A 72,089-nucleotide genomic window follows, 5' to 3' on the forward strand; every position below is an offset into this window, starting at 1 on the left:
ATATCTGGACACAATGAGCTTGACCTCCTCCATGGTGACACTTGGCAAACCGCCAATTTGGAAGTCGATGAGGTCCACATCGTCGGCGCATGTGGCAAGGATGCCTTCCCACTCCACTGCTTGGGTGAGGAAGTTGTCATCGATGGAGAGGAAGTTTGCAATCTTCGAAAGATCGCCTTTGTCAATCATCCCTGAATCCCGGAAGAAGCTTGTCTGAATCCTGGCTCTTAGGTTTTTTGCTTGTAAATGCTTCTCCCTTAGGCTTTCCTTCTTCCAGATCTCTGACGCCACACGGAATACCTTGCCCAAGATCTCTCTAACACTTGCCTCTGTCTCAAAACACTTGGTCTCGGATTTCTTCAGAACCTCAATTCGAGTGACCAGAGCATAGTACCACGTGCCGAAGTCGTACCTGTCTCCTGTCCGTATGATGCCTGCGTCCACTAAGCTCCTCTTTGACATGCCTCGGATAACCTTTAGGTGAGGGAGTATTTCATTTTGAATTTCATCCGCTTCTTCCCAATTGGATGCTAGATCCTGGATACGATCAATCAACAAAGAAGTTGCCTCATGTGCCGATACTAAGTTTTCTACCAGGGTGTCAGCACGCACCGAAGCGTCTGAAATCCATTCCTTTCCTTGAGTATATGAACCCTTCATATCATCATAGTCCTTCATTGATCCCTGTTGAAGAGGCTGTGGTGGAGTAGCCGGGACTTCATGGTTGAGCGGGCTGGTAAGATGGAGAACATACTTATTCCATTGTTGGTTCTCTTCTTCCACTTTCTTCCTCTTTTCCTTTTCATGAGCCAGCCTCGTCTTTAGAACGTTGCAGGAGTCATCAAAATATTGGATCTCTTGGTCTTGGGTAGGCTTACCCATCTCTATGGTAGTAACCTTGTAATCATCTGTGGTGACATTGTCCCTAGTCTTCCCTTCTTTGGGCACCTCTATCTGGACTGTCCTGAATCCGACAATGTCTCTCTGAATCAGGGAAAACTTCCTGGCGGGTTTGGGCGGTTTAGCTATAGTGGGTTCATTCACCTTCTATAGGAATGCTGCGGTGACCTCCTCGGTTGAGTGGGCCTCCTTGGGAACCTTGGCCTTTATCCTTGCTCTCAGCCAATCCGGAATGGTTGATTGTTCTACAGTGTTACGATCAAACTCATCATCTGCCTCTCCTGGGTTTGTTGGTATGCCATCCAAGAAGATTGTAGGTGCTTCAATTTGCCCCTTGTCTGGACTTCGGAAGACCTTTTCCACCACTTCCTCAATTGGCTGGGAAAGCACTCTTACTTCATCATCAATCACACAGATGTTCATCTCTTGCTCCCCAATTGCACTCTGATCAGGCGCAATGGAAGCAGCACTTAGGATGGAGTGACTTTCTCTGGATTCTCTTCTCTCACCTACAACCCTTTTCCCTGTGACCTTTGTGGAGCTTCCACCCAACTCCTTCCTCTTTCGAGACCCAACACTTTCTGGATTTCGAGCATCACTGGCAGAGGTACAAAGGTTGACGGACAGAGTATCATCTACTCCCATTAATTCATAAGTCAAAGTCATACCTTTAGCCTTCAACTATTTTGTCTTTTCAGACGCCCACCACCTTGAGTACTCAACCACCGACCTCACGAGGTCTGCTAGATCCGATTTCTCTCCCTCTGTCCAATTTATTAAGACTAAGGGTTCATTCTTCATCTTTTCAAAGCCCGGTTGCTGAAGTTCTAGGCTTTCTTCTACCTGATCAACAACTCTGAATACTTCCGTTGCTCTCACCATACTCAAAGGAATTCTTGACCAGAACCTCTTTCGGATCTCGAAACTATCGGCTGCATTAGCCCAGTAGTCTTCTAGATCCAGTCTGTGCTCAAACATTGTCCCTTCGATCTTCTTTATCCTATGGAATGGATCGAAATCCTTTCTTGCCTTGTATTGATAGAAGGGATACCAAGCCAGTTCTTTCTCAGCGGTGGCTATAGCCTGTGATGATGGACATGTTTTCAGTCCATTACCAATTGTAAGTGAGGACGTCCTTGCCTTCTTCTGCTTATCCCTTTGAATCACTATATACTCCTCCAATTGTCTCACAACCTCGAGCAACACCACTCTGTTGGTAGGGTAAGCTGGAAGCTTGTATGGAGGCCTAGAGAATCCCTGAATTCGGAGGTAAGTGAACTTTGGATATTGGATGTACCAACACCCGAACCGACCGATGAAGTCCATAGACTCTTGAGAGAGCCTCTGGTGTAGGCCACCTTGAAGTGTTCGGGTAATGTGCATCAGGAAGGTATCATTCACCCTTTTGAAATGGAACTTCTCCTCCATGTGGAGCTGGGGATAGCAATCATATACTGGAAATTGGTTCTCCTTGTTCCCAACTTCTCCTCTACAAGTGAGACCTTTGTACCTGTAGGTCCTGGCCAAAGAATAAAACAAGTAAGAACTCATGAAGAAAGTCCTATTCGCCTCCAGGTTCCTTAGCTGGCTGTCTAGGTTGTCGCTGATCATCCGGGCCCAGTCTATCATTTTTACTCCATTGATTATTTCATTAATGAAATAATACATCTAGGGTTCGAATGGAGCTCCCTGAGGATTTCCTATTATTCTATTGAGCAGGACAATCATGTCCCCAATGTCCTCCTTGAAGTATGCTCGCACTAGGCTCTTTCTCTGGAGTTTGGAGGCGCCCTTCCTCGGCTTGTCTAGCTAGGAATAGTTAACTATGGCATCATATTCCTCTAGGTGGTCGTGGTACAGACTGTTAGCTTCTTCCTTTGTCATATATACTGCGTTGTGGTACTCGGGGATCCTGAAGGCCTCTCTGATGGCCTCATCGCAGACATTCGCCAACACTCTTCCATCAGGTGCAACAATATCCTTACTGATGGGGTTGTAGTGTTTGGCACATTCGACTACTAGTTCATTGCACTGCATGGTGGGGAGGAAGCTGGCAGCGTGCACGATACCACTCTTCATCATTTTTTGCGCAATGGTGGTAGGCACAAGGTTGTCCAGACCAAACATTCGCTTCTTAAACTCCCTCAGATTGATGTGTCCGAGGTTGGTGTCGCTGATGTTCTTCCACTTTGAAGTCATCCTCGACTTTGGAGGAGCATCTTTGTCTACCTGAAGTTTCATAATGTATAAGGCCTGCAGGCAAACAATGAAAATTTTAAAGTTAGAAAAGGATTTGCAAAGTTTTGAAAATAACGGGGCTGCGAAATGGCTAAGTGTTGGAAAATTTTCCCTTTTTTATTCTCATACTTAGCCATAAAAATCGAATTTTCACCTTAAAACCCTTAGTCTTAACGCTGGTTGTGGTTACCACCAAGTGTCAAAACTTTCAAAAAAATTTCAGACTTAGCCAAAAAAAAATGATTTTCTTCCTCCAAAATTTTCGAAAAAAAAAAAATCATTTATTAAATTCTGGAAAATATTCAGAAAATTCAGAATTTTAATTTCACCTCTGACTTGGATAGAAGTAAGGCTAGAATTTTCTCCGAAATATTCAGAAAATTCAAAAAAAGTTTGGATGATTCTTCCTCGTACTGGTTGCCTTTCTCTAGAAATCCATAAATCTTTTGCCAAAAAATATTATCCAACTTCCAGCAATATCTAGAATTTTCTCTAGATGATCTTCAAACTGACATACTTTACTAGGCTCTCCTTAGTAACTTTGAACTTCTTGGTGTAATAATGAAGTATTTGTAGACAAAGTTAAATCTTCAAGTAGAAACCCTTAAAATCATCCAACCCATACTTCTAATTTTAACTTAACATTTCGTAGTTTTAAGACAATATCTCAAAAAAAACATTCCATTATGATTTAAGTTTGAAGATATTTATCGATTCTCCTTTCAAAAAAAAACTTTCCATTTTGATTTAATATCTCAATAATCTTTCAATATTCTATCAATATTCTCAAAAAAAACTTTCTATTTTGGATTTATTTTGAGGATTTTTAGATATTTCTTAGATATTTTCTTCATTTTGGATTTAATTTTGAAATCTTTGTGGATTTTGTGACATCATGTTGACTTTTCAATGCGTAGGTGGACTTTGGAATTTTATCTCCATCTTTTCCAAGGTACGACGGACTTTGGAGACCTCTCCTCTTGGCCCTCTTCAAGGCGAAATTTTGGCTAAGGCATGGGGCGGACTTTAGCCTTTGCTCCTTCATGGCCTCATAACCCTTGGCGGACTTTAGACTTGGCTCCTCCATGGCTTTCTTACTTTGGGTGGACTTTGGTGGCCTCTCCCCTTGTGAAGATCTTGGGCGGACTTTGAACACATCTCCAGTATGGCCTAGGGCGGAGTTTAGACATCTATCCCACATGACTTCTCTAGCCTATGGCGGACTTTGAAGGTTGCTCCCAACACTTGGCAAGCTTGGGAGGACTTTGTTGTTAGCTCCCACATGACCTCTCTAGGGTGTGGCAGACTTTAGGCATCCCTCTTCTTGCTTGGGCAGACTTTGGTGGTGTCCCCTACATGGCTTCCAATGCATACATGGCGGACTTTGATGGTTGCTCCATGCAAGGCGGTCTTCAACACATCCCCTCATGGGCGGACTTTAGAGTGCTGGCCATCATGGCCTCTTCAACACATGGCGGACTTCTGGCTTAGCACCCATGTGACCCCCAAAGGCATGGCGGACTTTGAGGTGAGCACCCACACAGCCTCCTAAGGCATGGCGGACTTCAGGCAAGGCTCCTTCATGGCCTCTTTTACATCGTGGTGGGGTTTGAACCTGCAAAAATACTTCAAAACCCTTGTTAGCCAGACTTATAATAATTTTCAGAGAAATTTCAAAATTTCACAGTTTAGTCTAATTTAATCGGGTTAACTTGAAATTTGAAATCCATGCCTAGGTGGATCATCTGAAGCAGCAAAAAGCCTAAAATCTAGGGACTTAACTTTTTAGATCGAAACTTGGAATTTTCGAGTTCCGGTCGAAGCTTGTCAGTGGTGCAAGTGTAAACCCTAGGTTTGCATCCCAAAAAAGCAAAAAGCCTAAAATCTAGGGATTTAGCTTTTTTAGGTCAAAACTTGGAATTTTCAAGTTTCGGTCGAAGTTGGTCAGTGGTACAAGTGTAAACTCTAGGTTTGCATCCCGAAAAAGCAAAAAGCAGACATCCCTAAAAAATAGGAAAAACTTTCTAAAAATAGCCATACCGGGGATCGGGCTGAAAATGCCAAAAACGAAACTTCCTAAAAAATAGGAAAAAGCAAAAAAAACAAACTTTCTAAAAATAGAATGTTGTCCAAATTCATCCAAATCGATTGCGATCTTCGTCCTTTGGCCTTTCTAAGCACTCTGGTGGTGTTCACGCTTCGGAATCACATAACTTGCAAAAACTAACTTTCAATCATTAGGGCCTGAAATGCTCTGACTTGGACAAGGCTTGGTGAAACTGCAACAAAAAGGTCATAGGACGCTAACAAAACCCTAGAAAGCAGGAAAAAATCAGAGGGTCCCCAGTAGCAATGGGCGATGTGTGAAAAAGGTCACAACAGTACCTTCTCATGCATCTAAGTCATCCTTAGTGTGAATGAAGCCTGAAGGAGTCCTTGTCCTGGCCTAATCTTCCTCCGACTTGATTTTGTTGATCTGCAAAGCAAACAAAAGATGATTAAGTATACATAATATATTCATTCTAACATAGCATTTCTTACCTTAAATCATCAACAAGAATGTATTAGGATTAATTTCGCTTTGGATCCTCTCCAAGGACAGGACCTATAAAATGTGCTCTGGACCCTCTCCAAGGACAGGCCCTATAATGAGATTTTCGCTCTGGACCCTCTCCAAGGACAAGCCCTATAATGAGATTTTCGCTCTGGACCCTCTCCAAGGGTTAGGAGCGAAATTGACATTTTGTTCAATTTTCCTTCATAAAACTTCATTTGTCATCCCTTTTCTCATCAAAAAACAAGTTTTTTGCCTCCAAAAATGCTTAAGAATAGGTTTCGCTCAAGGGCCTAGGCAAAACAAAAGACCTCCTTGGAATTTCACTTCGGACCCTCAGGAAGGGTCAGGAGTGAAATTGGCATTTTTGGACAAATTCTTCACACTTTGAGACCACAACTCACTCAAATGCATGCCTAGGGATGCCTCTAAGTTCAATTGACCTCCATCAACGTTAGGCTTGATACAAAATTGAGAGCAAAATGAGGTTTCAAGAGAATTCGCTCTGGACCCTTTGGAAGGGTCAGGAGCTTAAGTGAAATTCACTCTGGACCCTTTGGAAGGATCAGGATCGAAATTTGCCATTTAATCTTAATTCCATCACTTCCTTTGCTCCAATCCACCTTGCAAGGCAAGTATACATCAATCTTCCCTCAACTACGCCATAGGAGCATCAATCTTTCATTCCCTTCCAAGAAAACCTCTCACGGATCTTATAAAACCGTTGATGACCAGCCAAGGGTGTATCATGAAAAGCTCTTAGTATCTTTTCGTTGACTTTAGATCCTTTGATTGAGAATATCCTATTCTTGCAATAGTTCAGCCCATCAATAATGGTGTACCTATCATCATTCACTTTTGGTTCAAAAAGAATTTAAGACTATTATGATCAGTCATAACCATAAACATTCCACATACAAGATATTGCCTAAACTTGTTAAATACATGCATAATTGCCAACATTACCTTGTCATGGATAGAGTACCCCTTCTCCAAATTACTTAGTTTCCTACTCTCAAAAGCTATTGGGTATCCCTTTGAGTTTTGAGTTAAGATAGCCTCAGTTCCTTCTCTAGAAGCATCGCGCTCAACAATAAATGGAAGAGAAAAATTAGGAATTGCAAGCACTATGCGTGAACTCATTAGCTCAAGATTATTAAATGTTCTTTGAGCTTCTTCAGTCCAAGAAAATTAAATTAGTCAAGGAGGAAACAAGTTAAGAGAAGCCTTCGACAAATCTTCTATAATAATGACACAGCCCTAAGAACCTATTGTGACCTTTTCACATATCGCCCCATTACTAACGGGGACCCCCTCTTTTCCTGCTTTCTGCGTTGTTAGGTTAGGGTTTTGGCTGCTTAGTGGACAATTTTGTGTTTCCTGTGCCCGAGTCTCGGAGTTTTGATCATGCCTAGTGCCGTTTAGGGTTTTTGACGTTATAGGATCAAGTTGCAAACGCTGATATTTTAATGATCCTAATTTTTGTCAAGTGTTCACCTTCTTGAGCGTTAACGTGTTTTTAAACATGCACATCGGTGATTTTAAAGTGCCAAGGTATTTTTAGACCTTTTGGAGTTGTTTTCTCGCTCCTAGGTATTATTCAAGTTGATTTCGCACTTTATCTCGACAAATTTCCTTGTGTTTTCGCTCACATTTTTGGAAAATTTGCATAAGTCCAATCAAGTTTCAGAGTTTTCTTGCGATTTTGAGTGGTTAAAATGTCAAATTCCTAAGGGAAATCCATATTCCATGCTAGAGGTGCTTTTCCCCTCATATTCCAGACTACCCATCCTTTTCCTCCACTCAAAATCCACACTACACATGGGTTTCCCCTGAAATCCATACTGGCTATGATTTTCCACCACTGTTTATCCATGCCTAGGTCGTTCTTCCCTGGAAGCATCAAATTTGACTACCTGACTGCCTTCGTTTTTCCACCAGGAGTGCAGACTGGAGTGCGGATGAAGTTGAGGAAGATCCATGCCTGGATCGATTTTCCACCAGGTATTTGTGATAAGTTAATGCGGATTTTTGTGTAGACTCTCAGTCCATACCCAAGTTGATTTTCCACTGAGAGCAATATGATGAGTTTTGAGTCTGGATTTTCATCCAGACTGAGGTTGAAATTCCACCAAGGAGTGTTTTTTTTGCAAATGAAGTGAATTTTTGTGTGGATTCTTTATCCATGCACATATCGATTTTCCCCTAGCCTATTTTATGTGCATTTTGATGAGTTTTAGCATGGATTTTTATCCATACTAATATCGATTTTCCCTTGTGGGGAATATTTTGGTGTTTTAAATGATTTTTAATGGGATTTCTTAATCCCTACCTATATCAATTTTCCTCAGAGGCTCAATTTTGACTCAAAATTGAAATATTTAATAAATGAGCCCCATTTTAATTGTTTTTTAAATGATGATTGACGATTATTTAAAATTTTAAAAACAAAATTAAATAATTTGCAATGAGCATTTAATGTTTTTACCCTTCTAGAAGCAAGTTAGTTTTACCAAACAAGTATATAAGCAAGTGTTTTATCCCACATTGCTTGTGTGGTGAAAGTGAGAGGCAAAAGCAAGTATAAGAGAGGTGTCTCCAACAATATTTTATTATTGAGTTTGCTAGGTGTCTCCATGTTTGACGATTTTTCTCTCTTATTGGCGAATTTTGGCGAAGTGTTGAGGTGAAGTGTTTGATTGAAGGCCTCCATTTTTTCCAGCTTGGCAATCTTCTCCATTGCTGCCATTGAAGATCATTTCCAAATTTTCGATTTTTGGAGAAGTTCGGCATTTTTGGTGAAAATCACGATTTTGTGGAAATTGGTGATTTTTGGTGTTTGATGACTTTGGCGATTTTCCTTGCCTCCACCATTATTGCTGGCTGCCCCAGACCTTTAAGTTGCAGATTGTGTTGCAAATTCGAACTTGATTGAAGACATTTTCAGATTTTCAAGAATGGCGCCATAGCTGAAAATTTCGATTTTATTTTGGCAAGTGTTTGTTCCCTTGTTTGGGGTGGATTCCTTTCACACTTGGTGGCTGCCATCATTCCCAACTTGCTGATATGTTGCAGATCTGAGTTTGTCCTCCATTATTGCAGCTTGTTTGACTTCCATAGTTGGCTGGAAAATCAATTTTCAGACTTATACCTTGTTCCCAGCTATTTTGTGCCTTGAGCGATTTTATCCAAGGAGCTGATTGGAGGCATTTTCAATCAATTTTCAGAGTTATCTTCCATTGTTGCAGACCTGAAACTCCATTGCAAGAGTGCTGTCCTCATGAAAACAATTTTTTCCAGCCACCTACCTACCTTGCAATTTCACTTGGGAAGCATTCTTGCTTCATTTCGGGGTTTATTTCTGAGTATTTTATCATTCCTAAGTCTGAAAACTTCATTTCTAGATTTGTCTTCAGACTAAGTTTTCATTTCCAGCCCTACATACATGCTCAAATTTTCTTGTGTTTGCCTTGGAAGGTTGATTCTCATCAATTTATGCATATCTAGATGATTGCAACATGTTTTAAAAGTTTAATTTTCAGGTTGTCTTTAGATTTCGTTGACCTCCATTGTTGATTGCGGAAGGTGTCCTCAGACATACTTCGTGTGAAAACACAACCTTTCACACCTTTCCTTAGTCATCGTTGATCCGGTATACTCCTTTGCACTTTAGTTTGCATAATTTCTAAGTATAAGGAGGTATTAATGAATTTTATAGAGGGTTTCCATGCCCTAACGTTGTCACATTTTGAATCTAATTGTCAAGATCTACCAAGAGTGTGGACTATTTTCCCGACTTTATGCTCTAATTAGCTTAAAATCTTTAGGAAATCAGGAATTTTATTTATTTTCCTAAGTTCTAACTTCAAGCTTCGTACAGGTGAGATGTCGAAGTCCAGATTTAAGGAAAGGAAAGAACTACTGAAGATACTGGAGACTGGATTTTATCCAGAGCCCAAGATTTCATCCAGATGGAAGGAGATCACAGATACAAACATGCATTTCTGGACTTGAACCAGATGCGACAGCAGATGTTCGGAGTCGAAAATCAGATTCGTTCTCTGGCATATGTGAACATTATGAAGAGTGGTATTTTTCATGCCTTTTGGAGCACAAAGGGTCCCATCTCATATCATTTTAGGACAGTCCATACAATGCAGTGAGCTTATCCTGGAGTGTGCACGATATTATGATCCTCTCACTCGAATGATCAAAACTCCTAAGGGCATTGTTATTGCCTACCTTGCTGAGGTGTTCGGAATTTCACGCGGAATAGATATGAAGGATACGACCAAGGATAAATATAAAGAGCGGTACACGAAGAAGATGGGTGCTTGCAAGAATATGGTAAACAAAGAGTGGATGATTGAGCCTAGGCTTCATCATTCCAAGGCTCCCAAGACACTCATGTGCACAGACTTCAAAGAGTGGTATAGTGACTTAATATTCCTACTCAACAGAGTGATGGGGATGCCAGAGGGTGCAATATTCGATGGATGGATGTTCTATTTCATCCAGGATTGTTTTAGCGATTAGTAAATTGGTCTACGATTATAAGTGACAATCTGGACTTTCAGTTGAGGAATGTAGAGCGGTCCAAGTTATTCGCCATGACTTCCCACTTGGTATACCTGCTTGCACGGTTCATTTCATACAAAGGATTGATATGCAAAGGTGAAGTCGGGAATGGGCAAGGACAATTCAGGAGTCATGAGTGCTATCCCTAGCTGAGCATATACAAAATTGAAGACTATAAGAGAGTGAATGATGTATTCACTATGTACATCACGCGGATGCTGCAAGGCGGAATCCACAGAAGATTGTCTAAGGAGGCAACAAAGCTAATAGAGAAATATGGATCGTGATATATTCAGTTTCCCACCTTCATGTACCTTAGGATTCATGGGTTTCAATCCGAACCCTACAAGCTTCCTAGGTATCCGTCCGACAGAATGATCTTGTTGGAAGTGGTGAGACAACTTCTAGGGTTTGATGCCATTCAAAGAGAGAAGCACAGGACAGGCATGGCATTCTCTATTTCAGTTGGGAAGACATCAGAGGTTTGCCAGTCTGCCTTAGCCACCAGCATTGCGAGTGAGGAGCTTGCATTCTATCAATTTCCAACCTTCAAGAAAAGAGAAAGACTTGATCCAGACAAGAAAGTTGGAAGGATCATGGGAGAGAAGTTCATCCACAAAGTAGACATAGAAGATTATTGGGCCAACCTGATGGACGAGCAAGTAGTGAAGAGAAGAATGTGGTCCAGAATATCAGTGGATTTCATGAGGAAGTGTGGACTTTTCCTCATTCTTGATCAGGTGTTAGATGACAAGGATCATACGCATCCACAATATGAGAATGAAATGAAGAAGACAATCCTATTGCCTAATTGGTTAGAGTCAGAAGAAATTGACCTGAACGTATTGATGAGAGAGGTCTTGAGTTTCTCCTGTGCATGGGTAGATATACAGATGAATAAGTTAGTTGATATGGGTGTTCCCTTCACTTATGAAAAGATGAAGCCGGAAGAGTCTACTTCCAAAGATGATCAGAGGACTATCAGTGATGTCAGGATTCATGCAGACGAAGAGAGTTAAGCTCCCAAGAGAAGGAAGAACACGCCAAGAGAAGTCAAGGCCAGAGGGAAGAAGATTTGAGGAGGTGAAGAAGAAGAAACAAAAGACTATCTTTCCTCCACCTATCATTCCTTCACCACCTCTCAGTGTCTCATCAATTGAGGTAATTGAAATAACAGAGCAGAATAAGGAAACCCAACAATGTTCCAACATAGTGACACTACCAGAGAATATTCAGGAGTTACATGCCACAACAACATCTGCACCTCCAAATGAGAATGATGATCAGTCGAGATCCCCTACTGTCCTTTTGGAAGTTAGTTTGGGAAATGAAATATACGATTTGACCATGGATAATCTTGATGATGATGTTGATGTTATCTCGGCATTGAGAGGACTTGATCGAGAAATGTGTCTCGATGATGGTATGGAGATGGCCGCTATTCCTGATTGGCTGATGAGAAGTATGGAGAAAAGTAAGAAAATGATAGAAGTACAGCCTATTGATGACATTGATGATTACCTAGCTAGGAGTGCTAAGGAGAAGGAACCCAAGAGAGCGGAGATTTTGTCGCACATAGTTAGAGATGAGACAGGAATGCGGATTGCACAGGTTGCTGTTCCTGTTGCAGGCGTGACAGCGGACATTGCTACTCCTATGGATTTCCAGATCACTTCAGTTGCCCTTGGTCGTACATCAAGAGAGCAATAGTTTCAAGAGGTTGGTGATAACCTCAAGGCGATCGACGCAAGGTTAGATAGAGAAATTGCAGAGAAGGAAAAGTATAGAGAAGAGAATATCAAACTTAGAGAGTATATTGCAGGGATAATGCGTGAAAATCCCACCCTTATTTCCCCTATTGCAGTTGACCATGGAATACATTAACACTATGAGGCAATGAGAGATACACTCTCGGAGGTGGAAAAGTGGATTGAGAGTGCAAGAAAGTAGGCAGATGATTTCCTTACTCAGTTTGTCCAGGCATATGATAGGACAAAAGGGCTCGTGTTTAGAATCCAGTATTTGGAGGGAGTTTGGGAAGAATTCCGGCCTATTCAGGAGAAGACTATTCCATGCCTCTAGGCTTTGAAGAAGATTCCTAATTCCACCTTGGTCAGCGAAAACATTGTGCATAGTGGAGACGGATACGATTTCCATGGCTGGTATTGTTCATTGGCCGTGAAGGGATAAACTTATGAGAACGCCTAGTCGAGTTGTATGGAGATGGAGGGGTTGATTCAGAACATTCAGATGAAGATCCTTGCCTCAATTGAGGAATTATTGGGTTTTGATGTTAGTGATGCTAGTGGTTTACACTAAGCCGAATTAAGAGACAAGATGAAATTTATGTATTTTTGCTAGTTGGACTCTTTGAAGAAGAGTCAGATAGACGACTTGGTCTCTTTGTTGACACATGTTCATAGTTCGCAAAAGCTCATGCCAGATTGGGAGAACACTTTGGATGCTTGCTTAGATTCACTGGATGTGATTGATTTACAGCAGGATACCTTGCCTAACATTTCCATGGAGGAGTTAGATTCAGTATTGGCTAGATTCTTGGAGTATGCTGAGAGAGAGAGAGAGATGCAGGGAAGAATCTTCTAGAAGATTCCCTATTTGATGACTAGGTATCTTTTTATTGGGCCATATGTTGGTGGCGCCATTTTTGATGTAAACCCTAATTAGGGCAATTCTAGGGTTTTGTTGGCATGATCTTGGCCGTTGATCTTGTATCAATCTTGGCCATCCATTTTGTAAGAGACTATATATACCTCCTTGTCTCTCATTTGTAAGAGAGTTTTTGTAAAATTGTTGGTATATGCTGCAACTATTTGAATCATAATCATTGTTCAATTGTTGGTGATTTTGTTCTTCAAGTGTTGTCTTTGCATTCATGGTTCTCAATTCCTCTAAGTTAGATTAGAATTTATTTTCATTAATGTTAGATTGAGTGAAAGATTTGTTGAATATATTTGTGATGAATCCTTAATCCATACCACTAGCCTCTTGCCGCTGGTAAGTGCGCCTTGTGTGGTCAACTGGAAATTTGAGTAAGCTTAACTTCAACTATTATGCAACCTTTGACAAGCATCAACTTGGATGGTGTCAATGTGTGATGGTAATAGTCTGAAAATCCTTAAGTATACCTTAGACGATTGCACTAAGTTTGTGTCAATACCTATTTGTGAGACGTTGCCTAGTTTGATTCCACTAGATCTGTTCACCATTTCCTACATTCCTAGGCTTAGAATAGATTTCTTGAACCCTATTCCTTTTGCCCATTTTTTTAATAAGAATTAAGTCCGGAGCTTCATTGATAAATCCTAAGCTGTCAGTACACCTATGCCGCATCTTCATAATCGAAGAAGATAATCCTAACATTTGCGTAAGTCCCCAAGTGAAGACAACAATTCACATCGACCATTGAGTTACCCACTTGTCAAGACCTGACATGTAGAAACCTTGGAATCATTTTAGTTGATCTTATCCTTAGCATCTGAGGTGATTTTGTTCAAGAGAGGGTAAATTACCTTGGTATTTTATTATGTAATGTTATGTCCATAAAACTCACATCAACAAAACCCTCGTAAATAAGTAAGATTAGTTGGTGGAGGCCAATCCAAGATTGCTCGAATCTTCTGTTGATCAACTTGCACTCCTTGAGAACTTATGACATGCCTCAACTATAATATTTTAGTCAACCCAAACTCACATTTTGATAACTTGGCATAAAAGGAATTCTGCTCTAAGATGCCCAAAATCTGTATCCAAGTGCTCTAGGTGCTCTTTCGAAGTTTTACTGTAAATCTAGATATCATCAAAGAATACTAAAACAATTTTTTTGAGTTGTCTACTGAATACCTTATTCATGCAAGATTGGAAAGTTGCAGGTGTATTTGTGAGGCCAAATGGCATGACAAGGAATTCAAAATGTCCATAATGGCATCGAAAAGCTGTCTTTTCTACATCCTCCTTCCTCATGCAGATTTGGTGGTAGCCCGACCTTTCATTAGTCTTTGAAAAATATACTGCTCCATGTAACTCATCAATGAGTTCATCTATCCTTGGAATGAGATATGTATTCTTGATGGTCTTCTTATTTAATGCTCTATAATCTATACACATTCTCCTTGTACCATCCTCCTTTTTTCACAAGAACCACATATGAAGCAAATGGACTAGAGCTTGGCCTTATAAGACCCATATCAAGAAGTTCTTTGATTGTCTTCTCTATTTCCTCCTTATATCCCCTTGGATGACAATAGGGAGTTGTGATAATAGGTTTGGCACCCTGCTCTAATTCAATAACTAGCTCAAATCCCAAGGGTAAATAATTGAAAACTAGACTATGCTTATCAAGAATTGATTGAATTTCAAAATGATTTTTACCTTGTTTCTTAGAAGAACTTGTGGTGTGGACAAAGATTGCCACTACCCATGCTATTTAACCTCTTCGGAAACTCTTTTCCATCCTCTTGGCTGAGATCAGCTTAAGAGCTCCATTTGATAGGCCTCTCAACAAAATCTCTTTCCCATTGGAATGGAAGTTGAACTCCATAGGCTGGTGTTTTGTATGGTAACCTCCAATGGAATGTAGCCATTGAACACCCAAAACAACATCGATTTCTCTAATTCCTACTGTTATCACAAAAGCTCGCACCCTTGCTGAGCTATCAACTCAGCAACTTTGTGAAACATGGAAACAACCTCGAAGTGTGGGACCTTGCGCAAGGGGGTTGAATCTCCGGAGAAGGCCGACTTCCTTCTCAGTCCAGGTGCAGGTGTTGAACCAACTCAACACTTCAAAACTTACTCCTAAACCTATCCTAACAACTTGCAGAGGTAAAGGGAAGAGAGAAATGCTTAAAATCAAAGGAGGTGATGCACCAAGATAAGAGATTGTTCCTCTCCCCACCCGAAATGGCACAAGGAATCAACTGAAATACCCAAGAGATGCACAAACTTCAGTTGCATGAGTGACCCAAATGCATGTATGGAGGTTAGAATTTGCTAAGTGTCAAGAGGGGAGAAGGATTCCCACAAGCCACACTTAGAAAAAACAAGTTAACACGACATATATGGAGAGAAAAGCCACAAGACATACACCTATGATGAAGGTAAGAAAACATACACAACATGCATAGGTTGAAAGAAGGTAAGAATGGTGATTTTCAATTAATTATAAGGCCAATGGCCAAACTTACAGTTGCATAAATGCAAGATAAATACAAGAGAAATGGGAGAGCATGGGATAGCTCAAGCCAGCAGGGAGAGAACCCTTTACAATGAGGCTTAACAACCTTTATATAGAAAAAATGGTTACAAGGGTGATCATGACCCCTGGATGTCAGTTTGGAAGTGCAGGGAAGTGCATGCACTTGACTTGTACATGCAAGCAACCTAGCCATACCCACAAAGGGCAATCCTGAGAAGGTGGATTGACTAACCTTCCAAAGTCAGACATGACATAAGTCACCAAGCATGGTCCCGTACCTCCCTTGATGGAAATCCTGCCAAAAACATTTAATGCACCCTTGTGGCTCCACAAAAGAAAGTGCACAAGTCACCAAAACCGTCAGAGCATTTAAAGCCTTGAGTGTCGATCACGCCGTCCGGAAGTGTCACCAGTCGGAAGGAAGTCTGGAGACTTCGGAAGCTCGGACTCCCGAAGTGAGGAAGACAAGGGAAGGAGCAAGGAACTTAGGAACCTCGGGGTTTCGGAGTTCTGGGATAGAGAGAGGAAGAGAAGAAAAGGAACTTCGAAACCTCAGGGTTCCGGAGGAACTAGAGAGAGAAGGCAAAGAGGGAAGGAACTTTGGAACCTCGGGGTTCCGGAGAGAAGAAGGAGAAGCAAGGAAGAGAACTTCGGAACCTCGGGGTTCTAGAGTTTTGGGGAAGGCAAGGGAAGGGGTTCCGAAGTTATGGAGAGAAGAAGGGGAGGGAACTTTGGAACCTCAGGGTTTCGGAGTTCCGGGGAACTGTGCAAAGGAACTTCGGAACCTCGGGGTTTCGGAGTTCCGGGGAAGGGAAAAAGAAAGGAACTTCGGAACCTCGAGGTTCCGGAGTTCCGGGCAATAAGAAAAGAAAGGGAGAGAAGGAGAGGAACTTCAGAACCTCGGGGTTCTGGAGTTCCGGGAAAAGAAAGGAGAGGCAGCAAAAGGAAGGAACTTCGGAACCTCGGAGTTTCGGAGTTCCGGAGAAGGAAAAGCGAGAGAAGGGACAGAGAAAGAACTTCGGAACCTCGGGGCTCCGGAGTTCCGGAGAAGGAGAATAGGAGAAGGCAAAGGGAAAAGAACTTCGGAACCTCGGGGTTCCAGAGTTTCGGGGAAGAAGAAAAGGCCAAGGGAGGAACTTCCTCCAGACAAGGCAACACCTCACACTTCATGATTCTTCTCTCCTTGATCAACTGGGGCAGCGTTGGTCCATGGAACATATCTCTGATCGATTCTCACTGATGGACCAAGGGTGTCATAAAATGACAACACCTACCACATAAAAATCATCACATAGCTCATAGTCACCCAAAGTCATTTTCAGTTGCCAAACAACTCGAATGTAGGGTATGGTAAATCCATTAGCAACAATGACATTGAAACCTTCAAATTGTGCAGTCCTCAGCCCTGTTTTAAGCACATAGCCCTAATCTATGAAGTTGTGGGTTGCCCCCTATCAATGAGAAAAGTTGTCCTTTGACCAACTACAACTCCTTGAACTCTGAAGGGGTGATATGTGGGTGCTCCAGATAGGGCTGTTATAGTGGCTCCCTTGATTTCTTTTTCTCCTTCCACTTCCACTTTCTCCTTGGTATCATGGAAATCTTCATTATCCGTATCAGAATCTGAAACAACCTCAATAAAAATGCACTTGTCCCTTACCCAAGCATTGATGTCCTAGAGCCCATGGTTCTCTACGAGTGAAGTAGATTTTTTTCCTTTGGAGCTCCAATTTTTGTCACTTCATCTACCTTCCTACCAGTTGTACGTGGCACATTCACTGGTGGAGGGATTGAAGGAGGCTTCTTCTAAAATTTCCCTTTATGTTGTGAAAGATTTGGTGGCTTGGATTGATGGAAAGACGATTTCTTTGGCATAGATACCTCAAGCTGCAAATTTACTTTTTCTTCATCCTCTTTTTGCTTTCCCCTTCTTTTGCCATACTTGTCTCGTCAAGAATAAGCTTTTGGCTAACAATTTCTTTTGCTCTTGCCTTAGATATCTGACCTCTTTGTCACTAGGAAGCATCAATCTCACAAATCCTCAAGCTGGCAAGATCATTGCTTTGATACCACTATAATATCCTTTACTGCAAATTTATATCACATCTGAAATCTAAATTTCATTTCAACTCAAATTTAGCAAAATACACGAACTGTGAAATTGGGTACACCGAAAATCTCTCCAAAACATAACTAAACCAACCAGAAACTTAGAACTAACAAATGGTATAGACAATATTTTAGCAACTTTTCCCACACAAAATACTGCTGCTATCAGTCCATTACATCCGCAGCAAATTATATCAAAATAGACTCCAAATCTAGATCTCATTCCACAAGAAAACCCCTTGAAACTTCACCAAAATTTACCAAACTCTCAATAGAGTCTCACAACAGAAATACACATGAAACTAAACACCCACAACAGCAAATAAACAACAAAATATGCTGCTAACAATAGCTACACCAAACTGAAACTAAATCTTCTACATAAACACCCAAAACTCACGCAAAACCCTTGCAATAAACAAACTACAAAGAAGCTTTTCAACACATTTGCAACCCTTGGATGAGATTGCCTCAATAGACCCTTAGAACCACTATCTGTGAGCCTCAATTCCCCTGGTTTATCAGTCCTGGAAGATCACTCCTTCATTGGTTCACCAAGCACAGAAGGAAAACAACAATAACCTGTTAAAATGACAAAGTGAATGAATCACAAATGCAAGCCAATAACTATTTAAATGACAAACAAATTCAAATTCTATTTTAGCTCCCAAATCCCACACCAAAAGATTCTTGCATGCAAGATATGTAACTCCATTTGCCATTTGTCCCTTGCCTTCTAACATTCTCTTCCCACAACTGCCACTTGTTCAATTTTGTCTTCTACCTCCAACAACCTTCCAAAAACCAAAGATTCTCTTCACCTAACCCAAACCAACTTTTGGCATTTATATTATTTCAAACAATATTTGATATTTGCCATCGAATCTGATTTGACCCATCCAATCTAAAAAACAAAGTTTACTGGTTTATCCATATATAGTAATTGCTATCTTTAGAAAGGGGACGTGGCATCTTTCTTATTTTCTAGTAGAATTATTTAAATTTTTGGACTCATAATTGTACATGCACAGTCGTTTCTTTTGCATCTTTCAATGTTCATAACTGTAGAAATTATTTTGTTAGGATGATTCTCAAGTATATAATGTTTTCCAGTATTACCATGAACCATAGTTGAGCTTTGTTTTTATAATCATATTTATTCCAAAATTAACGATAAGGATTATGGTATATATATCCTAGGGCAGGGCCGCCTCCCCTTCCTAGAGGGATATTTTAACTTATGTTGGAGCCATGTGCTTTATTGTGCAGATATTTGAAGTTGGCAGCTTCTAAATTGTGACTCCATTTTTAATTTGTCCATACTAGGATTTGAAATATTTTTCTACTGTATCTTTTTCAGCTCTTGCCCATATGTCCACTTTTACTAGTGAGTGGAATCTCTGGTGAGTGAAAAAAAAATCTGATTAATTGGGACTTTGATACTATTGGCACACTTTAAAGAAAGAAGAAAATATGACAAATTGACAATTGCTTTCTAAACTTTCATCAAAATTCTAAAATTTTGTCCCCATGCTCATTTTCCCATCTTAAATCATAAATCTTTCTGGGATTGTTGGTGATTATTTGTCACTGATGTTTCTTTGCTAACATGCTTTACTATTGTATCCCCAATCTTCTCTATGTGGGAGTTTCCATGTTCTTGATGCATTTTGAGTTTGATGACACCATAAAATGAGCATCGTCAAAGAATCTTATTGTTGAGTGCTAATATTATATATATTTGTCCATTACTCACAGCTGTGCAAAAATTCCTTTATAGTTGGAAGAAATCTCCTTGCTTTGAATTATTTTCTAATTGTTTAGACAGCTGTAAGGAACTTTTATATTAGGCATGGATGCAAACTTGTTGAAGATACAGGATTATCTCATCAATGAGATAATATATTTTATATAAGTTTGTTTTACGGTCAGGGTGCACATAGCTGATAGATCTTGTTTCAATCTGGATTTCTGTGACAGGTACCCTGAAATGCTACAATCAACTATTAAATCTTGTGCTTGATGAAGCAGTTGAATTTCTCAGAGGTATTATTTCATAGTGCTTATTTGTGATTTTTCTGTTTTTATTGCCAAGATTACTGCAGGGATCTTTTATGTGCAACACGTTTTGGTGTAGTATCTGTTTTGTTTTGTGTTCTTCTTGGCTGTAATGAGTTAGTAGTCATTGCTACTGCATTAAAGTGTGGTAAAGAGTACCCTTTTGACTGTACCGATTTTTTCCTACTTGAAATCCTTTAGGTACTAGTATTAACTTACTCTTGTTAGTGGATCCATCAATGACATAGTACTTTAATGATAGTACATCCATTTCCTTAGTGCTTCATTTTGTATATAGACTTGAAACCAACAGCATTATTGTTTTCAGGTCAATCAGGTAGTTCAAGTATGGTAATGCATCATAATAATTTATTGTTATTATTATGCTAATTTTTGATCTAGACTCGGACATGACTCTCGAACTCTGTAAATTAAAAAACCCATGAAATTTAGAGATTTTTTAAGGATTTAAATTTGTTTCATTCACCGTTTGATAAATAAACTTTACAAACACATTAAACTAATCAAATGAAAGCTACTTTGATCACATACACAAGTATACATCGATCACGAGTATAAAAGCAGATTTTAGTTGAAGGAAACAACATTATTAGATATATAAATTATAAATCATGTCAAATGTATACAAATCTCATGGATTATGAAATCCATGGCATGAAAAAAATATTAAAACTAAAAATATAAATTTATGGCTCAAAGGAGTTTGCATCACTTATCCCAACATCATGATGAGTCTTGCATTGGCGTCTAAGATAGGTCTTTGATGATAATGTAGCCATGATATTTGCTTGTGTCTCATTGACACCACATCTAAGGGTTTTCCTTGTGCTCTATCCTCCTCTACCATGGCTACCATTTTTCCCTCTTGATCCACCTAATCAACCCATGCATGGTCCTCATTGTTGAATATAGGAACCTCAATTCCCTAGTGATCCAATCTAACTATGGATCAACCTCTTATAGAGTAATGAAAGATAAGTCAATGCCCAAGATTTGTTTGTGATAGAAGTGAAGGTTGCAATAAACATACACAAGATCATTCAACCTTTGCACCAACAACCTATTGTGCTTCTTGGAGTTGATATGCTCAAACATACTTGTTGATATGTGTTTTATGCATATAACAATTTAGAATAAAATACCAAGGTAATTTACCCTCTCTTGAACAAAATCACCTCAGATGCTAAGGGTAAGATCAACTAAAATGATTCCAAGGTTTTTACATGTCGGGTCTTGACGAGTGGGTAACTCAATGGTCGATGTGAATTGCTGTGTTCACTTGGGGACTTACATAAATGTTCGGATTGTCTTCTTTGATCATGAAATATACGGAATAGGTATGCTGACAACTTAGGATTTAACAATGTAGTTTTGGACTTAATTCTTACTAAAAAATGGGCAAAAAGAATAGGGTTTAGGAGATCTATTCTAAGCCTAGGAATGTAGGAAATGATGAGCAAATTTAGTGGAATCAAACTAGGCAAGGTCTCACAAACAGGTATTGACACAAACTTAGTGCAATCATCTAAGGTATACTTATGGATTTTCAAACTATTACCATCAAACGTTGACACCATCCAAGTTGACGCTTATCAAGGGACGCATAATAATTGAAGTTAAGCTTACTCAAATTTCAAGTTGACCACACAAGGCGCACTTACTAGCGGCAAGAGGCTAGTGGTATGGATTAAGGATTCCACACAAATATATTCAACAAATCTTCCACTCAATCTAACAAACGTGAAAACAAATTCTAAACTAAAATTCTAATCTAACTTGGAGGAATTGAGAACCATGAATGTAAAGACAACATTTGAAGAGCAAAATCACCAACAAATTGAACAATGATTTAGATTCAAATAGCTGCAACATATACCAACAATTCTACAAAAACTCTCTTACAAATGAGAGACAATGAGGTATATATAGAGTTTCATACAAAATGGATGGCCAAGATTAAAACTAAATCAAGGGCTAAGATCATGCCAACAAAACCCTAGAATTGCATGTAATGCCCCTTCTTAGTGATGTGCATTCAGTGGTCCATTGCGGAGACCCGTAGGCTATTTGGAAAGGAGAATTAGGGTTTCCAATTTTTGTGGAGTACTGCACAAGCTTTTTAGGGTTTACCAGGAGGGAATTCTTCAATTCTGTCTATGGTTTCCTTTTGGGTTTTTCATGAGGCATAACACGCATTTGATTCTTTGGTGAAGTGACAACTTACTATTTTTAGTAAGTTAGGGTTTGGCTGTTTGGATGATGCTGTCTTACTGAGCTTTCCAAGATCTTTCTCCGGGTGCGAAGATCATGTTTTTCGGAGGAGTATTCCATGACTTACTATTTTTAGTAAGTGGCAGTATAGAGCATTTCTATTTTTAGCAGTTTGGATAGGATCCTGATCTTGCGGCAGTTCAATGGTCTTCATTGCTCAGCTTCATCCTGGATTTTGTTGATAATCAATTTTGGAGTCATAAGTGATTTAATTAAATATTATTTCCTTATCCCAAGGTTTAATCTTTAATTATTTTTATTATTTTTATTACTGATTAATGACATTGGGAATTGAGCATAACATGATCTCTCCTAAGTTAGCTAGGTGAATTATTTATGTCATGAAGGGGGATGCCAAAATTGAATAAGGAGATTTTATTTTATTTGACAAAGTTTATGCTATGTTAAAAATCATGGTCCCTGTTGGCTAGGCGTGGTTTTGACTTGAAGAATGGCGTCATTCTTGGGTACACTTTGGTAAATGAAATGCAAATTGGAGAGGTGAATTTGGGAGCATTTACATTTGAATTTCAGAGGGAAAAAACTATAAATACAAGTGCTTGGCCTCCCATTTGGATATCTTATGAAATTGTATCGTTATGCTGCTAGTTTGGCAATTGAAATCTGAGCTTCAAAGTGTGGCTTCCTAGAAGTCTTAGTTTCGTACTTGTAAGATAGTACCTAGTTGTGTTCTTGTAATTCCAGTGTTGTCAGTGAGTGTTTTGCAGATTGTGGAGAGTTTTGTGTGGGATTGGAGTGTTTTCTGGTTGCTGGTCGTAGAGTTGCTGAAACCATATTTTGCTCATACCTCTTGGACAAGTGATTCTATCATTCTGGGTATTTGCTCTGTGGATTTTTATGTCCTAGGCGATGGCATTTGTAAGTTTTCAGCACTAATCTTTGAGCAATCAATTTTATTTTGCAAATCGTACTTCCCAGCCTAGGCCTCTTTCTTGTGTGGGCATTTTGGAATCAAGATGTGGTAAATGGGGTATATGGAGGTCACTTTCTTGATTGTAATTGGTCATTTTCGATATATTAGTAGTTTGGGAGTCTTTGGGGATGTTAGGTGTGAGTAGTGAGTGAGTTTTATGCATTTTAGTGTGTCTTGGTCTTGCTGGTTGTGCATTTCAGCTTGCTGTCATAAAATTACAGATTTCCAGAAGTTGGTGTTTGGGTGTGCCCTTCGTAGTGTGAGTAGATTAGTTGAATTGGGTGTGATTTGGGGTGATTTTGGTGAGTTTGGAGAGAGAAATGAGCATTTCATAGTTTCATGAAGTTGCTGGTTTGCATGTTATTGATCCTAGAATTTCATAATTTCATACTGAAGGATCTTTTGGGAGTTAGTAACTATTTGAAGATATTTATCAACATTGGACAACATTACTTCTCTATTCTATCTCTCTATTTTATATTGTAAGGTTAAGTAGTAGTACTACTAACCATTTCTAGATTGTAAGCATTCCCATTGGAAAGTGGAAGAGGTTGGCTTGTCGCCTATTTTTGATATTTGTTGCTTAGTCCTCCCACTGCATAAGTAGTTGAGTGATATTTATTGTAATGATCCTCTCGCTCCATAACCGGTTGAGTTGAGCTTGTTTGGTGTGTTCAGTCCTACCGCTGAAATATTGCGGTTGAGTGATTCGTGTTTTGGGAGTGTTGTTCTCTTGGTTGGTTTACTGCCAAGCTTCTTGATTCACCCGCTGGATAAGCGGAAGGGGCTGGCTTGCTGCTCATTATTGTATTCAACACTTAAACAGATTATTACTAATGGTCCCCTGCTACTGTATGCTCTCACGCTCCCAGTCTGGGCTCTTGATGATCAAAAGGTGTGGGGTTCCCTTCAGTTGTTTGGATTTCATTGTTCCAACCCTAACGGGTGATTGGTGTGATTGTGACCTTGCTATTGAAAAATAAAATAAAAATTAAGGGGAATACTACATTGCCCTAATTAGGGTTTACATAAAAAATGGTGCCACCAACAAATGGCCCAATAGAAAGATACCTAGTCATCAAATAGGGAATCTTCTAGAAGATTCCTCTTTGCATCTCTCTCTCTTTCTCTCCTAGCATAGTCCAAGAATTTAGCCAATACAGAATCTAACTCCTCCATGGAAATGCTAGGTAAGGTATCTTGTTGTAAATCAATCACGTCCAGTGAAAGGGATATCAAATATTATAATAGAGAACAAAGAAGACAATAGTATCAAAATCCACAGGTGCCTAAAGTTGAAACTTTTTCAGAGGTTTTAAGAGTAAGAGACACCGGAAAAACAATACAGAACATGGGAGAAGATGATAGGGATGCTAGAGCTGAAAGGAAGATTGATACCATGATTGATATGATGTCACACTTGTTGGCAAAAATGGATCAGCAGGCTAATCAAAATCAACAGAACAATATGGGAGAAAATAGTGGTGTTCGTGGGAATAATAGTAACAATGATATAGAGGGTATTGGAAGGGATAGAACAGTGAATTAGCGTGATGCATACTCTAGAGGATCAACCTTTAGACCCCTTTTTCCCACCTTTACACCACTAGAAGAACAACCACAAGCCGTTGCCCCTGTACCTTATGCAGATGAAGCATGACAGGCATACTTAGATTATACCACCTTGCCACTTGATTTAAGAGAGCAGTGGACCTTTGATCAGTTCACGAATCAAAGGAGCAGGAGAAATGGTAGAAGGAATGAGTATCATACTCCAGCACAAAATGATTACCAACAAGCTCTTGGGAAAGTAACAATGCCATTTTTTGATGGAAGTGATAAGTGCACAACTAGAGCATGGGTACTGAAGCTAGATAACTACCTATCGTTGAGACCGATGCTTGAAGAGGATGCCATTCGATTTGCCACACTACATCTAGAGGGAGCTGCTCATGAGTGGTGTTATCACGGTTTGATTACTCTGGGCCATAATCTCATTACCACTTATGCAGAGTTTACTGACAGGTTGATAGAGCGATTTGATCGCAAGGATCCTAAGATGTATTTCAGAGAGTTGGCACAGCTGAAACAGGTGGATAACCTGGAGACTTATGTTGGTGATTTTCAGAGGCTTCCAAAGATGGTGCCAAGCATTTCAGAGAGGAGACTCATCATTTTATTCATGGAACAATTGATGGAGCCTTTGAGAGGTTGGATTAAGGCTTTTGATCCACCAACATTGCAGGAGGCAATGAAGAAGGTAAGGAACATGGAGTTCGCAGCCCCAAAAAGTAAAAGTGTACATAAAGATGCTCCTTCTACCGGCAATGAGAGGTCTCCACAACTTGCTGATAAGAAAAAGAAATCAGCAACTCTGATGGATGAAGAGACATGAGGAATTGAGAAAAAAGAAACTATGCTTTTGGTGCAAAGAACCCTACAACAGAGAGCATGATTGCCCTTTGAGGCCCAAGGGCAAAGCGAATCATGCAATGTGGGTGTCTTATGAGGATTCAGATGTTGAAATCTCAGATCAGCAAGCTGCTGCAGGAGATGATTTGGGAGGGAAGGCGTCAACAAAGTTAGAGCTTGATGGGAATCTATCCCCTTTGGCAGTATTTGCAGACAAGCAGGCTGAGATTACTTTGCGATTTAGAGGAAAAGTTAGTGGGCAGCGTTGCATCGCTTTGCTTGACACTGGGGCAACGCGTTATTTTATTGATGAGGGATTTGTGGCCAGATGCAGATTGCAGACAAAGGATTTCAAGGGATTTCAAGTTAGAGTTGCAGATGGATATACCCTCATGTGCACCAAACGAATAGGTAATCTCACCTTACGGCTGAATAATTATGAGCTACAAGCTGATTTTTATGTGGTCGGTAAAGGTGCAACAGATGTAGTCTTGGGCATGAAATGGCTTCAAGACATAGAAGAATTTACCCTCAATGTACCTAAGTTGGAAATGAAATTTACGATGAACAACAGGAGTTATGTGTTGAGGGGAATTACAGATGGGAGTTTACATTCTATCTCTCTTTGTGGGAAGGGGAGCAGGAAGAAAGAACAAATGGTTATTCAGAAGGAGCATGAGATGGTGGACAATCCATTGTAGGAATTTGATGCTACATGGTTGTTGGATAATGCACTCTATGATATGGATGTGGATCACTCCCTTGATAGTGACATTAGAGAACCTTTTAGTGCATCAGGATTTCACATAGGTTTCATAGAAGGAAATTTAGAGGTGTATATAGTGAGGAGTTTATACAACTTCACCTTCGATCCTCTTGCTTATGACTTATTTCAGATGTACAATTTAGGGTCACATGTGATGGGTGTTTTATTTGATGGCTCACTTTCTGTAGAGGTTGGGAGCAAGAATGGTCAGTCACTTGATTTACTTTCTCATGAGGCTTATGCTCCTGTAGCACGAGATGAGGTGTTTGACTTGGTTCAGCAGAATCAGTTGGTGGTGTTAGTGCTGGTTTTGCAGGAGTTATGTGGTGAACTTAGGGACATTGCACAGGTCTTCACTTGGGATCTAGGTGGAGGAGTTTATTTGCAGTCGAGATTGCTTGGGGACAAGCAATTTCAGAAGGGGCAAACTGTAATGTCCCCTTTTTAGCAGACATGGATTTTTGGAGGATTAGCCTATTATATGGCCCTCGTAGGCTAATGAGGTTGGTTAGAGGGTCTCCTGAGGATTGTTTCATCTCCAGCATTCAGAGATTTATGGTTTTGGCCTTCTTTCAATATCATTTGGACTCCGTTTGTCATACTATTTATAGTAAGTCGGAAGTAATAGAGATGGACCCTTTCTATTTTTAGAAAGTGTACTTGGTCACATGGGGAATTATGAGGAGAGACTACTACTTCAGACGACACGTTAATATGTTGTGTATTTAGGGAGATATTAATATTATTGTGGCCAAATTAATATTAATTCATTAAATGGTTAATTATAAAGTTATAAATTAACTTTATAAAAAAATCACTTAAGTTGAGGGTCTAATCATCATAAAGAGGGGGCTAAATTATATAATTAATTCACGAGCACATTTTCCTAAGTTGGGGGCAGATTATTAAATAAAGTGAAAGATATAATATTTTTAAGAGTATTAAATGTGCTTTATGAAGAAAATCGAACTTTCTTGAAGAAGTATTTATTTGGCATTGGAGTTCGAACTTGGCATTCTATTGGAATTTGTTAAACTCATTTTGGAGAGCACAGAGATGGGTTTTTGAGTTTCAGCAAGATAGGGCATTGGAGAACGAACAAATCTTCAGTGTTACAGCCTTATGAACTGGTGGAATACCCAGTGAGTTTGGCTAAAAGGGGAAGCTTCATCTAGAGGTTTCAATTGTGCATATTGAAGGCCATATTTTCCAGAATTTCAATCAGGTTCGAATCAGTTTAGTGAAGAACAACAAGGAATCAATATACTTTGCCAGTCAAGGGGTTCCTGTATGTCAGCTGCAAATTAGCCCTAGCCTGCTGTAGGTGGCGCCATTCCCTAGGTGGGGCGATTTTGGACTTCGAGCCCACAATAAATTCTGCAAAAAAATCATTGAAAGGGTGCTGGGGTGTTTAAAGGACAGATGCATCATTAGAGTGCAGTAAGCTCGCCTACCCAAGCAATTGCATCACTCCCTGTGCTGGCTGTACAGTTGCTTTTTGCTGCTGCAACATATCAAGGGCTTCAAGCAACAAAGATATCAATTATCCGGGTATGATTGTAATGTGCGAATATTTTGTAAGGATTAATAAATTTATAATTCTATTACAGCTGTCTTAAGCTGGGAGTTTCAAATCAGCATTTTGATCATTAGTGTTCTTGGTATGTGTTGTGACGTTTTCACACATCGCCCCATTGCAAATGGGGACCCTTGTTTTTTTGCTTTTTAGGGTTTGTTCTTTAGGTTTTTTAGGGTTTTGTCAGTTAGCCTTTGCATTTTGAGTGCTGTCGGGGAGATCAATAGGATAGCAAGTCCGGCTTGAGTGATGTCCTGATCCTGAAATCTGGCTAAGTCTGGAATGTCCTGATCCTGAAATTTGACTAAGTCTGGAAACTGAAAAACCTCAAAAAACTAGATTTTGCAATATAACTCCTGGAGGTCTGAAACCACTCTCAAACATCCTGAAAGTATATATGGAATATAACTTAAAGTATAATTCTTATACTTAAATGTTATATTCCATTAAAATTGTCCTGATAGAGAGTTCGAAAAGTCAAATTTCGCTCCTGTCCTTCTCCAAGGGTCCAGAGCAAAAAGCGCTCCTGTCCCTCTCCAAGGGTCCAAGGCGAATCGCTCGTGTCCCTCACCAAGGGACCAGAGCGAAAATGCTTAGTGGAGTCATTTCTGGCCTTGTTTGGACGAATTGAGACATCAAAGGCATGGTGAAGGACGAAATGAGCATGATAGAGCATCCAGACTTGATCAAAAACAATGAAATGATGAAGTTTTTGCCTAGAAGGTCAAATTCGCTCCTGTCCCTCACTGAAGGACCAGAGCGATTTTCTTTATATGCACAATTTTAGACCTTTTTTTGGACATTAACTTTTATTCATAGCATTAAGTAAGATGATATCTTCCTTAGCCAAGACATTTTTTGATGAAAATTGTAACGATTTGGCCTAGAGAGCAAATTTCGCTCCTGTCCCTCAGTGAAGGACCGGAGCTTAAAATCAAATATTGCTTTGTCCTTGCAGGATTTTAATGACTTGACGATTTGAAGAGGTCCAAGGAGATGCATTTTACCAAATGAATATAACTTGAAGTGCCGTCGTGAAGAAAAATGAACCAAAATGCAAAAATCGCTCCTGTCCCTCAGTCAAGGACCAGGGCGAAGTCTATTGTAGCTCCCGTCCCTCTCCCAGGGACCAGAGCGAAATTCTTCATAAGGCACGTTCTGGGCAAAGATCAAGCAAGTCTTAAGTTCGAAGGCAAGAAAGGAGGTGAGTTGAACCCGTTGAAGACAAATTGAAGATTATGAAACATCAACAAGGGACCCAAATGCTCAAGTTCGCTCTTGTCCCTCAGGGAGGGACCTGAGCGATTTTTGTCTTAGATGAATTTCTTGCCAAGTTTGAATGATTTCCAAGCCAAAGATGAATAAAATGGGGCACAATAAGACCATTGAAGATAATTTTTGAAGGTGGCCAAGTGTAGTTGAGCTTGAAACATCAAATTCGCTCCTGTCCCTCAGTCAGGGACCAGGGCGATTTGCACATGATCATTCATTTTCCTTCAAAATCAAGACAAGGCAAGGATAGGCAAGATCAAGGACGCCATTTGGAAAGCGATGAACAAGAAGCAAAGATTGGAAGTTTGCAAATTTGAGCCAGGACACCAGGATCGCTCCTGTCCCTCACCAAGGGACCAGGGCGATATTTGCTAGAACACTTGTTATCCTTTGAAGATCACGTCAAAGCAAAGTTGCAAAAAGTTTAAAACATCATTTGGAAGGCGATACAAAGGAGGAGAACGTTAAAATGTTACCAATTTGAGCTTGAAATGGAGAAAACATCAAGATCGCTCCTGTCCCTCTCCAAGGGACCAGGGCGATGATCCTCTAAACATCAAATATGCCTCGTAGAAGTCAAATGAAACAAGCGTGGAGTGGAGAAATGATGTCATTATTCGCCTTATGATGAAGATTGGAGATCGAAGATGCAAAATCAAGGAGAAAGCATGAAGATCGCTCCTGTCCCTCTCCAAGGGACCAGGGCGATATCACATCTAAAGGGTATTCGTTTGCAAAAACAAGTCAATCAAGCTCGAAATCCCTAGCAAAAATGGCAATTTCAACGTAGGAATGAAGATTTTGAACGTCAAAAGTACAAGGATCGAGACTAAAATGGTAGATCGCTCCTGTCCCTCAGTCAGGGACCAGGGCGATGAGGTTTGAATCTTCCCACTTTTCCAATTTTTGCGCTAAACAAACATTTTGAATTTATTTAAATGCTAGAAAATTCGATAATTTGAAAATTTAATTAAAAATGGCATTTAAATATTGCGCTTGATCATTAATTAATTATTTTTGCCTTGCAAAAAAAGATCGAATTTATTAATTAAAAAACGATTGCATTTAATAATTAATTATTAATTAATTAAAAAATTAAATGGAGCGCTTGGTTTATGAAATTCGGCCTTTATTATTTGTTAAAAATCATTTAAATTGTCTTATTTTATAAAAGTCGGCCTAAGTGAATTGGTGGTGTAAGCGCTTATAAAGGGTGGTGAAGATTGTTATTTTCACATTACCATTTTATCATTCAAGTGCGATTTGAGGAAGACAAAGGAGTAGTGCGAATTGTGTGTTAGAGGTGCGAATTTCATTTCAAGCAAAGGAAGGCGCTAATATCATCAAAGGAGTGCGAACTTAGTTTCCACTTGAGCGAACTTGCTAAGGACATTGAAGATCACGTCAAGGACATATCAAAGGTGGCGAAGTTCCTAATTTGAACAAGAGATCACGTTGAAGCCATCTAATATCAATTTTGCCTAGGCAAATTCCTTGTTTTGCATTCTAGAGTTAGCTCTCAAGTGAGGTATGGTGATATGGATTTATTGTTTTGATTTTGATTATTGATCGTCATAGCTTTCAAATTTTGAATTTTTGAAATTTTGAATTTCAATAAGCCCAATCGTTTTTTAGGAAATAATAACTCAAGGATTTATTATGAAGTTTCCTAAAAAATTAATCTAATCTATGTTATGCATTGCAATATCTATTACTAATTTTGAAATGTTGTGTAGGCATCAAATGGAGATCTCATCAAGAAAAATCAAGCCGAATCAAGGACGATCTTCGCCGGGACGATCAAACCAGGACAGGGGCGACCTCTTTCAATCCAGCGTTCCAGGGCGAGGTACATCATCATCCTGCAAATCAAGGACAAAAGGAGTTAGGACAAGAGTTAATTAAAGATAGCCTCTCAACGACATCAAATTGAATATCTAGCAAGCTACAAGTGTCAGATGAGGTGGCATCCCAGTCATCACTCCTCCAGCCAGTGTGGTCCACCTCAGCATGTCCAGATTCAATGTACCTAACTCATGGAAGGTGGCACAAACTCCGATGTACCTACCCCGGCTATCCATTGGTCGATTTTTCTAGAGAGGACATGTGTCCAAGCAATACAATTTTATCATTGGTCAAGCATTAAATGTTATGTAATGGTTGTAACAAACCCTAATTAGGGTTTTTATTGTTGAACCTTGGCCATTGATCTTGAATTGATCTAAGCCATCAAATTGTATTGTGGGCACTATATAAGCCCAGGCATTTCATTTGTAAAGGCTAATTAGCAATAGCTAGAGAGTTAGAAGATAGAAAGTAGTTAGAAGTTGATAGAATAGCAATTAGAGTAGAATAGGAGGACAAGGCAAGAAATTGTTGCCATTGATTGTAAACAAACTCCATTTTCATTGAAGTAATGGTGAAGTGTGTCGTTTCTTGCAATTTGCATGGTTTCTTGTTGAGTCTTCAATCCTAGATGGTAGATGATTAGATGAATGGAGGAAATGTGATTGATTGATGGTGGAATTCGTATATCCATACTACTAGCAGTTTGTTGATTGCAGACTTGCCTTGTGTAGTCAACTGGAATCGTTTAGCTTAAGCTCAATTTCAATTTGTCGCTTCTTCATTGATATGCATCAACTTGATGGTGTCTATGCCTGCAGTGATGATTTGAACATCATAAAGCTTCCCTTAGAAGATCGCACTAGCCTTGTGTAGATGGTCCATTGATGTCAAAACAAGACCTAGTTAGAGTTTCATCAAAAATCAATCATTGCTCCTACATTCTTAGTATTAGGATTAGATCCTCTCTTCGCCCTTATCCTTTTTCCATTTTGTCAAATCTAAGTTAGTCAGAGCCTGTGTTCCAGCAAAGCAGATCGGAAGTTCAATCATCAAATGTAAGTCCCCCTTGTGATTCCAGCAAATCACATCATACCACGGCGAGCTTATCCACACGTAGAGACCCTACCAAAAGAACATTGGAGTCATCCTAACTGATCCTTTTTGCGAATCTTCAGCAGTTAGCGACTTTATTCAAGAGAGGATAAGATGCCTTTGGGTATTTTATTCTGTGTATGATTGTGTACAAAATACACGTCAACAGTATGCGTGTTAATTGTTCAGCAAAATGTCCATTGGCTGTAGGAGTGTATTTTGCTTGTAAAACTCATTTATATGCTTTTGGAAAGTTTAAGGAAAGTACCTCTTGCATTCAGCTTGTTGTTTAGTCATTGTAGTGTTAATTTCAAGCATTCAAATTGAATTCCATGTCCATTTTGTTAATATTGTTCAATTCTCAATTCAATATGCAAGATATATTTCTATTATCTGATATGTATTATTACTTTCTTATTGTATATGTCTAACTATCTTCTTGCTTGTGGCAGATGAGAGGAGCATTTAATATTTTCTATGTCCTATCTCACGAATGCCACTTACTATAAGTATATGACAAACAAGGCACGGTCAAGCAATGCCTTGATCGGTCATGACCGATCAAGACATTACTTGATCATGTCTTATTGTTAATACTAATAAACTGCATGTTACGTAAATGTCAATCGGTGTGGAGTATAACCGAAGATTATCGGTGTTTACCAAGCGCTACCACCCGATAGTATATCGGTGGCTGTCAATGCTAACAGCCGATAGTTATCGGTGTGTTAGCCTTGACAACCGATAACTATCGGTGTAGACTAACACACCGATAACTATCGGTGACTAACATAATACTACCCGATATGCATTTGATATATACTATATGCACCCCGATATAATATGCAACCCGATCTAATGCAATCCGATAATATATTAATCGGAGTCATCATTATGTTAGATCGATATTCATCTAGATACAAGATTCATTAGATAGATGAACATGAGGAAGATGCATAGTATGATTTAATCAATAGTTTGATCATATACAAATATAGAATGACTATCAAGGATGATTCAATTGCTTGATGGTTTTATCACAGTTATCGATATGATAAATGATTGAATGAGAGACTTCATTTATCTCTCATTCAATCATTTATCTTACCGAAGCTATTATGCATTAACACTCCCTCTTAGCTAGGTAAGATGAATGTAGACAATATATTCAAGCATCATAATTTAATTGATAGTGATCATTTTAGTCATTCATGGGAATCACACCACTTAATCATTTGGTATGAAGTATCACCTATACACGTGATACTAGAGTTCATTATGTCAATCTTGCAATTGATAGGATATCACCTAAGCATGTGATATTAGTATTGCCTACACACAATACTTAAGGATAATCATATGAGAAAGATTAATTTCTCACCTTATCCTAGTTGTGATAAGTGCACTAACACTTTATACAAATGTTATATCACCTAATCACATGATATGAAGTATCACCTAGACACATGATACAAATGTCCATCACGTCAGTCTTGTGATGACAGGATATCACCTAAGCACGTGATATCAGTATTGCCTAAACACGCAATACTTAAGGATAATCATATGAGAAAGATTTAAATTCTCATCTTATCCAAGTTATGGTATGTGCATTAACACTTCATATGAATGTTTTACCGCAACACAATCATGGCTTCATTCATGATCCACCAGAGATCCACCATGATAACTGGTTTGGACATGTTGTGACGTTTTCACACATCGCCCCATTGCAAATGGGGACCCATGTTTTTTTTTGCTTTTTAGGGTTTGTTCTTTAGGTTTTTTTAGGGTTTTGTTAGCTAGCCTTTGCATTTTTGAGTGCTGTCGGGGTGATCACATGGATAGCAAGTCCGGCTTGAGTGAGGTCCTGATCCTGAAATTGGCTAAGTCTGAAAGTCCTGATCCTGAATTTTGGCTAAGTCTGGAATGTCCTGATCCTGAAATTTGACTAAGTCTGGAAACTGAAAAACCTCCAAAAACTAGATTTTGCAATATAACTCCTGGAGGTCTGAAACCACTCTCAAACATCCTGAAAGTATATATGGAATATAACTTAAAGTATAAGAATATGTTTCTTCTTTCTTATACTTAAATGTTATATTCCATTAAAATTGTCCTGATTGAGAGTGCGAAAAGTCAAATTTCGCTCGTGTCCTTCTCCAAGGGTCCAGAGCGAAAAGCGCTCCTGTCCCTCTCCAAGGGACCAAGGCGAATCGCTCGTGTCCCTCACCAAGGGACCAGAGCGAAAATGCTTAGTTGAGCCATTCCTGACCTTGTTTGGACGAATCGAGACATCAAAGGCATGGTGAAGGACGAAATGAGCATGATAGAGCATCCAGACTTGATCAAAAACAATGAAATGATGAAGTTTTTGCCTAGAGGGTCAAATTCGCTCCTGTCCCTCCCTGAAGGACCAGAGCGATATTCTTCATAGGACAAAATTCAGGCAAAGATCAAGGCAAGTTTGTGTTTGATGGCAAGGAAGACGATGAAATGAACTCATTGAAGACAAATTGAAGATTTTGAAACGTCAGCAAGGATCCAAAATGCCTAGTTCGCTCCTGTCCCTCAGGAAGGGACCAGAGCGATTTTTGTTATAGATGATTTTCTGGCTAAGTTACAATCAAACCCAGGGCATGGATGAATGGGGTAGAGCATGACGAGTCCGTTGAATATAAATTTGGGACCTGACAAAGTGGAATGAAGGCCACAAGGGATGGATCGCTCCTGTCCCTCTCCAAGGGACCAGGGCGATTTGCTTTGGATTCTTCGTTTTGCTCCAAGTTCATGCCAAGTCAAAGCTTCGCAAGGTTATGCAAGGTTCAAGGTGTTTTTTGAAGATCACATGTAAGAGTTTTGAACGTCCAAACGTTGCTAATCAAGTTAAAGAGCCTATATCGCTCCTGTCCTTTGGACAAGGACCAAAGCGATTTTCATTAAAATACCCATGTTCCTTCAAAATCAAGACAATGCAAAGATAGGCAAAATCGAGGACGTCATTTGGAAGGTAATGAACGAAGAACAAAGGTTAAAGGTTAGCAAATTTGAGCCAAAACACATGGATCGCTCTTGTCCCTCTCCAAGGGACCAGGGCGATATTTGCCAAAACACCTATTATCCTTCGAAGATCATAACAAAACAAAGTTGCAAAGGGTCTAAAACGTTGCTTGAAAGGTAATGAGCGAAGAGTTGATATTAAGAACGGAGAATTTCACGTAAAAGAAGATGGATCGCTCCTGTCCCTCAGTCAGGGACCAGGGCGATGAGGTTTGTACTCTTCCCAATTCTCTAAATTTGGCGTTCAAACAAGTTCTTGAATTTATTTTAAATGCTAAAATTCGATATGCTTTGAAATTCAATTAATTGGCATTTAAATATTGCGCTTAATATTTATTAATTATTTTTGCCTTTGTAAAAAATTGAATTTGATCATTTAAATAATAAAGGCATTTAATAATTAATTATTAATTTAATAAAAAAATCAAAGGGAGCACTTGGTTTATGAGAGTTGGCCTTGTTATTTATTAAAAATCATTTAAATTGCCTTATTTTTACACAAGTCGGCCTTAAGGTAATTGTGAGATGAGCGCTATAAAGGGAGGGTGGTGAAGATTGTTATTTTCACATTACCATTTTGTCATCTTACATGCGATCTTGGAAGGAGAAGTGCGAGTTGTGTGTTAGAGATGCGAATTTCATTTCAAGCAAAGGAAGGCGCTAATATCATCAAAGGAGTGCGAACTTAGTTTCACTTGGGCGAACTTGCCAAGGACATTGAAGAACACATCAAAGACTCCAAGGGTGGCGAAATTGCTATTTTGAAGGGAGATCACGTTGAAGACCATCTTATTTCAAATTTTGCCTAGGCAATTTTACTCATTTTGCATTCTAGAGTTAGCTCTCAAGCGAGGTATGACGATATGGATTTATTGTTTTAAATTTTGTATGTTGATCGTCATAGCCTCAAATTTTGAATTTTGAAATTTTGTTTTACCTTAGCTCAATCGTTTTTAGGAAATGATTAATAAAGGACTTATCATTAAGTTTCCTAAAATTTGCTCTCTAATTTATGTTATGTATTGCAAAATCATGTTACTAATTTCGAAATGTTGTGTAGGCATCAAATGGAGATCTCTTCAAGGAAAATCAAGCCGGATCCAGGACGGTCTTCGCCAGGACGATCAAGTAAGGACATGGGCAACTTCTTTCAATCCAGCGTTCCAAGGCGAGGTACATCATCCTGCAAATCAAGGACAAAAGGAGTTAGGACAAGAGTTAATTAAAGATAGCCTCTCAACGACATCAAATTGAATATCTAGCAAGCTACAAGTGTCAGATGAGGTGGCATCCCAGTCATCACTCCTCCAGTCAGTGTGGTCCACCTCAGCATGTCCAGATTCAATGTACCTAACTCATGGAAGGTGGCACAAACTCCGATGTACCTACCCCGGCTATCCATTGGTCGATTTTTCTAGAAGGGACATGTGTCCAAGCAATACAATTTTGTCATTGGTCAAGCATTAAATGTTATGTAATGGTTGTAACAAACCCTAATTAGGGTTTTCATTGTAAAATCTTGGCCATTGATCTTGAATTGATCTAAGCCATCAAATTGTATTGTGGGCACTATATAAGCCCAGGCATTTCATTTGTAAAGGCTAATTAGCAATTGTTAGAGATAGTATGTAAATAGTTAGAATAGTTAGAGAATAGTTGGAAGCAATTAGAGTAGAATAGGAGGACAAGGCAAGAAATTGTTGCCATTGATTGTAAACAAACTCCATTTTCATTGAAGTAATGGTGAAGTGTGTCGTTTCTTGCAATTTGCATGGTTTCTTGTTGAGTCTTCAATCTTAGATGGTAGATGATTAGATGAATGGAGGAAATGTGATTGATTAATGGTGGAAATTTGTATATCCATACTACTAGCAGTTTGTTGATTGCAGACTTGCCTTGTGTAGTCAACTGGAATCGTTCAGCTTAAGCTCAATTTCAATTTGTTGCCTCTTCATTGATATGCATCAACTTGGATGGTATCTATGCCTGCGGTGATGATTTGAACATCATAAAGCTTCCCTTAGAAGATCGCACTAGTCTTGTGTAGATGTTCCATTGATGTCAAAACAAGATCTAGTTAGAGTTTCATCAAAAAGTCAAGTCATTGCTCCTACATTCTTAGTATTAGGATTAGATCCTCTCTTCGCCCTTATCCTTTTTCATTTTTTTAAAATCTAAGTTAGTAAGACCCTGTGTCTAGCAAAGCAGATCGGAAGTTCAATCATCACATGTAAGTCCCCTTGTGATTCCAGCAAATCACATCATACCACTGGAGCTTGTCCATACGTAGAGACCCTACATCAAAGAACCTTGGAGTCTACCTAACTGATCCTTTACGCGAATCTTCAGCAGTTAGAGACTATTTTCTCAAGAGAGGATAAGATGCCTTTAGGTATTTTATTCTGTGTATGATGGTGTACAAAATACACGTCAACAGGACATTATAAGATCGTTTGGACAATGCCAACAAAGATATTTAATCAAGGCCCAATCGGTTATACCCATACCGATTTAAATAATATTACTTTGCTTATTAATCATGCATATAAGGATTAAACGAATAATGTATAAAGCATGGTGATAGTAAATAATCAATTTACCAAATATGTAAGGCCGATAGGCTATTTACATATTTGGTTTCAGTTAGTCGGTCTGTAGGATTACTATCGACACTATATATATTATCAACACTTCCTCTTAGCTAGGGAAGATAAAGTTACCATATCTATCATCTCATTTCTTATGATGGTCAGGATTCCTTATGAGGTTTCATAATTTTACTCTACATAGGATTATACCATTCAAATATAAAGTATCACCTAAACACGTGATACAAGGGGTTAGTCATATTGTAATGACATGATATCACCTAAGCACGTGATATCAGTATTGCCTACACACGCAATACTTCAGGATAATCATATGAAAATAATTAAACTTTCAACATATCCAAGTTGTGATAAGTGCACTAGCATTCTATTTCAAATGTAATATCACAACACAATCATGGCACATCCATGACATACCAGAGATCCTATCATGATAACTGGTTTGAACACCATAAGATCGTCACCTTATGATGTTCCCATACAAGTGTACAATATTTGAGAAGTCGTCACTTCTTGAATATGAACACAGGGGTTTACACCCATAGAAGTCCTAACACGGCAAAGAAGTTTACACATTAAACATCTTATTGATATGCAAGTATAGGTTACAAAACAGACTACCTTTCTATCATACCCAAACCTTTTCTGAAGTGATCAACCTTCACTCTGGAAAGGGGTTTTGTTAGAATATTTGCAGTCTGGTCTCCTGTATTCACATACTCCAATTGGACCACACTTTTGTCTACCATATCTCGCACGTAATGGTATGGAATCTCAATATGCTTGGATCTATCATGGAACACTGGATTCACTGAAATTTTTATGCAGCTTTGATTGTCGCAATGGATAATATTAGGTTTCATAGAATCACCAAACAATCCCACAAGTAACTTTCTAAGCCACACTGCTTCTCGGGCAGCCATGGAGGCCACAATGTATTCGGCCTTGGTGGAATTTTGCGCTACAGAAGACTACTTTCTGCTGATCTAGGATATCATGGCTGATCCTAAACTGAAGCAACACCCAGAGGTGCTTTTCCTGTCAGTCACACTTCCAGCCCAATCTGAATCTGTGAATCCGTGTAGATTAAGATCAACTTTCTCATACTTGAGACCAAGATTTAAGGTGCCTTGTAAATATCTCATAATGTGTTTTACTGCAACCAGGTGTATCTCCTTTGGCTCACACATAAGCTGACTCAAAGCATTCACTGCATAGCAGATATTTGGCCTTGTATTTACCAGGTAAATAAGAGACCCAATCACCTACCTATACATGGTAGGATCTACCAGATCTTCATGATGATGTGGCTCCCTCTGAAGCCCAAGTTCTTGCATCAATCTCTTGACCTCCTCATCCAAGGTTGCCTCTGATGGATTGTCAGACTCCCTCTGAATGTTAATTTCTCCTCCTCTTTTGAAAAAATGTCTCCAACCACTCACTCAATCTCATAGCAGCAATTTCCAAGTTCTTCCTTCCTTGAATACAGTCTTTATTCAATCTTTCATCACCCTTTTGCTCCTTGATCCGTACCAGAAGCATTTTAAAGAGAGATTAATAATAGTTCAAGGGATCAAGCTACTTGTAGAGAAATAGACCAATGCTGGAAGCATACATGATTCACTATTACCAATGTTATTGCATGAATTTATACCACACATAAAATTCATGATCATTAATCAAGGGTACAAACAAACAAATAAATACTTATCTCTTAATTGTTGGTGTGAATTGTGCTAGACCTGTAGCTGTGATTCATCTTCACCGCCTTCAATGTTGCCATCCCATGCAACCAACCTCATAATTTCCGAAAACAGAGGCTCCCCAACTTCCAGCGATTGCCTCAGTTCACATGCCTTGCTAGAATGAAATTTCATACTGTTCAAATCTGTAATTTGTGTCCAAAGGCTCACACCAACTATGGTCACAATCTCCTATGCTTAGCAAATGAGAATCGCTACTCAATCTTGAAGTGTCAAGCAATAAGAGGATCCCATGTCCCACAAACTCTGTCAATACACATGGCTTAATAAACCTATATTGTCATCCAACAACATAATGTAATATGGCTGCCAGAGTTAAGACATTCCATCGCTCAACAACATCTAAATATGATGCCAGTACTAGAAAACTCTAACAAGTACTCGTATAAATTGTTTTGCTTGCAAGACTTCACATTTTACGAATCTTCAATTGTTAAACCTCTCTGCAAATCTTTCACCCCTGAACCTGATATATATATTTCACTATGCTATGTATAGGAAACTCATACCAAAGCCGCAGTATATATTTGAACTGCTGTATACTTAATATATCATCGATGTCCCATCTGGTCTTCTTTATGTCTTCGTCTATGGATTCAATTCAGATCTTAGAATCCTTACCTAATTTTACCAAGGGATAAATTTGCCTTCATATACTTATGTCATAACAGTAAGTCAGATTTCTCCTTTTTTTTTTAATTTAAAAATTTGGGTAGGCGATAAACTTAATCATTCTTATCGATTCATCATACATTGATAATTGTTTTCTATTTCACTACTGCTCCAAGACATTCCAAATACTCACGATTACTCCCTAGCAATCAGCAGTTTGGCAGCATCATAACCTTATATCGATTAACAGTAAAAGTGTCCATCTTTGAATTTATATTTATCGATACTCCTGTAATTGTTGTCTCTGAAGGTCGTGATCAATGTATTTCATAGTCGTTTTGCTTAAAAGCCGAACTGCAAATTTGTCCGATTAAAGTAATTGATTTTTTATGTCGATATTCATGCTCATCCAATGCTTAATGATCAATCCAGACAATCAGATGCCTATCGTATCCAACCTTCCCGATGGTGAAGGATAATCGATATGCTGATTATGATCATATCTTGACAGCGTAGTTTATGATGTTATTTGGTCTTCCTCCACGTGAATAATAATCAATGTGCTTCTGTCTGTTCCTTTAAAAACATATTTCGACAGTTATATGATATGTGCGGCAATGTAAACGTATTTGTATTCCTATGAATCAGACTAGAAGGAAATCATGATTTTCCATTTGCCATATATCATCTCCAATGTCTTTTCACTGATGACCACCATTGAGTTCCGTAGCGATGGCCCTCACACCATTGTCATATTCTCGGTAGTCAACAAACATGCCTATGCATCCGCGGCACAACAATTTCTAATAATATCATGATCATCAACCATTCCTTGATTTAAACCATAAATATGATCACAAGGATTTTAAACTGCAGACCGGCCTAGAATTGAACTTGTTCTGATGCCATGTTCAATATAGCGCTAACCATTAGAAGAATTTTAATGTTGAATATATGCTTTGCTATGAATTTTCCATAAAATTGAACAGCCTCAGGTTCGATTCAACCTGGCTCTGATACCATGTTAATATTGTTCAATTCTCAATTCAATATGCAAGATATATTTCTATTATCTGATATGTATTATTTCATTCTTATTGTATATGTCTAACTATCTTCTTGCTTGTGGCAGATGAGAGGAGCATTTAATATTTTCTATGTCCTATCTCACGAATACCACTTACTATAAGTATATGACAAGCAAGGCACGGTCAAGCAATGCCTTGACCGATCAAGACATTACTTGATCATGTCTTATTGTTAATACTGATAAACTGCATGTTACGTAAATGTCAATCGGTGTGGAGTATAACCGAAGATTATCGGTGTTTACCAAGCGCTACCACCCGATAGTATATCAGTGGCTGTCAATGCTAACAGCTGATAGTTACCGATCAAGGCATTGCTTGACCGTGCCTTGTTGTTAATACTAATAAACTGCATGTTACGTAAATGTCAATCGGTGTGGAGTATAACCGAAGATTATCGGTGTTTACCAAGCGCTACCACCCGATAGTATATCGGTGGCTGTCAATGCTAACAGCCGATAGTTATCGGTGTGTTAGCTTTGACAACCGATAACTATAACTATCGGTGTAGACTAACACACCAATAACTATCGGTGACTAACATAATACTACACGATATGCATTCGATATATACTATATGCACCCCGATATAATATGCAACCCGATCTAATGCAATCCGATAATATATTAATCGGAGTCATCATTATGTTAGATCGATATTCATCTAGATACAAGATTCATTAGATAGATGAACATGAGGAAGATGCATAGTATGATTTAATCAATAGTTTGATCATATACAAATATAGAATGACTATCAAGGATGATTCAATTGCTTGATGGTTTTATCATAGTTATCGATATGATAAATGATTGAATGAGAGACTTCATTTATCTCTCATTCAATCATTTATCTTACTGAAGCTATTATGCATTAACACATTTAAGCATACAAATCAGACTGAAATCACAGACCAGCAAGCATTGAGTGTGTATGAAAAGTGTTTGACAATATCCCTTGAGAGCAAAACTACATCGGATTAGACGAGGGATCTTACAAAAATGCTTGCAAGTTGGCATCACCCCTCTTCTTTCTCTTCACTCTGACTCTTTCACCTTGCACTTGCAGATCCCGCTCTCACTCACACTATCAACTTCTTGTTGATTTGTTTTTGTGAGTGGAAATGAGGATAGAAGACAATTTTATAGAGTTTGTGGGGTTTGGGTGGCGCCTATAGGCCATTAGGGTTTGGTCTTGGGAACATAGTTCCTTTTTCTAATGTAAAAAGAATGATTTTTGCACTGTTTGAACACAACAGACGCTTGGGCATCCTTGAGATGGTTGGAAGATTCCTGGGAGTCCTCCAGACATCTGTAGGACATCCCGGAGTCCCTGGTCTTGGAGACGGTATAGCTGTTGGTGGGGTGGCAAGGGGACATTCCCCCCAAGTTCTTGTGTACCAAAGATACCCCCGTCTTGAGAACATGAGGTTTTTTTGTTGGGGGGACACATCCTATGGAACATTGCTTTTTCCTCATCATTGTGTTTGAAAATGAAATGAATGTACCTTTAGGGTGTAAGATCATTCAAGTGTTTTTGTTTTAACTCTTTTTTTCTTTTTTCTTTTCTTTCTTTTATTTTTCATTTCTCCAACTGCAGTTAAGTCTTAGTTGTGGGTCTTTCTAGGTACTTGGTTCATGAGTCCTCAACACTTGCCGAGTCTTATTGACTTTGAGGGAGTCTTGCAGTGTGTTGTTCAATATTGAAACTTTTCAAGAATTTTCTGTCTTGAAATTGTAACTGCTTTTATATGTTTTTGACAATTAGAGATGCACTTTCCCTCAAATGTTTTCTATTACATTAACTATTAATCTTTGGGCAAGTTCTCAAAATAAATTAATCCTTACTCTATGTTTGGAGCAATGATACTCTAGGTTAGTCAAATTATCAAAGTTGAGTTGGTTTATCGACTGAGGCCATGCTTGTGCTGCACAATCTTGTTGAATTTTTAAGCTATATGCTATTGTACAGGTTAATTAGAATGCCTTTTCATTTACCCAAGCTAAGCAATGAATGGTTATGAGGTTGTGTAAGCCTATATTGTGTGTTTTGGTGGCATAGAGGTATAGATATAATATATTTCCTATGTTACACCAAGTTTTCGGTATGGTGACGGATTCTTTAACAGGACATTCTTTCAGGGACAATAGGAGATGACTACTAAATAAAAGGGGAATTTAAAAAATATAGGAAAATTCAAATATTCGTAGGACAGAATTGATAAGGCATTCATTAGATACATTATAGAACCTAATCACATAATAATAGAGCCGAACTGAGATTTTATATGAGAGTAAACACATAAAGTAACAAATGCTAATTTTTTTTCTTTCATTGTCAACAACATACATATATATTATTTAAAAATTACAACAAAATACCCAAAGGATGTGGTCAGTTATGTATGCAAATAAAAACATTACTTTCCCATCCAACATGGCCCGAAATTAGATTGGGTGTGCTGGACCTAGTGGAGTTGAGGGGCAGTGCCCCTTGTGGAGGGCAGTACCTATCACCCTCTCCCCATCATGATACAAGGCAAAATTTAGGTGTGGAGCCCCTACCACCAAGCAGAGGTTCTTGCATGTGGGACCACATAGACCTTAAAGACACGTCTTTTTTTTTTAATAATTTTGATTGATTTTAACCAAGCTCCAAGAGTCCTCCAAACCCTTTAAATTTTGTGGGTAAAAAACATTAGACTCTCAATAAGGACTTCCCGAGTAATTGTAACTCACCACATGTCATGGAAAATTGCTCCCTATAAATCAATTGGCACATATTTATGAGTAGGGTCCTGCTGATAGGATTTGAAGTTGGGGAAAGCCTTTAAATGGGCCCTAGACAATAACTTTTTTTGAAATTATTATTTCTTTTTTCAATTATAAATTGTTTGCTCATGCAAAGTATCATTCATCTGACAGTGAGAAATATTGGAGTGAGATAATATGCATAGTATCATTCATCTGAGAGTTAGAAATATTGATGAAAGCATTACAACATAGATGCATATAAGCAAGATAATCTTTCCATGGCCATTGTGGTGCATATGAGTCAGATAATCTTTCCATGGCTGTTGTGGTGCCTTTAAAATGCAGTACATCAATTTTTGTTGAAGAATACACCATGTTATGCATGTCAAATCTAAAGTTCCATCTTATTTTTCATCACCAAGATAAATAAAAAATACACTCTATGATGGTAGACGGTAGTGAGAAAGCATATGCTAAAAATTAACTGGGAAGCCCCTATTAAGAGCCCCATGCCTTTATCTTTTATTTTTTTTCCTTGAGTGTTTTTAAGTGGGGACGGTAGTGAGAAAGCATGTTTTAAAAATCAATTGTGAAGCCCTTACATGCTTTTAATATATATTTTTCTCTGAGTGTTTTTAAGTGAGAATGGCAAAAAACTTGCTGTATTTCTAGAATGTTTTGGCGATGGGTTTGCACAAAAAGGACGTAATGGTGGGGGATGTTTCTGAAGCGTCCTGTGTCCCTGGAATGTCCTTGTGTATAGCTAATATATAAATATGGTCAAATGTGCAGTCTGATGACTGCATAGACAAGAGTCCTGTGTATCAGAGCATCTTTCTGAAATTAAGGCCAGCAAATGAATGATATATTGTGTCCTTGATTTTTTGTTTTTGTTTTGAGTCGGGAGTTTTTTGCAAGATTGGCTTGGTCTTTTGAAGTGAAATGTGGCTTTTTCCGAGCTTTGCATTTTGTTAAAAACCTCCTTAAATGAACGAGAGCTATTCCATAAGAGTTACCTCTAGCAATGCAAAAAGAAAGTTGAATAAATTTTAGTTACCCCATGATTTGGTGCTGACATTTACTCAATGAAAGTAAAAATGGTAAACCTAATCTGGTCGATGCCCATTTCTGTAGTTTAACTGAAAATGAAAGACTCAAAACTAATTTTAGTTTTTACACTGCTTGCTTAATTTAATGTTTCCCTTCCTAGATTGCATTTTGTGTTCTGTCTCTATCCTTTTTCCCACAATAACATCTCTTGTAATTCCTTTGAGGGTGCACAAAGTCGATTTTCATGGTTGAACTGATGGATATTCTGTCACTCGACGACATTTCATGCTTTCAGAAGACCTCTCGTTACCATCAGTGCAGCATACACCTTATTGATTTTGTTGGCGAGTCAAGAGATGTAGGGGTGATATAACTAAATCTCTAGTGATACTGCAGATCAAGATGATCCTCTCAAGACTTCTGATCAGATGACACCTCTTGGTCTAATTGTAAGTTCTTTGCATCTCTCAAGCAAATATATACATTTCCAATTTCCAACATAAACTAGCAATAATAAGTAGATAAACAAACACTTAAATATTTCCGATGGATCTCCTAACCTGGCTTTAGGAATCAACGTTATTTAATTTATAGCTCTTTCCCTGTTTAATCAGTGTTAAATGTGGTCATATCCTAGAGAGTTCTTTCATTTTGTAGAATGATGTTTGTTTGGAAGGGAATTATGGAACATTCTGGTGACATTTCTTAATGTTGTTTATTAAATCTTTGTGCTCTGTCTTTCTAGATTGCTACATGCCTACATTATTGTCCTGTGTGTGTTAAACTTTGACAGGTTTGTAGAGGGACTGCTGTTATGCTTGTTGCACCAACAGATGGAACTGATGAGATTGCAAATCCATTTGTTCAAACTGATGCTGCTTCATTGAATTAAAAATGTATTTTGATAAATGGGAAATAGAATCTTGCAAAGTGTTCTTCGCTCTTTTGTACAAAGCAAGACATTTTGTTTTCAAAATGCTACGCAATAGCAAAGTTAGCAATCATTTTGTGGTTCTACTACCCTAACGGATTGAAAGGCAACATCTTTGGATTGGAAATCTTTTCCCCTGCAAAGTTCAAATGTGAATGGAAAACTAAGACTGCATAGTATAGAGTTTTTCACTATTCAAGACAGCAGTCCACGGTATTACGAAGATTAAAGAATATATATAACTACGATTTACATGTAAGTATTGTTTGTCAAACTTTCTTTCCACGAATTGCTACTTTTGAGGAAAAATAGATATGCTTTGGTAGTTGATGGTTTGTTTTGAGGAAAAATCATCAGCACGATGCCAGGGACATGAATGAGGAATAAATCTGAGATGGAAATTTATTCTCTAGTAGCATACCAAATTCTTGACTATAATGAGTTGTACGAATGTAAACATATTCGTGTGGGCCTATTCTAATCATTAGTGATCACCAATTACATTTATTAAGTTCCTGAAACAGTTTGGCAAATAGAAGTACACTTACATTTGATGTAAGACCTTCCATTTTGTAAATTTTAGTATTGTATGGTGATGGGGTCTAATAATACTCTTAATAAGATGTAATTACTTACTATCAAAGAGTTGTTTCTTGGGGTTAAAATTTGGGAAGAAATCTATGTTTACATTGAATGGAAAACACTAAAAAGATTATATAAATATTGATAAAGTTAAATTTTATTAATTGGATAAGGGCTGAATCCTAAGTCAACGCACAAACCAAGGATGCCTAAGAGAACATCCCAAAAGATAAGGAACATAAATAGAGAGTGAAGGCAGGTCATAAGTCTTAAGACCTCTCATTGGAGTCTACACAAAACAAATATAACACAAGCAATTAAATTATTACCCAAACACTTCACTTGTGATTGCATAATCCTCCTTATCTTTATCAAACTTCCTCCTGTTTATCTTTCTTCGAAGGACTTGTAGACTAGTGGTTATTGCATAATCCTCCTTATCTTTATGATTTGCTAAAACTTACTCTTGTTTATCTTTCTTTGAAGGACTTGTAGACTAGTGGTTGTTGGTTTGAGTCTTGGTTATAAAATAGTTTTTTTGTTAATATATTTTATGACAATTTTTTAATTCATAAAACTATTAGCATAAAAGCTGAGAATTGTGTAGTTGGATTGGTTGAGAGATACTTGTGAGGGGATTTTAATTCAATGTGGTAGATTTAAATGTTTGAATTCTTGCAATGAAATAAATTGAACAAGAGAGGAATTTTTTTTTAAATACTCGAGAATAATAAGCTACTCGAAAAGGGGTAAATCTCTAAAAGTCTCCAAGGAGAGCACAATTTGTTATGTGATAATAAACTAACCACTAACTCCTTTATATACCCTTTCTTATGTTTTGGATATCATCTAGAGTGACTAAGAAACTTCAATATCTAAATAAGAATATAATAATGATCATATAATTTAATTAAAAGGTAGCCCCATTTCGTCTACTCATAAGCCTAAGCACGCTATAGGATTAAGGGGGTTGCATACCTCTCTCTTCAAAGGAGCATTGTTCTCAATGTTGGTCATGGATGTTTTTTCCCACAATCTTCATCTTCTCGTGTGGCATTCCCAATAGACAAATTCTTCCACTAAATGAGATACACAATGATTGTTCTAATCTTGAACTTGTTTGTGCATGTATGTAGAATTAACTCTAGATTCAAGATGATTCTTTCATCTAGCTTTGGTAATAACGCTTGTGTAGGAATTTCGTCAACTTATAACTTTCTTTTAATAGAAACATGGATATTAGATGTATCTTTATTGTTAGAGGTAGCTCAAGCTTGTAGGCTACACTACCTATCTTAGATACAAAATTCAATACGAACCATAATATTTTGGTGACAACTTGTTATTCTTTGTTTGTTTCTTTTAGGATGTGTGCTTATAAGCTTACAATCTCAAGAAAACTCAATCAACTGCTTCAAAACTCCTTCAACTACGGTATTGGTCAATTGTTTCCTTCTATTTTATGTCATAGCCAAATTTTCCTTGAGTCTTGATTGCACCTATTGTTGATGATTCATGTGGACTTCCACAAATTGAACTCTTGGTAGTCCCCTTCAATGATGATGTGATAGATGTAGGAGGATATCCATATAAAGGTATAAGGAACATTTTGAAAAAATATGGAAGTTTTATACCACCATTTGGCTAGTGGTGGCCACTCCAACCACAGAGACTACTTATGTAGAGTGAAATGATGTAGATACTCTTCCACGAGCTTATTGATGACCTTAGTTTACCCACTTGACTAAGGATGGTATGAAGTGCCATGAGGTAATAGACTACCTAAACAAGGGAATAAATTTGTCCAAAAGTTATTAGTAAAGATAGGATCAAAATTATTGATACTTACTCTTGGGGTACTATGTAACTTTTGTATATTCTTCATAAATATTTTTTTTCACTATACTTATTGTAAAAGGATGGGATAATATAATTAAATGAGCGTACTTGACGAGACAATCCCCTAGTTCCATGATGTCACTCTTATTTTTACATCTTAAAAGGCTTGTGATACAATTTGTGGAAACCTCTTACCATTGCTGGCTAGGAATAACTAAAAGTTGCAAAAATATAAGTGTCTTAATTGTCTCCCATTTATTTCCTTGATATGCCAAATGTTTTGCCATAAATTTTGAAACATTGCCTTTCAACCCTTCCCAAAAGAAGTCTTGTTTGATTCAATGACATTTCTTCAAAAAACAAATAGTGATCCCTAATTGTAGAACAATGTATATCTTCAAGAATCTTATGTTTTAGAGTGGAATTTTTGCTTAGGTATAATCTCACTTGATACCACAAAGTCACCCTTCAAAAAAAACTTAATCGAACTAGTGAGATCATTTTGCAACTATTAAATAAGGTTTCCTTGAACCAACATTATTTTGCCTCTCCATTTTGACTTCAACCCAATCTGCTTGTAAAATTAAAATGGTGCACAATAATGTGTTATCTTGTTGGACATTATGTTATCATTGATGTCAAAGGAGTTAGTGAGAATTAGATGCAATTATACTTGATCTCACATGTTGAGCTGGTGCTCGAATCTTGTATAAGGGGATTGGTGTCTCCTTGAGTTTGGTGCTTGCAAATGCAATTAGGGATTGGTGTCTCCAATAGGTTGGTGCCTACTTCATATTGCAAGTTCTTTATTATATCTCTTATGAGGCTAGATTTGGATAGTTGATCCAAGCAACTATTCTCATCGTGGTTTTTCCATTCTGGGTTTCCACACAAATCCAATGTTTAGTTGCATGAATATGTGTTTATATTGATCATTTGATAAGTTTCTTCATAGTTAAAGAAATACTAGTAAATGCTACTAATGATGATTTGGGTTTGAGGCTAGTTGTGATGCTTGGAGAAGTTATTAATGATGATTAATGTTGAATTAATTTGGAATTGACATATAATGATTCACCCCGCTCTCAATATATTTGTGTGCTTAACACATCTTTCTCATCCTTCTTAGCTAGTGCATCAACCATAATATTCTACTTCCCTTTCTTAAAGGAGATTCCAAAGTTATAACTCAATATCTTAGTGACCCATTTTTGTTGCTCTTCATATAATTGTTTTGGATTAAGGCAAACATAGGTTTTGAAGGGACCTGAAACCCTTTACAAAAGAAGATCCGTTTAGACTTAACAAGACATTAAGTCAAAACCGATCACAACAACAAAACAACCCCATAGAAGACAAATACAATGTAATATCGATGGAGTAGAGAGAAAGCGAACCAAGGAAAGAGTTCCCAAAAACAAAGACATGGGTTTTAATAGTAGGCTCCCACAACCTGAACCAAAACTAGAGAAAGACCAGAAAATCCAGCCAAGGCAAAAATTAAAGATAAAACCTTAAAGCCCAGCAAAAGAAAAAATGGGACCAAGTCCACAAAATGGGTTTTACCAATAAGCTCCCACAACCTGAAAGAAAAGCTACTAAAAACCAACAAGTAGCCAAAGATTAGAGAGAAGACCAAAGAAACTCCAGCCATAAACTCTTCATATAATTGTTGCTCTAAAAATTTTTTAGGTTATCATGATTTGTCTTAACTTTGAAGTATTTACCCATTAGATATGTCCACTACCATTTCACGACATGGAGAATATTTAACATTTCTTTCTCATAAATGGGTTCGAGTTGATTCTTACCTAGGTTTGTTGATGACTTTCATAAGCAATGAGCCTACCTTCTTATATAAAAATCTCTCCTGTATAGAGTGGTACCCTTTAATTTGTCAAATATTGTATTAGCTAACTCATTCCAATGAAAACCATCCTTCTCCAACTTAGCTATGAGTAGTATTGTTGTGTGGGCATAATTCTTCACAAATTTTATGTACTATCCATTGAATCTTATGAATCATCCCAAGTTCTTAATGGTTGTAGGAATAGGTCACTCTATCATAGTCTTGATTTTGTTAGGATTAACCTTTACTTCTCAATGAGATACTTTGTGACCTAGGTACTCCACCTTTTTGAGACTAAACACACACTTTAAAGATTTAGCTTAAAGTTGACCTATTATTTTTAATGCATGATGTACAAAGTGCAAATGCTCTTCCCATGTTGTGATATAAATCAATATATCATTGAAGTACACTTATACAAACTTCTTTGAAATCAACTGAAAGAGGAAATTCGTCAAACTTTGAAATGTAGATGGAACACTGGTAAGATCAAATGACATAACTAGAAACTCACAATAACCCTAATGATTTGTAAGTGTTTCTTTTGATAATATATTTCTCCTTTATTTTGAATTGATGATAAATTGATCTAAGATCAAGCTGTGTGTAAAACATAGCTCAATTAATTTAATGAAGTGTCAATTTGTAGAATATGGAACTTATATTTGATGGTGTGCTCATTGATCTTCCTATAGTCTAGACACATGTGCTAAGTGTAATAAGCACTTTGGTAATCCCTAATGGTACTTGCCTCTAACACCTCTTGAACTATCTTCTTAATATCACTTTTTTGTTTATATGAGTACCCATAACATATAACTTAGGGTGGTTGGATCCCTACTAGTAGTTGAATGACATATTCCAATTCCCTTCAGGAGGTTTTTCTTTAGGTATGTCTCTAGAAACCTCTTAAGTGAAAATCAGCACCTACTTGCAAATCTAGATAGGTTGGAGCATTTTATTGATAGATGGAGCATTTTATTGATAGATTGCCAATAATAATAATAGCTTGTAAATCTAGATAGGTCAGAATAATTAAAGAAGTTCTCACCATAATTAATAGTAAATCTATTCATGGTTATATTAATTGAGAGCGAGGATATCCCCAATGGAAAAAATATTGGGAACAAATAATGAGAAATTTTGAGGAAAGGAATGAAAGACATTAGATCCTTCATAATTTTGCTAAATTTCTTTAGGAACATATTGGAGACACTTTCTTTTGTTCCTCTTCAAAAAAGGATCATTGCATTTGGACCCATATTCATTCAAGAATCTCTCTGTGGGATTATCTTATGCATTATAGGATCAATAAGATCAAATTCCTAACATTAATTGGAGCTTGATCTAGAACCCACACTTGATTCTTAAGATTAACTACTTTTGGTGGATAATGGCACATAAAAAGACAATATATAGAAAAGAGGTTTCCAATTCATAAATAGATGCAGTCATGTTACCATGCCAAGGAAACTTATTGATCATCTAATGCTTCATTGCTCCTACTCAGAGAAGTTTGGTCTAATAGTCTCCAATCCATCCTCTATCATTTGAATTTCTATGATTCAATAATAGATTTCATGACTAGCTATTATAATTAGCCTCCTTTCTCCCATAATATCATTATGGATTTGTAGAAACAAATTCCTCTCTTTTTGGCTTATGGCCTATGGAAAGAAACAAACTATTACATATTTAGGGATCAAAAGAAGAATAGAAAGGAGCTTTTTTTTATGTACTCTTCAGAGCATTAACAAGAATATAATCTCAAGACAATATGGCTACTCTACAAACTTGATATCCTACAAATATTTAAGAATCAATCAAAATTGGGGAATCATCCATGATCTTTTCAAGATCAACTGGATAAAAATTATTGAAAGAAAAAGTTCCATATGGACAACCCTAGAGATATGATAGATTAAACTAATTTTTTATGGTTTTTCTATAGGGAAAACCTAGAGAGGCAACTTAAAGAGGTTTTATAAGATGTGTCAAAGGAAAGTTTTTTGGTGGTTTTGCTAAGAACTTTGGCAAGAACTCCAATAATGTTGCTAAAGTAATGATGGTTTGGTGGGACATTAGAAGAATTAAATATGGGAGACATACCAAAATTGAAATAGAGGGAGACATAAACTTGATCATTCAAATACTAGATGGGAAAGTTTGATCTCCTGTAGAATAAGAGACATAATGGAAGATAACATATTTATGCTAAGGAGATTCAACCAAGTCAAAATACAACATGTTTACCATGAAGGAAAATCGGTTGCTACTGCAATGTGTATTTGGGGCTTAAATTACATGGATTAGACCTGTTGATCTTTTGTGAATCTCTCCCCCCCCTCCCCCCCCCCTCCACCCCAAAATAAAGAAATTATTTCAGGTGAAAGGCTGCAAGCTATTAATTTTGAAAAGAAAAATTAACAAACTGACTTTAAGGTTTAAGGCCCAGAATGAAAGTACTAAGGAGGAGATATAAGAATGGTGAAGAGCTGTTGGGTGGCTCTTGTTGGAAATACATGTTGTCATTAATGCCAAACTGATGTTTGACATTACATATTGTCCCTAATGATATTTGGGGAGTTGTTTCTATGGTCATTAATGTTGTTGATTTTACTATTGCTAATGTTGTTGATGTTGCTAATAGGTGGTTATATGTAGAGTTTGTATGCAATACTGAAGGTTGATAGTTGTAGTTTATTTGGGTTATGAATACACTCTATTTGAGATATTCTATTGCTATCAGTGAAGCTAATGTGATGTTATAATGAAGATATATTTTGGATGAATACTGATGATGATAGTTGAGGATGCGTTCTCACTGGTCGCGAAACTCTGTCTAGCCAATGGTGTTTTTGGAAGCTTTTGCAATATAATGAGTTTTGATATGCAAGAAAGATTATTTAATGTATTCTTGGAAGAATGCCCTACATTCCCGTACTATTGAGAATTTGGTCTTGTGAATTTGGACTTAATGTTTATGCTTTGTGAACATGGCACTGCTATCTTTCCAAGTTCCTATTGTTGTAGCTGAAGTGGTTGTGATGGTTGTTTGCTGATAGTTTGGCTATTTGTTATAAGTGATTTGACTGTTTAGGAAATGCTCTGCATTCTTCCACATTGATTGTTCAAGTGCTACAACTTGGAGGACATATGTCTATTGCAAATGTGTTGTTGATGGTTGTCATTAATGGTTGTCATTGATGTCAACATATTGTTCTGAGATTGGCCTCTTATGTTGGTGATCCAAAAGATGTGTTCTTGAAATCTTTGGTAATGTGTGGGGGAAAAAGTGACACTAAGCAAACATGCCCTAATCTCACTTTCAATCACACACTTGTGGAATACGAAAGAGCCTAGAGGTATCACACAATTGGCTACTTCTTTTTGTGGAAGAGAGAGCCACGGGCTACCTATTAGTATTTCTATTCCTTTGTTGCAAATGATAGATAAAATGATGCAAGTTCAATCCCAAACCCCAAAGTGCAAGTATGAACTAATAACAAGATTTGCAGAATTGAACTTAAATAATGGAAAGTTGTAAACACAAGGACAAGGAAAGAATGCAAATGCGTACCCGGTGTTAAAATTTGAGTGAAAATGTTCGGGATGGGGGCGCGGGCGCCACTGTCCTGATTCTGCCCCTGAAACTGCTCCGGAAACTACTGTTTTGCACTCTGGAAAAGCTGTCAAAAATGCTGAAAATGCTGTTTGTCAGGAGGACCAGGGCGCCCAGCGCCCCTGTCCAGGGAGGACCAGGGCGCCCCACGCCCCTGTCCTGATCTTCTGCTCCGAAACTTGGTGTGAAGTTCGGTCTCAATCTGCTTCTCCCGGATCTGCAACCTGCGGCGTTGTCCGAGTCCCGAAACCTCCACTTATATCTGAAAAGGGTATGGTGGGCGGCTATATAGGGTTTTGCCTTAGTCAAACCCCCGCTTTGGTGATTTCCACCTCTACGAATAGCCAAGTTGTATTGTAAAAGTAATGTGTGTGCAGACCTTGTGTGTGTGCAAGATCCTAAAATGAAAGTAAGCAAGCTAGAGCAACCTAGAAAGTAAACCCTAATTGCTTGTAAATGATAATGTAAATGCTCCAAATCAAGATACAAAGTGATCTAAAGCATGAATACAAATGATATAATGAGGCTTATGCAAAGACATGAAAACAACATGAAATCATACCCAACCCCAAGGGAGGGGTACAAGCCAATCTTCAGTCGGTGATCCCCTATTGCTTTTCAATGTCTTCAAAGACCTAAATGGATGAATGAAATTGATGAATGCTTGATGGATGGATGTTGAATGTTGTTGAAGTCTTCAAAGATCTGCTCTTTCGCTGCATATCAGGTCCTTGAAACCAATATTCGGCTCCTTTCAAATGAAGAAAGAGAGCTCTTATGTATGAAACCCTAGGTCTTAATTTCAACTTTTGGCCGACCTAGAGATTGAATATCCCGCCAATTTCTTGGGGTTAAGCTTTATTTTATGATTGGATCGTGCCCCTAAAATTTCAGGAAAAATGTCCGGGACCATGTGCACGCCGGGCGCCATGGTCCCGACAACTTTTCACCAAATTTTCAGGGCCGTCGGATATGATGATTTTAGAGCGAATCCCAAAGTTACAGCTGATTTCGAGATGTTTTGACCCCCGAAATCAAGCCCCCAAGTTCAAAATAGGACCTAATTAGGGTTTTTGATTAAATGATGTATTGGAGGAATAAAATGAAAAGGGGCACACTTTAATGAAAGGGCCCAACTTTATGATGTGGAAGATGATGAAATAGAACCTTAGACCTAATTAATTTAATTAATTAAGTGCTAAAGGGGAAATGCAATGCAAAATGCAAAATGCGCCAAGGCGGGTGCTAAACTAGGTGTGAAATTGTACCACCCTAGCAAGTGCGTACAATTTACGACGCTACATTTAGCCCCCACTTTAGCGGTCATATGAACACTACGTGCATATGCAAGCTAAAGTACCGAAAAGTAAACATTATTTGAAAAAGGATATATCCATAAGTTGTCGAACGAAGCCCCCAGCGGTATCTGCAGTACACAGTTAGGAACCGCACCCTACAAAACACACGTTAGATCACAAAATCACCTAATGCTTACTAAGGAAGGTGATGAAAATTCAAGGGTAGCTATATGCCCCCCCTGTTTCGGCTTGCTAATTTTAGTGAGTTGAAACAGGGTATCATGTTTACCACTTCGAATTGTTAAAGAAGATTGATGACAAATGCTCACAAGAAGATTTGATATGAGATCAAAAACTAATGGAGAATCATTTGGTAAGAAAGAGGACTAAATCTCAATTCCAACACAAAGAGTGTGAGGATTTGAGAGTTCTCTAACACAAGATGAAGGATGTGAATGGAAACAAAATGCAAAGAGAAGAAAAGAAAGGAAAAAAGCATGAATACACACATTGGTGATCCATGAGAAGAATAGTGAGAGAGAAAACATGGACTTCTCGCCCCTAGATGTTGTCTAGGTGATCCATGGGACAAAGGACATGGAAAACTAGCCCCTAGAGTCTGTCTAGGTGATCCATGTAAGGGAGGAGAGTGAGAAAGTCTAGCCTTATGCCGCTAGTTCCACTCAACCTCGTGCATGTGTGTGTAAGTGAGGTTAGAAGCACCTCATAGGAGTCTATGCCCGAGTATGCTACAACCTGTATATGTATAGTACAAAAGCGTGACATCTCGCTCTAAGAGTCTATGCTCTGGTTCCGAGAATAATCACCTTGCATAAAAGAAAAATGGAGACATCTCGCTCTAAGAGTCTGTGCTCTGGTTCCAAGAATGACCCATTGCTCAAAAAAGTGTAATGTTTATGTCATAAGCAAAGTAGAACAAGGATACCTACCTTCATCACAAAAGAAGATACCCCAAAAATGCAACAATGTCATAGATCCAAGCAAGGGAGTTTTTTACTCTTTAAGCAAGGATAAGATAGTTGAAAAAGGGATATCTTGTAGTATGTGTAAAGGAGATCCTTAGAGGAGAAGAGATCTTTGTACAAAAGACACCTATCCCCGAGAGGAATTGTCTTAGACAAATATAGCATCTTCTAGAATAAGACAAAGAAGAGAATAAGAATGCAATACTTCCTTCTTTTGCGAGGTGAAAGTGATTCTTAATGAAGGATGACGCTCTTTTCAACCCAATCGGGAGAGTGAATCCATTATGGATGTATTTTACCAAGTGCAAAAGAGGTTGTAGTCAAGGACTTATACCTCTTGTAAGAGAGAATCCTTGAACAAACAACAACAAATGCATACAAGGAATAACATCAAGTAATAAAGTTCACACCATCCACGAAATAGGAAAAAGTGGATCCTTAGATAAAAATAAGGAAAGATCATTGCTTCCCAAGGATAAGGACAATGAGAAGGACTTACACAATCTTCTAGGGAGAGATTTAGAAATAAGAAAAATGTACTACATACTCTCATGAGTTCATGCAAGAAAGACATTAGTGTATGTAAAATGCTCCTCACAAGAAGTGGGTAAGGTAAGAAAGAGAATACACATCTTCTCCCATATCTAGGAAAAGAGGATTCTAAAGAAAACATGATCAATATTTCCACATTATTACCCCATAGGAACAAGGGATAACATAGAAAAATTAGGCTATTATGTTGCTTCAAAAATATGATTGCACTTGAAATTGTACCATCATGAATGACAATGAGCCCCCAGTAAATGAGCTACCAATGTCACATAATGATGAGCAACATAATAGCCATTAATGTTATTTAAAGACATGATAGATTGAATGAGGTATTTGAATATGACATGTTAAATGCTCAACTATAAGTGAGATCAAAAACATGTATAAAATGATAAAAATTGAAGAAGAAAAGTCACAAGAAATCTTAGAAGAGGGATGAGTGTAATTTATTAGAGCCTTATCCCTGGAGGAAAGGACTTTATGATGAATAGGAGATAAAGATTCATAAGTGGATTTAGAAATTTGAGGGGAGTCATAAAGAGATTTGTTCATCACCAAGATTTCCTTATGAGGGGAATGAGAGTTGATAGAAGTAGAAGATGATTTAGTTGAAGTGAGATCATCATCACTACTAAATATAGCATTCACATTGAGAGATGGTCTTTTAGATGCTTTGGTGGGCTTAGAAAGATTATATCCAAGTCCAAATGAATATTCATGCATGTTATGTTCTAAAGGAACTTTAATTCCTTGTTCATTTGCGCCACAACCTTTTCCACTATAGCCACTCTTAGCCAAAATGTGAAAACCACGACCATAACGATTAGCCATTTCAGAAAGAAAAGGTGGTTTTTCATAAGACAAAGAATCAAATTCTTCAGAATTAGAGGTGTGAGGAGAAGAAGTTTGAGTAGAGGCCACGAAATTATTGCTCATAGGTTCAGGTAAGACTGATTGATCTCTAGTTTCTTCCTTCTTTTTAACTTTAAGCTCTCTAGGAGGAACCCTATACTCACCTACAAAGGTGGGATTGAAATCAAGGGATCCCCAATCGTCTTCTACGAGAACCTTCTCAGGATAAAAAGCCTTTTCATGTGTAGATTCAAGTTGAGAAGAATCTTCTTCAGGAACTTCAGACTCATCCAAAGAATTTTGATTATCAGAGGGTAATGATTCATCCATAGGTATCTTGTTTAACAAGTCATCACTCGAAGAGGAAGGCTTAGAAGAACTCCCTTTGGAAGTAGATGTTTGCAAACAAGCTTGAAAATTAGTATCACCTATCAAGGTATATGTCTTATTATTATAAATAAATTTAACTTGTCTATGCAATGTAGAGGGGACAACTTGCATACTGTGAATCCAAGGTCTCCCTAATAACAAATTGTATGTTAGATTTCCCGACATAACATGGATAGGAGTAGGCAAAGTAACAGGTCCCACTGTGATGGGTAAGGTGATAATACCTAATGAAGACTTAGCCACATTATCAAAGCCTCGAATGGGACGAGAGTCAGGCTCAATAAGGGATGTATCCACATTCATCTTATGCAATAGATTAATGCTACACACATTAAGGCCAGAACCATTATCTACCAGTGTTCGTCTTATAGCAGTGTCATTTATGATAACCACAATCATCAAGGGATCATATTGATGTTGAATTTCACTAGTAGGCAACTCATCTTGAGTAAACACAATTTGAGCTTTAGGATTCATCACAGAGTTAACCAAAGACACTATATTACTAGATGTATTAGGTGGAGGAACATTCAAATCTTTCAAGGCATCTTGTAACATTCCATGATGAGCGGAAGAAGTTTGAACTAAATCCCAAATAGAAATCTTAGCCGGAGTAGTTTTAAGTTGTTCTATGAGATCATAGTCCTTACCAAGAACTTGTGAAATACGAGGAGCTTGAGGAAGAATAGGTTGGGAAGGAGGAAGTGAAGTTGGGATAACTGGAGGAGGATTAGGTTGCCTATTATTTCTAGTATGATAAGTATGGGCAACCGCATGATAAATCTCTCTAGTTAATTGCTTAGCATACTCATAAGGGCTCTTAGTAGAATAACCTCCTTGCACAGTAATAATAGGTTTGTTAGGAGTGAAAAAAGAATCATTAGCATAACCACCTTGAACCACTAAGATAGGCTTATTTAAAGGTTGAGAATTTTGAGAAGGACAAGCACCTTGGACAGTGAAGAGAGGTTTGTTAGGTGTTTCATTCACATGTATCAAATTGATTGAGGATGGTTTAGAGGAGTGAACAAAAGTGTTGGAAGAATTATTGATAGTCTTCTCTTGCACTAAAATCTCATCATGGATTAAATCAATTTCAGGAGAGAGACAAGGGGTAGGCATTGATGTTCTAGTAGGCAGAGTAATACTAGGAAAGGTCATATCATCCTCTATCATCAAAGGATCTACATGGTGAATAAACTCTCTAGGAGAAGGATCAACATTACTCTCTAAAGTCTCACTTTTGAGAGGGAGATCTTTGAAAGAGATGTTAACCATCTTGCTTTGAACTAGGGTTTCCTTATGAGTAGAACCAAGTTGAGGAGAGGGAGAATAATTGAGATTCAAGGAAGGTGAGAAACTATCAAGGGAGTTTTCAATCTTGATTTCATCCCCTTTGGCTAGGGTTCTCTCATGGGGAAGAGAATAATCTACACCTTCTTCTAATGGTTCATCCCAAATAGTGAGGTTGTTGAAAGGAATGTTTGAAGTATTGTCAATTTCGGGAGAGGAGATAACATTGTTTATTAATTCCTCATTCTTAGGAGAGAGAGCATCAATAGATGTGTTAAACTCATCCTCTTTCCTCAAAATATGTTCAATATGATCTTTAGGGGAGAGAGAATTAAGGAAATTGCTTATTATTTCATCTTCTTTCTCTAAGGGATGCTTATGGGTAAGACAAACTTTAGGAGAAGGGTAAGCATTTATCATTAATTCATCATCTCTAGTGGGAATTTTGTTGGAAAAGGAAATGCCATCACTAGGAAATGTAGGGATAATGTCATCTTCTTGCACAAAAGGATCCTCATGAAGGGAGCGTTTTTTAGGAGGAACATGAACATATTTCTCCAAAGATTCATGCTTAGGAAGGAGATCTTTGAAAGAAGTGTTCATAACCTCTTGTTGCACTAACATGCCTCCATTGGAAGGACCAACTTTAGGAGAAAATAAGTCAATGTCCATCAATTCCTTTTCACTTAGAGAGGCATCATGTAGGGAAGGTGAAGTAACATTAAGAAAGGTGTTTATGATATCATTCTCTTCCTCTAGGATAGCTAAATAGGAATGGCACATTTTAGGAGAATTGTCAAGATCACTCTTAAAGTCTTCATCCTTAGAGCATGGGAGAGTCTCAAAGGGATTGGAAGAAACTCTTGTAGGCACTAAAATGTTGTTATAGATAGGGGGAGGTTCTTTAGGAGAAGGAAAAATTGAAACAAGGGAAGCTAACCCATTATCACATCTATGAAATGAATGCATCATGACAACAATTTTCCTTTTTCAAATGATAACATATGCAAAATAGAAGGAAATGTTTAATGCAAGCACTTAGAATGTAGATTTAGAAAATGAAATTTATGATTCAAATGAGTTCCTAAATCAGATTTGAAATTATTGATCACAATTAAGCTATCCACAAGTTCAACAAAATTAGGGTTTTAGCAAAAATTTCCTCTAAATTTTTGAATCTTGCAAGAAATTAAAACTTGTAAATACAAATTTGAATTTGAAATAGCATAAACACTCAAATTTGAAAACATAAATCAGAATTAGAGAAGATTGGAGTTCACGTCGGGTTCACCAAAATGTGTGGGGGAAAAAGTGACACTAAGCAAACATGCCCTAATCTCACTTTCAATCACACACTTGTGGAATACGAAAGAGCCTAGAGGTATCACACAATTGGCTAATTCTTTTTGTGGAAGAGAGAGCCACGGGCTACCTATTAGGATTTCTATTCCTTTGTTGCAAATGATAGATAAAATGATGCAAGTTCAATCCCAAACCCTAAAGTGCAAGTATGAACTAATAACAAGATTTGCAGAATTGAACTTAAATAATGGAAAGCTGTAAACACAAGGACAAGGAAAGAATGCAAATGCATACCCGGTGTTAAAATTTGAGTGAAAATGTTCAAGACGGGGGCGCGGGCGCCACTGTCCTGATTCTGCCCCTGAAACTGCTTCGGAAACTGCTGTTTTGCACTCTGGAAAAGCTGTCAAAAATGCTGAAAATGCTGTTTGTCAGGAGGACCAGGGTGCCCAGCGCCCCTGTCCTGGCAGGACCAGAGCGCCCCACGCCCCTGTCCTGATCTTCTACTTCGAAACTTGGTGTGAAGTTCGGTCTCAGTCTGCTTCTCCCGAATCTGCAACCTGCGGCGTTGTCCGAGTCCCGAAACCTCCACTTATATCTGAAAAGGGTATGGTGGGCGGCTATATAGGGTTTTGCCTTAGTCAAACCCCCGCTTTGGTGATTTCCACCTCCACGAATAGCCAAGTTTTATTGTAAAAGTAATGTGTGTGCAGACCTTGTGTGTGTGCAAGATCCTAAAATGAAAGTAAGCAAGCTTAAGCAACCTAGAAAGTAAACCCTAATTGCTTGTAAATGATAATGTAAATGCTCCAAATCAAGATACAAAGTGATCTAAAGCATGAATACAAATGATATAATGAGGCTTATGCAAAGACATGAAAACAACATGAAATCATACCCAACCCCAAGGGAGGGGTACAAGCCAATCTTCAGTCGGTGATCCCCTATTGCTTTTCAATGTCTTCAAAGCCCTAAATGGATGAATGAAATTGATGAATGCTTGATGGATGGATGTTGAATGTTGTTGAAGTCTTCAAAGATCTTCTCTTTCGCTGCATATCAGGTCCTTGAAACCAATATTCGGCTCCTTTCAAATGAAGAAAGAGAGCTCTTATGTATGAAACCCTAGGTCTTAATTTCAACTTTTGGCCGACCTAGAGATTGAATATCCCGCCAATTTCTTGGGGTTAAGCTTTATTTTATGATTGGATCGTGCCCCTAAAATTTTGGGAAAAATGTCCGGGACCATGTGCACGCCGGGCGCCATGGTCCCGACAACTTTTCACCAAATTTTCAGGGCCGTTGGATATGATGATTTTAGAGCGAATCTCGAAGTTACAGCTGATTTCGAGATGTTTTGACCCCCGAAATCAAGCCCCCAAGTTCAAAATAGGACCTAATTAGGGTTTTTGATTAAATGATGTATTGGAGGAATAAAATGAAAAGGGGCACACTTTAATGAAAGGGCCCAACTTTATGATGTGGAAGATGATGAAATAGAACCTTAGACCTAATTAATTTAATTAATTAAGTGCTAAAGGGGAAATGCAATGCAAAATGCAAAATGCGCCAAGGCGGGTGCTAAACTAGGTGTGAAATTGTACTACCCTAGCAAGTGCGTACAATTTACGACGCTACAGGTAATATGGATGATGTGTTATAGTTGATATTCAATGTTGTTTGTTCGTGCTGGTGGTAATTCAGATTTCTCTATTTACTGGATATGGTATTGATCAATTGTATTTATGAGTATCTTGGTTCCTTGGTTCCATTCTTATTTTTGCTAAGTTGGGTAGTGTTATTTTGGGTGTGGTTCAATCCAAAATTTGAGAATAAGTAACGATATTTGTGTAGCATATAGGTCGTGATTCATTTTTAATATTTGTAATGGATGTTACGTGTTGATTTGACTGATAATGTGCATCGTGGTATTGTCTACTTCTCATTCCTTCCCACCACCAAAATGTTTAGTGTTGACCTATTTTGGATCTCTGTTTGGCCGACTTAGAAGATTATGTTTCTTGGAGATAGTATAAGTAAGAGGTTGAATCTAAATGAAATATAACGATAGAAAAAGAAGAAATTTGATGTATGGAGGATGTGCGAGATCTGGTTGATGTTGATATGTGAATTGTGTTGTTGGTTGACTGACATCGAGAGTTGTTCCGACATTGTGGATTATGTGGTGGATTCTCTTTTCATTCTTCTTTCTTCGGTAATGAGCCTTTTTGGGCAGTGAGCCCTTCGGTAGTGAGCCTTTTTGGCAGCGAGCCACTCTTTTATAAAAATCACCTTAACTGGTTTTATATATTGAGAACTATCATTCTCCATGGTTTTTCCCTTCTTGGGTTTTCCACATCATATCTAGTGTCCATTGTGTGATCTATTTTGTGCTTGTGCTTTCATGTTATATCTACATCAAAATTAATTATGTTGGTTATTTCAAATGTGTGAAAGAATTGACGAAAAGGATTTAAGTTGTCAACTGATTTACCCCCCCCCCCCCCCCCCCTGCCCTCTATGTTGTCTGAATATTTAACAATGTCTAATGCTCACACGTTGTCACAATTCTAGTTTCAAGTGTTGACGTGTTATGCAAGAAGGTTTATAGATGTTCTATTAAGGATTGTGTTTCCTAATAGTTTGGTGATGAGGTATTCTATGTCTGGTTGTGCTGCACCAACATATATCAGTGTGATAGTGAGAGAGAAGTGTTTGAAAGTGTTGTTAGATGTTCTTTGAATGACCTTATGTGCTCCACATGGTGTTGGATGTTCAGTTTGGGATGACATTGTGTCAAATGTTATGTTTCCAGGTAATCGTGGTTAGATGGCTAACAAATTTTTGTTTTATGGCTTATGCTTAAGTCCTAATGATATGTGCCAACATTGGAGTTTTTTGAGTTGTGTTTGGGTCTTGCCTATGGTGTGTGGGGATTTGCATTGAGTTATTTCATTTCGATGATGTATTTTGGGCCAATTGGTTGTGTGCTACATTGCTTATCTACACATTGCCTTGTTGTTGGGTATGTGTATGATCATGGTATGCCAAACTAGGCCCTTGAGTGGTGATGAAAATTTAAAAAAAATAGAGTTAGTCAAATTGACATGAAAATTTGAATATGTTATGAACATAATTTAAAAAATCTATAAGAATAAAATTTGTAGAAAATTTAATGTAGTTTTTAAGCTACTAGTTGTTTTCTGAAAAAAAAAAAAAAAGAATCTATCTGGTGAGAATTTGAAATTTCAATGAAGCAATACAAAATTTTTAAGAAAAAGATGAAAAGCACTTGTGTATGTCTGAGAAAGCTAAGTACAAGAAAAATATAAATATTCTTATCCCACTTTAAATATAAGTAGAGGAGTCATGCTCAGATGTGACACATTATTTTGTAATAGTTATGAATTTTTAACTATTTAAAAATAAAAAATAAAAACTCATATGTCTAACCACCATAACTTGGTCAAAACTTAATGAAATTCATTTTTTTTCAATCTTATAGTATGCAAGCATAGAATGTGGTGCATCTTTCGGATTCAAAAAATATTCAACCTTTGAAAGTTATAGATTTTTTTAATTAGCCTATCAATTAGGAATTTAGACATAATGTATGTAAACAAATCAATAATAATTATTTATTAAATTCAAAATATGGTAGAATTTATATTGGTGGAAAGTTGATAATTTTCTTAAAAACCCCTTTCCATTTCATCAATTTTGGGTTAAAAAAAGTCGTCAACCACATGGACAAAGTCTGGAAAACCAAGGAAAACTTCTAAATATGTTTTTTTGTGTTGACTTTCTAGGTTTGGTATGTCCAAGTGAAATCCCATAGCAATCTTGAAGCAAATTCCAAGGGTGCGGGTTAACCTCTTATATAATTATATATAATATTTAATATTAATATACATTTTATATTTCTTATTTTATATATATATATATAGGCTCAAAGTTTAAAGCCAAAGGCCAAAGCGCTCACTGCTCCAAAAGTTAGCTTGTAAGCTAAGGTACACAACCTTAAGGCAATATATTGTAATTACTTGCACCCGTTGAAGATCACTTCTTCAGGAAAAAATACAATTCCTTTTAATACAAATATATCAAGTGGATTAAACTATAGACAAGCATCTATTAGAATTCTTGTAGCAATTTATAATTTAATACATGTATCTAAAATAGATTTCATCTATGCTCTGCTACTCATCCATACCTCTTATCTTTATCATAATGTCTTGTCTTTCTCTCTCTCTCTCTCTCTCTCACACACACACACACACACACACACACACATTTAACACCTCAATACAATGATTATGTCTTTTAAATATCAATCGCATCCTCAATAGCATTCACTAGGTCGACCAAACAAGATGTAACATGTTCATATAAGACCATCGGTCACAAGACAATCTTAGAGACAAATATGAAAGGCAAATGAAACGTGTGAAGAAACATACCATGTTGACACACCTTCTAGATATTCCTAAAATAACTCTCATACCATTGCATACTACCACTTAGACCAAAACACCTTAGGTTGGCCTCAAATGATAATGTTAACCATAGCTTTCCTAAGATTTAATGCAAAACACCAAATATATTTACAAATGATCAACATGGCAACATATGATATCAAGGGAGACAAATCAATTATTTGCATTATTCTCAAGCTCAAGAATGCAACACATTCCTCCATAACATTTTACTAAACTATACTATTGGAACTCAGACATAAACATCTTCTGTTGTAAGTGTTCTAGTCACTTGAAAGATAAGATATAAATAGAGTATACATCCATGAATACTATCTTGACACTACACTGTCATTTGAAGTATACCTGTAGCATCCTAAAATTGCACCCCTTTGCAATTTTGACTGCATTTGGATCCTTACCTTAGCATTTGTGCCCCTTGGCCTACTTGGGACCTAATTATGCTCATGCCCCTTCCATATTGCATCATTTACTATGTATTTGACACTTGATCCTTGCCCCAAAATAGGGCAGGACCAAGGCATGGTGTCCTGGTCCTCAATAGGACCTCCTCCTTTTTGGGCCCCTTTTAACCCCTTTTTACATTTCAAATTTGAGCGGGAATTCCCTCTCTATGTTGGCTCATGTTGAAAAATTATTTAGTTTTCTCAATGGCTAAGTATATAAAGAGGATTTCCCCTCTCATTTGAACATCCACAAGAATCAAGAATTATTGAGCATACACATGAGATCAAGCATTCAAGCATTCAAGAGCAATTGAGCATTTTCAGTCTTACTTCAAGCCTTGGAGCAGCAATAAAGTCAAGATTCAAGCATTGAAGTGGAGATCTACATCCTATTTCATGAAACCCTAATTCCATGTGGAGGCAAGTAAAACTTCACAAGGAAGTATAATCATTCAATTTTCACTCATAATTCAACATCTCCCTCTAAAGGAGAATGTTTCCTTGCAGTCATTTCAATTATCTTTATTTCAATTTCATGGTTAATTCCAAAACCGATGTTTGACATAAGACAAGCCCCTATTCACAACCTTTTTCCCCTTCTTTCTGTGTGCAAGAAATGGGTATAGAGTTGTACTTGTTAGAATAAGCTTCATTCACAGAGACAAATCAACCATTTTCGATGTGTGGAAAGTTTGGAGGGCCATGGTGCCACATCATGGTCCCAAATTTTTAGGAGCTTGTTCAAGGATTAGATCCAACTTGGCTTTATACTGCTCAATTTTAGGTGCCCATCTCAATCCCACATTCGTAGCTCACCGTTTTCTTAGTTTTACCTTCGATTTTTAACCCTTTACCTTAAATCAATATTTCAAATTACAAAAGAGGGGAAAAACTGTTAGGCCCAATATAGAAAGCTAATGTACTGAGAGGGGATGGGTGAATCAGTACTCCAAAACTTTTCTTTTGTAATAACCTTACTGTTATGCATTAACAGAATAGTGCAGTAACATAAAATAAAACTATAATCAACAGATAACAATCATACATGATTCACTCCATAACACATATATTTTGGTCACGCAAAAACTCTTGGTTAGAGAGAAAAACTGCAGTGGGGATGGCACCCACAACTTCACTACTGCAATAATAAAGAATTCTCGCTTAGAGCTACATTTAGCTATTTCTGATAGCTTACCCTATTAGGAGAATTAAGATCAGTTAGATCTACTTTACTAAAGGATTTTTACAACACTATATAAGTGTAGCACCTAGTTAAAGGATTTACAATTTATAGACTTGGTTAGAGTCTTTTACCCTGTTAAAGGTTTCTCTTACAACTTCAAAATATTACAATATAATCATTACAAATATCTGCAACTTTACATCTGAAATGCTAAAGCAGATTCTATGCGCTCTGAATAAGATTACCTAGCTTGTAGCATACCTCGGTAACCCATAATGAAACTCGGTAAACCCTTCTATTTACTCTGTTCTTCGACTATTCACTGATAACCTTCTCGGTGACCTCTCTGTGTCTCTATAACAGTCTTCCTTCATGTATACACACTACTATCTCATTGCATCTCTTATTGCATCATATCATGTCATATTTCTAACCCTAGAATCATGCTGTATATATAGATCTCTTACAGCAGTGATCTGATTCATTGCTTCAATCTTACAAAAAGATTCTTCGAATGAATAACTAAACAAAATATCTCATAGGTTAGATTGGCCTTGTAATCATACATAATCTCATAGTGCAATTTCCAATGCAGAAACGGTTAGATGTGCCTCAATCTTGTAACACGTTTTCATGTGCATGTCCAGGTTTAATGTATCTAGTAAAACGTTTCACTCGGTGAATATCAACTCGGTGAGTTAATTTTACCACTCGGTAGCCATGAACCTTTACTTGGTAAACAGCTCGGTGAATATTGTGTTCTGTGACTGCTTTCTTCAGTAACCGACTAGACTGTTCATACCGACTTCTCTATGTGTACCGACTGCATGATTCGGTAATACTAACCAACTAGAATATAGTATGACTTTGGATATGAAACTAATGGCAATTTGATAAGTAGTAACAATCTCCCCTTTTGACATTAGTTGAGATGTTTGACAAAAACTACTTACAAAGTCATAACTCAAAAAACTATATACTTGACAAAATGACTACACTTGACAATATGTACAATAGTCAATAGTATATGCAGATATACTCCCCTTATCATTATCCTATACATAACTCTGAATTTTGCATGTTCGGTTCTGTTATGTACTTTTGTGCTCTGAATGCTCTGTATATTCTGCTCAGTATACTCCCCTTGTATACAATACTCAAAATTGTGTTATCAAAACTGTACTACTCTCCAAGTGTAGAATTACTCCCCCTTTGCTGGGCTTTCCTCTGTGTAGTAACATAATATTACTCCCCCTTTTTGACAAACATTAAAAACTTAATTTGCATTCGAAGGCGGTAACTGATAAAAAATAGTCTTATACTTGGTCCGGGCGTCAATGCGGGCGACTGAGAGTGAGTCCTTGAGACTTTCCATTAATTAGTTCTATGCTTGAATATTAGATAAGAGTGATATCAAGCCATCAAGAGTGCTTCCCTCTTGGGTAGTTGATAAGCTTGTAGCTTGGTTGAGCTGCTCTTGGACTGATGAGATATGAGGAAGGAATAATGTTTGAAGGGTCACTATATCCATACTAATTTTATGCTCTTCATTCCTCAGTTCTAACTATTGAGCCATGAGCTGTTGTAGCTTTTTGTAAAAATTCTGAACTGAATTAGGCTCAGTGGTCAACTTGGATGAGAGATCGGTGATCTCTTTCTCAATTGCATCAGTTTTATTTTTGATGTCTTTAATAAATAAAGAAAATGTACACAATTTCTAGAATAAATAAAGAATGTGCTTGAGTTGAGGGGACAACTCAGCAATGAATTTGACAAGTTTTACCTTGCCAACAACAATTGATTTTTGGACTTCCTCTATCATTTTTGCTGTGACCTCTTTATCCTTGATCTTGCTTAGGTATTTGAATGCATCAACTCCAGATGTTTCAATCTGATTAAGGAATTCATCCAACTGAATATGGATGGCTGCATCGGTTGACACTGTTGCTGATGGTAGCATTTCTGTGAGCAGTGTCCTAACCTTGTGAAGTACCTTGTTCTTTTTCTGTATGGCCAGTTGTTTCTCCTGTTTGGCCTTTGCTTTGCATAGTTCACCAAATTCAGTGAGTGCTTGCCCTTTTAATTTGGAGATGTCGACATTGGGCAACACGATCGGTTTAGATAAGTCAAATTTAAAACCATGCTTTCTCACCTTCTTCTCTTTTCCTTTTGTCTGGGGCACTAAGACAAGTGCTTGTGAGGCTTGCTGTCCCTCGGCAGGTTGCTCAGTAGATGCAACACTTTGCACTGTTCCTGTAGCAGTTGCAGTGTCTTTGGATGGCTTGGTGCTTGGTGCTAGGGGTCTCTGCTGTAATATTTGCTGTGCTTGTTTGTGCTTGAGATGATTGATCTTTTGTTGTGTCTGCTGCAGCTTCAGACTTCTTACTTGTATCTTCTGCAGCTTCAGATTTGTTACCTTCAGTAACTTGTTCGGTGTCCTTGGGAGCTTCAGTTGGGACTGTTGGCTTCATCGATGGATAAGGCTGAACTTGTTCTAAGACCGATTCACTAGACACAAGTTTTGCATAAGTGGTGCCTTCAATAATTTCCTGCCCCGGTGCAGCTTCATCCATTACATCTTCATCAATTTGTATTGTGTCAACCGGGTCTGGACCTTGCTCGGTGACATCTGGATCTTGCTCGGTGACATCAACAATTTCAATTTGAGATTGTTCACCGACATCCTTTTGTTTGAAGATCTCCTGCCACTTGGCCTTAGTCTCATTCTCCACATCAATATATATCCCATTCATCAATTTTAAGGCTCTTTGTTTCACAAGAAATTTTGCATTGTATGTGGACAAATGCTCCTTGATTTCAGCTATGGACATGTCAGGAAATAAATGGACAAGACTTCTTTCTCTTATTTGTCTCTCTGAATCCATTGCATATTTCCATTTGTTATCAATATGTGAGTAGAGTCCACTCGGAAGTGACTTTGCTAGTTCTAATGGTGCTAACCGAAACTTCAGAAGTGTACATATGACGACTTCTTCAATCTATCATTTCTCATCATTGTTCCTAGACTCATACTTAACATATCTGAATCCTGCAAATCCACCGTATTCCTTAAGATTGGCACAAAAGTTTTCAAGACTGTGAATGTTTGCCTTTTTGCTCTTCACAACCTGGAATTTGTTAGCATCATCAGACTCTGTATCACTCGACTCTTTTGCCAAAATGAGTCTCTGAGTAGATTTCTTGTAAGTCTTTGTTACCTTAGGAATGACAACAATCTTTTGTTTCTTGCTTAGTGATGCAGCTGATGCTCTGGTGTTGGGTCTCTTTGTTGGTGGAGTCGGCAGGGCCTTTGTGATGTCCTGTTTCTTTCTTTTTAGAACTTTTCCCTTTGGCAACTCTGTGCTCAATGTTATTGCAGCCTCCTGTGCTTCTGATTCTTCCTCGGTAATGGCAAGATTGCCTTTAACAGGTGTAGATGAGGATTCTTCTCCGAATTTCTCAGATAGAGCTTTTATCATTTTTGTAGCTTTCCTTGTAGCCTTAGGAACTACAATGCTCATTTTTACTTTCTCCTTCACCTCTTCATAGGTTCCATACCTTAGTTCAGTTGCATGCCTTGGCAATGATAGGTAGACATCAATTTGTTGCTGTGTGATATCATAATCAATTTCATAACCCATTGGTTGCAACGAGCGAATCCTCGGTTCAACAACATTTACATAGCAATAATCAGTGTTGACTTCAAAACATATATTGTCCTTGTATTTTTCGACCAGCTGTGGTGGGATCCTGTACCTGTTGTGCATTTTCTCTTGGAATTTGCTAAAGTAATCATCCATGACATCGTTAAAGTTATCTCCTAACTTCTTGATGTAATCATTGATCTGATGGGTGATAGGTCGGTGTAGCTCCCATACTACTTTACCGACTGAGGGAAAAAACTTTTCAAAATAGAAAAAACATACAGACAAGTAGTGAACCGAACTTGAGTGTGTTTGCCAAGTTGTTCTTCTTCGGCTTCCTTATTGTGTTCAGGTTCTCAAATAAGCTCTTTAGTAGTACTTCACATAAGTCTACTTTCATTCCCTTCTTTACTATTTTGTAGGCCAGGTCCACTGCATCACATGGTACACTGTTTTCCCTTGCAGATTGGAAAAAATAGTAACCAATGACTCTGATTGCAAATTTTAGTTCAGCATCAGTGACATTATTCAATTTCAGTCCTCGGTAATCAGATTCTACTCCGGTTAGACTAATTAGCTCCTTTTGTGATATCATTTTCTGTGCACGAGCATGATCGTAGATGGGATATCCGGTGATCAGGTGAATGACTTCCTTCATGATCTTGAATGGTTGCTCTTGTAGCCACATGAAATCATTATGTACTTTTCTCAATACAAACTTAACCCATTGGGGTTTGAACACATGAGGATAGACTAGGGCTTCAGTTAATCCCTTGATTCTGATATGTTCAAATTTACTATCCAATTTGCCGTCAGTGCATAGTTCATCATATGTGTCACTAATCTCTACATGACTGAGTTCCTCAACACGACACTTGGTAAAGAATCTGACATCTTCTACCAATAAGACTCGATCCGGGATGAGTCAAAATGCAGTTTTATCATCCGGTTCTGAGGCGACTTTAGGAGTTAGGAAATACTTCAGAGATGGCTTCTCTACATTTTGGACAACTACAGGGTCTTGGATCTTGGGCGCCACGGTAGATCTCGAGTAAAATTTGACAGGTTATCCTTAGGGTTTACAAGTGACTTACTCTTCACACTTGGTAGACACTAGCAACTTGACTAGATCAGAAACCAGCTAAACAGTGTGAATAGATTGATGTAAATACCTTGAAATTCGCTCTGAATGAAGTTTGGTCACTTTGATTCGCTCTTCTCTGCTCTTCGAAAACTTGGGTGAATGATAATGACCGTGAAAACACTTTTAAGTACTCAAAAATACCTTATCGGGCTCCATGCAAGTTAGGTCAAGATATTAAATGCACTCAGTTCACCTTTTACTGATTTACTTCATTTTCTATTTTCACCGAGTACCCAACTTTGCTTTGTTAACCGACTTGACAGGTTTCCTGTATAGTATGCAAATTGACTAATTGCATCTTAACTATGCAGATTTTGAATTTTGTTCATAATAAAATAGGAACTATTATGATTTAACTTTTAAAGAATGCAGTCCCTTCATACCTTTTCTTGACTAATTTGAAATAGGTGCACCTAACTCGGTAGGTAAGGTGCTTTCTTCATCAGACATAATTTCTTTCTTTTTCCAAATCATCTTGAATTTTTCCTTTATCTCCTCAGCGTCTCTTCTCGGTTGATCTCTACAATCTCCAACTAAATGTCTAGCTTTGTGACAATGAAAACATGCCATACCGGGATTTCTCCATGATCTCCAGTTGTTCATTCCAAACCTTATAAAATAGTTGGCACTTATATGTCCATATCTTCCACAACATTCACACCATATCCTTGTATTGTAATCCCATGGTACTACTGCATATTGTCGGTAAGAATCTGTGTGAGTTCGGTAACCTCTAGTGTTTGCTCGGTGTGGATACTTCATGTAGTTCTTTTGCTTAAACCAACACTTCTCGGTACTATGTCCATATCTATTGCAGTTTTTACAAAACCCTTTGAATTTTGCCTTCTGATGGTTGTCAACAGACTTTGTCCTACATTGATTAGGTATGTGACCATATTT

At 37.9% G+C, this 72,089-nt stretch overlaps 1 protein-coding gene across 1 annotated transcript; it reads left to right on the top strand.

Moving 5' to 3' along the window:
- Positions 1 to 7,566: 7,566 nt before the first annotated feature.
- LOC131048199 (sm-like protein LSM7) lies at positions 7,567 to 46,212 on the top strand. The gene is made up of 4 exons (XM_059214049.1): positions 7,567 to 7,696; positions 19,575 to 19,640; positions 45,177 to 45,229; positions 45,574 to 46,212. Exons 1-4 carry the CDS (start codon positions 7,567 to 7,569, stop codon positions 45,670 to 45,672), a joined length of 348 nt encoding a protein of 115 aa, XP_059070032.1. The 3' UTR covers positions 45,673 to 46,212.
- The last annotated feature ends 25,877 nt before the right edge of the window (positions 46,213 to 72,089 follow it).

This window comes from Cryptomeria japonica, chromosome 2, assembly GCF_030272615.1.
Source record: "Cryptomeria japonica chromosome 2, Sugi_1.0, whole genome shotgun sequence".
Classification (NCBI taxonomy): domain Eukaryota; kingdom Viridiplantae; phylum Streptophyta; class Pinopsida; order Cupressales; family Cupressaceae; genus Cryptomeria; species Cryptomeria japonica.

Bases quoted from the DNA above. Each gene is read 5' to 3' on its own strand.
- LOC131048199 (XM_059214049.1), top strand. From the start codon at position 7,567: ATGCCTAGGTCGTTCTTCCCTGGAAGCATCAAATTTGACTACCTGACT. The intron at 7,697-19,574 runs GTATTTGTGATA...TTTCTGTGACAG, and splicing joins CTGGATCGATTTTCCACCAG to GTACCCTGAAATGCTACAAT. The intron at 19,641-45,176 runs GTATTATTTCAT...GTGATACTGCAG, and splicing joins AGCAGTTGAATTTCTCAGAG to ATCAAGATGATCCTCTCAAG.